The sequence below is a fragment of the Lepidochelys kempii genome, chromosome 6 (assembly GCF_965140285.1).
Source record: "Lepidochelys kempii isolate rLepKem1 chromosome 6, rLepKem1.hap1, whole genome shotgun sequence".
In the NCBI taxonomy this organism is placed as follows: Eukaryota; Metazoa; Chordata; order Testudines; family Cheloniidae; genus Lepidochelys; species Lepidochelys kempii.
In genome coordinates, this window is record NC_136385.1 from 97,380,115 (window position 1) to 97,452,203 (window position 72,089).

At 42.4% G+C, this 72,089-nt stretch overlaps 1 protein-coding gene across 1 annotated transcript; it reads left to right on the forward strand.

Moving 5' to 3' along the window:
- Positions 1-12,251: 12,251 nt before the first annotated feature.
- On the forward strand, positions 12,252-27,959 carry LOC140913625 (uncharacterized). Its single transcript, XM_073350351.1, has 3 exons — positions 12,252-12,687; positions 13,166-13,271; positions 27,845-27,959. The coding sequence occupies exons 1-3, from the start codon at positions 12,282-12,284 to the stop codon at positions 27,957-27,959; spliced, it is 627 nt and encodes a 208-aa protein (XP_073206452.1). The 5' UTR covers positions 12,252-12,281.
- Positions 27,960-72,089: the final 44,130 nt, after the last annotated feature.

The window sequence follows — 72,089 nt, forward strand, 5'->3', positions numbered from 1 at the left end:
CCAACCAAAGATAGTGTTTAGCTGATGCTCTATCCACCACATTGTACTCTTTGGGGAAAAAATGAGACAGACATTGGATTTGCTGGTGGGCTCTTAACTGGCACAAATCAGTGGAACTTATGTGCCTTTGAGGATCTGGGCCTAAGTGTTTCTCTTGGCAAGAAGTCCTGTCTAAATCTGTACAATGAGTGTTTTATAGAAGGAAACCTGAAAAGGAATTAGAGTAGATAGCATGGTCTAGCAGTTAGAGCAGAGTCATGATGGTCAGATTTCCTACTCTGTATTTTGGGGAAGTTGATTGAACTGGCTATTGCAGAAGGTATTCTAGAATAGCTCCCCATATGGACTCTATTCTAGAATAAAAGTTACTCTTAATTCACATTCTGGAATAATCACTCTGTTTTGAAAGTACAATAATTTTTCTGGAACAAAAGTGACTTTTATTCTAGAATAGAGTGAACGGATGAGGAAATATTCCACACTATCACGTTTCAGAATGCTTTGTTCCAAAATAGCTATTCCAGTCCATTCCTCTTTGTAGACAAGCCCTGATTCACACTGTGCCACTTTGGTCACTAAAACTCTCTGACTCAATTTCCTCTTCTAAAAAATGCTAATTGTAGCCATATTTGTAAAATGCTTTGAGATCCTCACATAAAACATGCTAGTATATGTGCAAAATATACCATTAATAATAATAATCAAGCACTGAGCCCATCAGCAACCCAATGTCTGTCTCATTTTTCCACCAGATACAATGTGGTAGATAGATCAACAACAGCTAAAAAGATTCCTAAATAGAGAACTGTCATTTTTTAACATGTCATACGTCCATCAGAGTAGCTGCTGGAATGAAAAACTCAATGGTTTCTTAATCACCTGGCAGCTGAGATCTGAGTAGCCATTAAGGATTCCCAGAAAGGTCCTTCGCCTCTCATTTCACTGAAATAAAGCATTCAGAAATGAGTCTACCTGAGAAATGTTTTGGTAACACACTGTAGATACTGTTGCAAATTATTTAGATAATGAAATAGCCTCTGGCTGTTTGCCAAAGTGAATAAGATGAAAGAAAAAGCTACCTTTTCAGAATGAATGCTGCTTCTGCTATAGAGTTCAGAGAAGTGTTTGTAAGAGTTTATTCTGCCTGAGAACCAGGCCCAGAGCCAGTGGATTTTTCGAAACTATGTTCTTTAGCTCCAGTGAATGGATTTTAACGGTTGTGTTTTAATTCTGGAAGGCAGCTGTTTCCCCTAAAACAAATGTGACAGGTTTGGAAAACTCAGTTTGCCTCCAAACTTCATTCTTTCTGGATTTGCATCTGACCATTCTGAAATGTATGAGGAAACCAGGCCCCTGATCTTCAGTGCTATGGTAAGGGCAGGGGTGGGTCACTTGAGTCTATACATACATGGAAAATAGTTCTTTACCCTGTAATCACTGCTTACCCTGAACATAGGACATGGTATACAGATTCAAGTTACATGCAGTATAGGTCTTTAGGAGATTAGAACTATGGTGGAAATTTTATAGAATCATAAACATGTAGGACTAAAAGGACCGTCATAGGTCATCTAGTCCAGTCCCCTATACTTATGGCAGGACTAAGTATTATCTAGACCAGGGATTGGCAACATTTGGTCCGTGGCCCACCAGGGTAAGCCCCATGGCGGGCCAGGCCAGTTTGTTTACCTGCTGAGTTCACAGGTTCGGCTGATTGCAGCTCCCACTGGCTGCGGTTCGCTGCTCCAGGACAATGGGGGCTGCGGGAAGCAGCAGCCATCACATCCCTCAGCCCGCGCTGCTATTTCCCCATGCTAATTTTCCCCCACTAATTTTTCACACCTTCTTGTCAACTGTTTGAAACGGGCCATCCTGATTATCACTACAAAAGTTTTTTTTCTCCTGCTGATAATAGCCCACCTTTATTGATTAGTCTCATTAGAGTTGGTATGGCAACACCCATTTTTTCATGTTTTCTGTGTATATATATATCTTCCTACTGTATTTTCCACTGCATGCGTCCGATGAAGTGGGTTTTAGCCCACGAATAAATAAATTTATGCCCAAATAAATTTCTTAGTCTCTAAGGTGCCACAAGTACTCCTTGTTCTTTTTGCTGATACAGACTAACACAGCTGCTACTCTGAAACCTTACTAGGTAATGTGTTCCAGTGCTTAATTACCGTGACAGTTAGGACATTTTTCCTAATGTCTAATCTAAATCTCTCATGTTGCAATTTAAACAAATTTTTTTCTTGTCCTCTCCTCATTGGTTAAGGGGAACAATGTATCACCCTTCTTTTTACAACAACCTTTTACATACTTGAAGACTTATCTTGTCCCTCCTCAGTCTTCTCTTCTCCCAAATGAAACAAACCCATTTTTTTCAATCTTCCCTCAGAGGCCATGTTTTCTAGACCTTTAATCATTTTTTTGTTGCTCTCATCTGGACTTCCTCCAATTTGTCCACATCTTTCCTGAAGTCTGATGCCCAGAACTGGACAAAATAGTCCAGCTGAGACCTTATCATTGCTGGGAAGGGTGGAAGAATTACTTCTCGTGTCTTGCTTACAACACCCCTGCTAATACTTCCCAGAATGATGTTAGCTTTTTTTTTTTTTTTGCAACAGTGTTACATTATTGACTGTTATTTAGACTATAACACCCAAACCCTTTTCTGCAGTACTCCTTCTGAGGCAGTCAATTTCCCATTTTGTATTTATACAATTCATTATTCCTTCGTAAGTGGGGTACTTTGAGTTTGTCCTTATTGAATTTCATCCTGTTTATTTCAGACCATTTCTCCAGTGTGTTGAGATCATTCTGCATTCTAATCCTGTCTTCCAAAGCACATGCAACTCCTTCCACCTTGGTATTGTCTTCAAACTGTATAAGTGTACTCTCTATGACATTATGTGAATATATTCATAATATATTTATGAAGATATTGAATGAAACCTGACCCAGGACAGATCCCTGTGGGACCCCACTCAATGTGCCCTTCCAGCCTGACTATGAACCACTGATTGCTCTGAATACGGTTTTCCAACCATTTTTTTGCCCACCTTATAGTATGTTCATCATCTAGGCCAGGGATCAGCAACCTTTAGCACACAGCCCGTCGGGGAAATCCGCTGGCAGGCCAGGACGGTTTGTTTACCTGCAGTGTCCACAGGTTCAGCCAATCGCAGCTCCCACTGGCCGCGGTTCACTATTCCAGGCCAATGGGGGCTGTGGGAAACAGTGGCCAGCACATCCCTCAGCCCATACCACTCCCTGCAGCTCCTATTGGCCTGGAATGGTGAACTGTGGCCAGTGGGAGCTGTAATCAGCCAAACCTGTGGATGCTGCCGATAAACAAACCGTCCCGGCCTGCCAGTTGATTTCCCTGACAGGCCACATGCCAAGGGTTGCTGATCCCTGTTCTGGGCTATATTTCCCTAGTTTGTTTATGAGAGGATCATGTGAGACAGTATCCAAAGCCTTACTAAAGTTTAGATAAATAACATCAACTGCTTCCCCCTCTATTCACAAGGCTTGTTACCCTGTCAAAGAAGGATATTAGGTTGGTTTGACATGATTTGTCTTGACAAATCCATGTTGACTGTTACTTCTCACACTGTTATCTTCTAGATGATTACAAATTGATTGATTACTTGTGCCATTATCTTTCCAGGTACGAAAGCTAATATGGCTGGTCTATAACTCCCTGGGTTGTCCTTATTCCCGTTTTTATAGATACTATATTTGCCATTTTCCAGTCCTCTAATATCTCCCCCATCTTCCACGAGTTCTCAAAGATAATTGCTAATAGCTCTGAGATCTCTCCATCCAGTTTCTTATGTGTTCTAAGATGTATTTTGTCAGAGCCTGCTAACTTGTCTAAGTAAGTCCTAATTTATTCTTTCCCTATTTTAGACCCAGATCTTATCCCATTTACACTGATGTTCACTATTTTAGTCATCTGATCATTGCTAATCTTTCTGGTGAAAACTGAAACAAAAGCATTTAACACTTTGTTGTGTTGCTTTGGCCATTGCTGCAGCCATTTGGTCTTTTCTATCTATAATTCCCTCACTTATAGGTACAGAGTATCATCTTTACTCTGGTTCAATAATCCATCTTAAATTAGCACAACCTATTCGTACGTTATGCAGGTGCACTTGCTCTTCTGAATCAAACATTCCCACTGAGAATCTACTTATTTTTTAATCATTTTAACAATGGTTGAGTCTCCAAATGAAAGGAAACCTAGTGGCCCTACGTTGGATTGTGCTTGTAACACAATTAATTGGGGCTCACTTAGTAACACCAAGAAAAAAAATCGGTACTATAAATTTTCCTTTCTCACTTCTGCCTTTGCTTGTGTCTTGAAATGCTGCCCCAAGGCAGCTCATTCTTTTCAGGGGAAAATATGGATGAAGGGATACATGGGTGACTATCTCTGAGCTGTGCACAGGATAAGGTAGGAGGTCTTCACTGGCTATATTGATGAGATTTGTGTCTATATCAAAATGCTTTAAGACAGAGATTGGCAACCTTTGGCACACAGCCTGTCAGGGTAAGCTCCCTGGCAGGCTGGGCAGGTTTGTTTACCTGCTGCATCCACCGGTTCAACCGATCACAGCTTCCACTGACCATGGTTCGCCGCTACAGGTCAATGGGGGCTGCGGGAAACGGTGTGAGCTGAGGGATGTGCTGGCTGCTGCTTCCTGCAGCCCCCATTGGCCTGGAGCAGCGAACCATAGCCAGTGGGAGCTGCGATCGACCCAGCCTGTAGACGTGGCTGGTAAACAAACTGGCCCGGCCCGCCAGGGGGCCTACCCTGGTGGGCTGTGTGCCAAACGTTGCCGATCCCTGCTCAAAGAGCTCTCAGCTCATACAGCTATCTTCTCCCTCTCCTCTCCCTCCCCCTTTCCCCCCTGATGAATCTCTAAAAAAGTGATTTAGGAGATACATTCTGAAGACACTTTGCAGTATTTTCACCCTTTGTCTAGCTCCACTTAAATGAAGAGTTGAATATGGTCCAGTTTCTCAGATCATTCTTTTGGTTCCATTAGGGTTTAACTATGACTATATCTGACACGGTGCTGAATGTCACACTGTCTAGAGTGGCTCCCAACTGTGAGTAAATACCTCAGGGCAGTCTGTCAAAAACAGGGCAGACACCCCAAACTGGTGGTATGTTCTATTATTAGATTTAGCCAAACCAATAACAAATGTGACTCCTGGATTACTGTAACAGTCTTACCATGGAATCACGGACAGTCCTCTTAGACTTTCCAGTCTATTTTGTCACCCAGACAAACTGGATTTAGTGAAAAATGGTCACTTACACCAAAAATTACACCACATTCAGGTTGCTTCCAGTCCCATAACACTAGTCACTTACTCAAGATCAACTGGTACAGTAGATTTTACATCAAAGATAACACCTGTAGCCAATTCTGTGATGAAGTAGCTAAAGTTTTATTAACTAGGAAAAAGGAATAAGAGGTTGTCAAGGTTCCTCCCCCACTCTGAACTCTAGGGTACAGATGTGGGGACCTGCATGAAAAACCTCCTAAGCTTATCTTTACCAGCTTAGGTCAAAACTTCCCCAAGGTACAAAATATTACATCCGTTATCCTTGGACTGGCCGCTACCACCACCAAACTAATATTGGTTACTGGGGAAGAGCTGTTTGGACGCGTCCTTCCCCCCAAAATACTTCCCAAAACCTTGCACCCCACTTCCTGGACAAGGTTTGGTAAAAAGCCTCACCAATTTGCATAGGTGACCACAGACCCAAACCCTTGGATCTGAGAACAATGAAAAAGCATTCAGTGTTTTACAAGAAGACTTTTAATAAAAAATAGAAGTAAATAGAAATAAAGAATCCCCCCTGTAAAATCAGGATGGTAGATATCTTACAGGGTAATTAGATTCAAAAACATAGAGAACCCCTCTAGGCAAAACCTTAAGTTACAAAAAAGATACATAGACAGAAATAGTTATTCTATTCAGCACAATTCTTTTCTCAGCCATTTAAAGAAATCATAATCTAACACATACCTAGCTAGATTACTTACTAAAAGTTCTAAGACTCCATTCCTGGTCTATCCCTGGCAGAAACCAGCATACAGACAGACACAGACCCTTTGTTTCTCTCCCTCCTCCCAGCTTTTGAAAGTATCTCGTCTCCTCATTGGTCATTTTGGTCAGGTGCCAGCGAGGTTACCTTTAGCTTCTTAACCCTTTACAGGTGAGAGGAGCTTTCCCCTGGCCAGGAGGGATTTCAAAGGGGTTTACCCTTCCTTTTATATTTATGACACAGGTTAAAGCAAGCAAAGATATACACTTAAATGAGTTACTATCTAAATCCTAAGAGTGACAAAGTTGTAGTGATCTGTCAATTCAAAGTGTCTTTCAGGGCAGACACAGGAGGCAGCCCCTGGGGATCTCTGGCTTTAGTCTAGAGTCTCTGGCCCTTCAGAGCTCAAACAGCCAAAAAGATGCAGTTTCTTCTTGTTAGGGATTTTTATTCTCTTCCCCCAGACTTCATGATGATGGGATGAGTTCACATGCACATCTCCCCTTTATGGATGAACGGAGAGCAATCAACAAAATCTTTTTCCCTCAGATGCTCCACAAATGGTTTGTCTATGGGCCTTCTTTGGTTAGGCAAGAGATAACACATTGTGTAGCAAATTAGTATTTCATACTTGGTAATGTTCCTCTCCTGACTCTGGGGTTTACAGTTTTAGAGTGACAGAGCAAACACTTACATATTACCTTATAACAGGGGATATTATAAGTGCAGTTAATACATGCAGCAACATATAAGCATCTCAGAGTCTAAACACTAAATACAAGATTAATAACTACTTTGAGCAAAACTAACATACAGGTGACTTGGTCTGGCCTCTAGCTATGAGGCTGTCAATTCTTAACTAATGCCTGCAGCCTGGGCAAGAACTGGCATCTGGCCTGCCAGCATCACACCAAACGTGCTTTTACCTTACCTACACTGATCAAAAAATTGTGGTCAGAGTCATTATCAGCTAACGTTACTCTTTACAGTTGCATTCTAACAAGATAAAATTTTGTCATAAAGACAAGTAGATTCAAAATTCAGTGCTGTGTAAACTGAGTAGAAGCTGTTTATGAGCTCTTTATGTTTGATCCTTGTCTGAGGCCTAACTGATGGGTTGTTTGCTCAAATTTTGGGTCGCCAGAATAAATAGATGATGCTGACTAGCACACAACCATTACAACACTCTGTCTCCAAGATTCTTAGCTTGAAAAAAAAAAAGAGATCACAAATTCCTCTTCTAAGGTTTTCCTTCATAATTAGAGATGGATACGAATCAAAATCGCAAATCCAGATACTTCTGAGCATTGAGGAAATTCAGATTCAGGCCTGTACTTAGTGGCTTGGCCCCATTTCTGCCCACCCCTTCATGTCATTACTTGGGCTGTCTTTAATTTCCTCGGTTGAAATTTCTTTTCTTAAAGTCTTTTCCCTATATGCCTATAGAATCTGCCCAACAATAGCAGAGCAGCAGAAGGGAGCCAAGTAAAAGAAACAGGCTCATGCAGTTCAAATCCAAAGAAATTTTCAATCACACTTTAAAATTAAGTGACTTAAATCAAGATTTAATTTACATGTAAGGTTTAATATCACACTCATTGCATATTAATTAAATAGCAATGGATCATTTACCAGCCTGTTTAATGAGGTGTAACAACTACTGCATATAAAATATACAGACACTATTATAACATCATCCTGAAACCTCAGTAAATCTGTTGGAATAATTATTAGTATTTCAGCAATATATAGTCACTAGTGCAATTCCACATTGATTTAAAATGCAGCTATTATAGGTTAGTAACAGGTAAATTCCAATAAGTCTGAGTTCCTTTTTGTGCAGGTGCAGTACTATTGATACTAATGAGAGGGATAAATTTATATCAAGGGAAGGATAATCTCCCCATACAACCGTTCTCCCTCTCCACACCTACACCCCAGTGATTATTACTGGAATGAGGAAGAAGAGCATTATTTATTGAATCACCAAAACTGCTTATACATTTACTGAATCACAAAACCACTCCCCCCCGAGCCCTCTGCCCACTAGCACCAGACTGGGGACTGGTCCTGCCCTGATTCAGAAATGAAAATATTACCTACAGAATGAGCAGCATCAGTGCCTGCAGCATTTTGAGTTTCCACCACTGACATCTTGTCATTTACAGGCTTTGTATGTAGATGGATGAATGAAAGATGTTGTCTGCTAGTGGCTGGCTCACAAAATAGGCAAGGGACCCACTACAATTACTAATCAATCAAGTTTTTCTTCAATTTAAAGAGAAAAGGTCCTTGTTTTGGAGCTGAAGAACAAGGTTCTGGTCTCATGTTCTCAGAGGAATGTGTAATTTCTGTAGTGATTGGGTCTGTTGTCTTCAGCACGGAGATTATTTTTTATAGTTTCCTATTCAAGTTCTGACCCGATGCCGCCTGAGCATTTGAGATCGGGCAGGATCTCAAGCAGAGATGGCATAGTTTACTCCTGCACGTCATTCTTGAATTGCTGAAACCTGCCCCAGGATCCAGGGATAAACCAGTCCAGTTAAAAATGTACTGCAGTGTCTAAAACGTCCCTAGAAACATGGTGGCAATTTTTAACTCCTTTTAACTCCTTAGGGTTCCACCTCCGAACACTGGTTAACCCGGGGTTGCAGAGTAGCAGCCGTGTTCACCAGGGTGATTTTGATGAACCCTGATCGCTCCCCTGCACATGATTATGGGCAAACTCTTAGCAATAAATGTGTGTTTCTTCAATAAACATATTATCTCAAACTGATGGGGTCTTGGTTTCAGGGTTCCGTGTGCAAATATGTAGGAAACTATGTTACATTGCTGCTTTTCAGCTGGCACCAATAAATGAATTGCTGACATCTCCCTGCTACTGTTTTCCTTTGATCATTCCATTCAGTGACGTCTGGGCAGACAACTGACATACAGACCCTGACATCTTGACTGATAGTTATTTCCCATTTCATCAAGACGAGAATGTCATGTGGCCGTGCTGTAAATGTCCTTTGTGAGTGCATGCCTGTCAAATAGAGATTGGATTTAGAAAATCCATCCTTCAGCATATGTAGGGTGCCCAGATAGCAAGTGTGAAAAATCAGGACTGTGTGTGTGTGTAGGGGGGAGTACAGTTGCAACTATAAGACAAAGCCTCTAATATCAGGATGGTCTTGAAAATATCAGGACAACTGGTAAAAAACACATGGCCCCAGCTTGAATTTGGAGTCTATCACTGATACACCAATTTAAAAAAAAACTACTGTCACGGTTAGAAGATTGCTTTATGGAAGGCACTACTCAGGATCAATATATCACTGTTTTTACTATGGACAAGGAAATCCTCATGGAGTTCAAGATTTTGCAAATCTCTTGAACTATTTTGGGGAGCTTACATGCCTCACAAAATCAGTTTAACTTCGTTTAACAGTTAGAGCTCCCCTTCTGTGCTTGCTCCACAGAGTACAGGAGCTGTTATAACCCCACCTAGGAAGCCTTGTTTCTTTAGTTCAAGATATAGCAGCTCCAGCTTTTAGTTCTAGAGGTCCCCGTTCAGTTGCCAGCAGGTCAGCCATGATGTTACATAAGTGGCTTATATCTTCCGTGTCCATTGGGTAAAGAGGAAAACTGCACAGTGTGCATTAACCAGTGAGTTACATGCTACCCCTTGCATCTGAGGCCCATATTGGTTTAAATCCTTGATGAGCCTCCCACTTATGTGACAGGCAATATATTGGGGAACTCCGGAGCTAAAAGCATGAGCTGCTACATTGTGAGTTAAAGCTCTCTGGCTGGGCCTGTAATAAGACTCATCTTTGCTCTGGCATGGACCCTGTAACACACACTAACCAGTGGCTTTAAAAAAAAAAAGAAGAAGTTTTTCTAGCTAAATGAACCTCCATGCTAATGGATGTAACACAGTGGCTGAAGCCATCATCCTGTCTCCCTCTCTAGTGACTTGCCTGGTGATTACAACAGTTTATGATTGGGAGACTTCTTTTAACCCCCGTGGGTAGGGGCTTGTGCTTTTGGTGTAGAGGGACTAGGTTTGATCCCAGCTAACCATGGTGGTATATGTCAGTATTAAAGCACAATATATTTTAGGTACAGAGGGATTTCTGTCCTACTGCGAGGCTGACATAGCCTGCATCAGTTTATCCATTGGAATTTTTTTCTCTTCCCTCTCAATCCCCCTTTTTCACAGTTTCTCCTTAGCCAGATATGGACCTAACAATTTGTGAGTCTTGACTCCACAATGTTCAAGTAGATGAAAGGGAACTTGGGTGGCTTCATTCTTTTCTTCTTTCTTCCTTTAGCGATAGTCTCATGGTTGAGTACTCAGGACTCAGTTAATCAAAGTTCAGATCCATATATTTCCTGTGTGCCCTTGGGTGCTCTGGGCCTCTGTTCTCCACCTGTAAAATGAGAACAGGTGACCCTGCCTTTCTCCCATCCTTTGTCTATCTGGCTTGCATAGAGATCTTCTAAGGATTGAAGTCAATGGAAGTTAGGAGCCTAAATACCTTTGAGGATCTGGGCCAAAGCTCTTTGGAGGAGGTATTTCCTCTTAGCCCTGGTCTACACTAGGACTTTAGGTCGAATTTAGCAGCGCTAAATCGATTTAAACCTGCACCCGTCCACACAATGAAGCCCTTTATTTCGACTTAAAGGGCTCTTAAAATCGATTTCCTTACTCCACCCCTGACAAGTGGATTAGCGCTTAAATCGACGTTGCCAGCTCGAATTTGGGGTACTGTGGACACAATTCGATGGTATTGGCCTCCGGGAGCTATCCCAGAGTGCTCCATTCTGACCGCTCTGGACAGCACTCTCAACTCAGATGCACTGGCCAGGTAGACAGGAAAAGAACCGCAAACTTTTGAATCTCATTTCCTGTTTGGCCAGCGTGGCAAGCTGCAGGTGACCATGCAGAGCTCATCAGCACAGGAGTCCCAGAATCGCAAAAGAGCTCCAGCATGGACCGAACAGGAGGTACGGGATCGGATCGCTGTTTGGGGAGAGGAATCCGTGCTATCAGAACTCCATTCCAGTTTTTGAAATCATAGAATCATAGAATCATAGAATATCAGGGTTGGAAGGGACCCCAGAAGGTCATCTAGTCCAACCCCCTGCTCAAAGCAGGACCAATTCCCAGTTAAATCATCCCAGCCAGGGCTTTGTCAAGCCTGACCTTAAAAACCTCTAAGGAAGGAGATTCTACCACCTCCCTAGGTAACGCATTCCAGTGTTTCACCACCCTCTTAGTGAAAAAGTTTTTCCTAATATCCAATCTAAACCTCCCCCACTGCAACTTGAGACCATTACTCCTCGTTCTGTCATCTGCTACCATTGAGAACAGTCTAGAGCCATCCTCTTTGGAACCCCCTTTCAGGTAGTTGAAAGCAGCTATCAAATCCCCCCTCATTCTTCTCTTCTGCAGGCTAAACAATCCCAGCTCCCTCAGCCTCTCCTCATAACTCATGTGTTCCAGTCCCCTAATCATTTTTGTTGCCCTTCGCTGGACTCTCTCCAATTTATCCACATCCTTCTTGAAGTGTGGGGCCCAAAACTGGACACAGTACTCCAGATGAGGCCTCACCAATGTCGAATAGAGGGGAATGATCACGTCCCTCGATCTGCTCGCTATGCCCCTACTTATACATCCCAAAATGCCATTGGCCTTCTTGGCAACAAGGGCACACTGCTGACTCATATCCAGCTTCTCGTCCACTGTCACCCCTAGGTCCTTTTCCGCAGAACTGCTGCCTAGCCATTCGGTCCCTAGTCTGTAGCTGTGCATTGGGTTCTTCCGTCCTAAGTGCAGGACCCTGCACTTATCCTTATTGAACCTCATCAGATTCCTTTTGGCCCAATCTTCCAATTGGTCTAGGTCCTTCTGTATCCTATCCCTCCCCTCCAGCGTATCTACCACTCCTCCCAGTTTAGTATCATCTGCAAATTTGCTGAGAGTGCAATCCACACCATCCTCCAGATCATTTATGAAGATACTGAATAAAACCGGCCCCAGGACCGACCCTTGGGGCACTCCACTTGATACCGGCTGCCAACTAGACATGGAGCCATTGATCACTACCCATTGAGCCCGACAATCTAGCCAGCTTTCTACCCACCTTATAGTGCATTCATCCAGCCCATACTTCCTTAACTTGGAAATGCCAAAACCTTTGTGAAAATCTCCCAGGGCATGAAGGACAGAGGCCATAACAGGGACCCGAAGCAGTGCCGCGTGAAACTGAAGGAGCTGAGGCAAGCCTACCAGAAAACCAGAGAGGCGAACAGCCGCTCTGGGTCAGAGCCCCAAACATGCCGCTTCTATGATGAGCTGCATGCCATTTTAGGGGGTTCAGCCACCACTACCCCAGCCATGTTGTTTGACTCCTTCAATGGAGATGGAGGCAATACGGAAGTAGGTTTTGGGGACGAAGAAGATGATGATGAGGAGGAGGTTGTAGATAGCTCACAGCAAGCAAGCGGAGAAACCGGTTTTCCCGACAGCCAGGAACTGTTTCTCACCCTAGACCTGGAGCCAGTACCCCCCGAACCCACCCAAGGCTGCCTCCTGGACCCAGCAGGCGGAGAAGGGACCTCTGGTGAGTGTACCTTTTAAAATGCTATACATGGTTTAAAAGCAAGCATGTGAAAGGATTACTTTGCCCTGGCATTTGCGGTTCTCCTAGTTGTAGTCCTAAAGCCTTTGCAAAAGGTTTCTGGGGAGGGCAGCCTTATTTCGTCCTTCATGGTAGGTCCTGTGTTATCCTCAGGAGAGTGAGATATAATTCATGGTCACCTGGTTGAAATAGAGTGCTTTTCTTCAGGGGACACTCAGAGGAGCCCATTCCTGCTGGGCTGTTTGCCTGTGGCTAAACAGAAATGTTCCCCGCTGTTAGCCACAGGGAGGGGGGAAGGTTGAGGGGGTAGTCACGCGGTGGGAGGAGGCAAAATGCGACCTTGTAACGACCTTGTAACGAAAGCACATGTGCTATGTATGTAATGTTAACAGCAAGGTTTACCCTGAAAGAGTGTAGCGACTGTTTTATAAAATGCTGTCCCTTTTTTTTTCTCCACCAGCTGCATGTGTTTCAATGATCACAGGATCTTCTCCTTCCCAGAGGCTAGTGAAGCTAAGAAAGAAAAAAAACCACACTCGCGATGAAATGTTCTCCGAGCTCATGCTGTCCTCCCACACTGACAGAGCACAGACGAATGCGTGGAGGCAAATAATGTCAGAGTGCAGGAAAGCACAAAATGACCGGGAGGAGAGGTGGCGGGCTGAAGAGAGTAAGTGGCGGGCTGAAGAGAGTAAGTGGCGGGCTGAAGACAGGGCTGAAGCTCAAATGTGGCGGCAGCGTGATGAGAGGAGGCAGGATTCAATGCTGAGGCTGCTGCAGGACCAAACCAGTATGCTCCAGTGTATGGTTGAGCTGCAGCAAAGGCAGCTGGAGCACAGACTGCCACTGCTGCCCCTCTGTAACCAACCGCCCTCCTCCCCAAGTTCCATAGCCTCCACACCCAGACGCCCAAGAACGTGGTGGGGGGGGCCTCCGGCCAACCAGCCACTCCACCACAGAGGATTGCCCAAAAAAAAGAAGGCTGTCATTCAATAAATTTTAAAGTTGTAAACTTTTAAAGTGCTGTGCTTAAAGTGCTGTGTGGCATTTTCCTTCCCTCCTCCACCACTCCTCCTGGGATACCTTGGTAGTCATCTCCCTATTTGTGTAATGAATGAATAATGAATGCATGACTGTGAAGCAGCAATGACTTTATTGCCTCTGCAAGTAATGATTAAAGGGAGGAGGGGAGGGTGGTTAGCTTACAGGGAAGTAGAGTGAACCAAGGGGCGGGGGGTTTCATCAAGGAGAAACAAACAGAACTTTCACACCGTAGCCTGGCCAGTCATGAAACTGGTTTTCAAAGCTTCTCTGATGCGTACCGCACCCTCCTGTGCTCTTCTAACCGCCTTGGTGTCTGGCTGCGCGTAACCAGCAGCTAGGCGATTTGCCTCAGCCTCCCACCCCGCCATAAACGTCTCCCCCTTACTCTCACAGATATTGTGGAGCACACAGCAAGCAGTAATAACAGTGGGAATATTGGTTTCGCTGAGGTCTAAGCGAGTCAGTAAACTGCGCCAGCGCGCCTTTAAACGTCCAAATGCACATTCTACCACCATTCTGCACTTGCTCAGCCTGTAGTTGAACAGCTCCTGACTACTGTCCAGGCTGCCTGTGTACGGCTTCATGAGCCATGGCATTAAGGGGTAGGCTGGGTCCCCAAGGATACATATAGGCATTTCAACATCCCCAACAGTTATTTTCTGGTCTGGGAATAAAGTCCCTTCCTGCAGCTTTTGAAACAGACCAGAGTTCCTGAAGATGCGAGCATCATGCACCTTTCCCGGCCATCCCACGTTGATGTCGGTGAAACGTCCCTTGTGATCCACCAGAGCTTGCAGCACTATCGAAAAGTACCCCTTGCGGTTTATGTACTCGGCGGCTTGGTGCTCCGGTGCCAAGATAGGGATATGGGTTCCGTCTATGGCCCCACCACAGTTAGGGAATCCCATTGCAGCAAAGCCATCCACTATGACCTGCACATTTCCCAGGGTCACTACCCTTCATATCAGCAGATCTTTGATTGCGTGAGCTACTTGCATCACAGCAGCCCCCACAGTAGATTTGCCCACTCCAAATTGATTCCCAACTGACCGGTAGCTGTCTGGCGTTGCAAGCTTCCACAGGGCTATCGCCACTCGCTTCTCAACTGTGAGGGCTGCTCTCATCTTGGTATTCATGCGCTTCAGGGCAGGGGAAAGCAAGTCACAAAGTTCCATGAAAGTGCCCTTACGCATGCGAAAGTTTCGCAGCCACTGGGAATTGTCCCAGACCTGCAACACTATGCGGTCCCACCAGTCTGTGCTTGTTTCCCGAGCCCAGAATCAGCGTTCCACAGCATGAACCTGCCCCATTAGCACCATGATGCATGCATTGTCAGGGCCCATGCTTTCAGAGAAATGTGTGTCCATGTCCTGATCACTCACGGGACCGCGCTGACGTCGCCTCCTCGCCCGGTATCACGTTGCCATGTTCTGGTGCTGCATATACTGCTGGATAATGCGTGTGGTGGTTAATGTGCTCCTAATTGCCAAAATGAGCTCAGCGGCCTCCATGCTTGCCTTGGTATGGCGTCCGCACAGAAAAAAGGCGCGGAACGATTGTCTGCCGTTGCTCTGACGGAGGGAGGGGCGACTGACGACACGGCTTACAGGGTTGGCTTCAGGGAGCTAAAATCAACAAAGGGTGTGCCTGTACATCAAGGAGTATTTCAGGCAGGACTGCACGGAGGGTTCCAATAAGAAATGGTGCACCTAAGTTATCGTTGTTATTGGAACAAGGAGGTTAGCCTGGCCTCTGATTGATACATGGCTAGATTTACCTCACTGCACCTTCTCTGTGAGTGACTGCAGTGTGATCTAGACAGGGGAGGAGGCAAATGAGTACAAAACAAATCTGGTCTATTTCTTGTTCTGACCCACTCCATCTATCTTTTACATCTTTGGCTGGCAGCAGACGGTGCAGAAGGACTGCATGCCATCCACATCTCATGGCTGCTCGGCAGAAGATGGTACAGTACGACTGCTAGCCATCTTCATCTCTTGCCTGCCTGGCATAAGATGGTACAATACGACTGCTAGCAATCCTCATCTCCTGCCTGCCTGGCAGAAGATGGTACAGTACGACTGCTAGCAGTCCGTATCGCCTGCCCGCTCACCATAAGACGGTTCAATAGGACTGACTGCAGGACTAAAGAGAATGACCTGCTCAAGTCACTCCAAATTTAGTCCCTGCGCCCATGTCTGCCCAGGCGCTCCCAGCCGACGTGGCCAGGAGCACCTCGGACACGACGAGGACGACTACCAATCGTATTGCACCGTCTGCTGCCAGAAGGCAATGGGTTGCTGCTACTGTGCAGCAAAGCCGTACCGCGTCTGCCAGCACCCAGGAGACATAGGGTGACGGTTACCTGAGCTGGCTCCATGCTTGCCGTGGTATGGCGTCTGCACTGGTAACTCATGAAAAAAGGCGCGAAATGATTGTCTGCCCTTGCTTTCATGGAGGGAGGGAGGGAACGGGGGCCTGACGACACGTACCCAGAACCACCCGCGACAATGTTTTAGCCCCATCAGAGTGCTCCATTGTGAGTGCTCTGGACAGCACTCTCAGATGCCCGATTGTTTGCCATTGCTCTGACACTGGGAGGGGCGCTTACAGGGTTGGCTTCAGGAAGCTAAAATCAACAAAGGGGGTGGCTTTACATCAAGGAGTATTTCAGGCAGGACTTCATGGAGGGTTCCAATAAGAAATGGTGCACCTAAGTTATTGTCCTTATTGGAACAAGAAGGTTAGCCTGGCCTCTGATTGATACATGGCTAGATTTACCTTGCTGCATCTTCTCTGTAAGTGACTGCAGTGTGATCTAGAAGAATGAGTCCCCTAGACAGGGGAGGGGGGGAAGCAAATGAGTACAAAACAAATCTGGTCTATTTCTTGTTTTGATCCACTCCATCTATCTTTTACATCTTTGGCTGGCAGCAGACGGTGCAGAAGGACTGCATGCCATCCACATCTCATGGCTGCTCGGCAGAAGATGGTACAGTACGACTGCTAGCAGTCCGTATCGCCTGCCCGCTCACCATAAGACGGTTCAATAGGACTGACTGCAGGACTAAAGAGAATGACCTGCTCAAGTCACTCCAAATTTAGTCCCTGCGCCCGTGTCTGCCCAGGCGCTCCTGATCGACCTCACAGAGGCGACCAGGAGCACCTCAGACATGACGATGACGGCTACCAGTTATACTGTACCGTCTGCTGCCACAAGGCAAGGGGTTGCTGCTACTGTGTAGCAATGCCATACCGCGTCTGCCAGCACCCAGGAGACATAGGGTGACGGTTACCTGAGCGGGCTCCATGCTTGCCGTGGTATGGCGTCTGCACAGGTAACTCAGGAAAAAAGGTGCGAAATGATTGTCTGCCCTTGCTTTCACGGGGGGAGGAAGGGAACGGGGGCCTGACGATATGTACCCAGAACCACCCGCGACAATGTTTTAGCCCCATCAGGCATTGGGATCTCAACCCAGAATTCCAATGGGCAGCGGAGACTGTGGGAACTGTGGGATAGCTACCCACAGTGCAACGCTCCGGAAGTCGACGCTTGCCTCGGTACTGTGGAAGCGCTCCGCCGAGTTAATGCACTTAATGCACTTAGAGCATTTTCTGTGGGGACACACACACTCGAATATATAAAACCGATTTCTAAAAAAACGACTTCTTTAAATTCGACCTAATTTCGTAGTGTAGACATACCCTTAGTATGTGTTTATACAGAGCCTACCAAAATGGGACCCCGACCTTATATGGGGACTGTGGACTGTTCCCATGTTAGGTTTTCAAGTGAAAATTATTATTATCCCTTTCTCAGAAAAAGTTGAAGTGGGAATAGAATTTCAGGCCCAAAGACACCCTCATATGAAGTTCTGTAAAAATATATATCAACTCTTTTATTCATCTTATGTATGATGGTGCACCATAGTAACATAAAAGTTGATTCACCTCTAGTTTATATCACAAATTGCTCGTCCTGTTACTCAAACTTCTAAGCATATTATTTATTTATAGTCTGATAGTGCCCACAGACCTCAACCAAGATTGGGGTCTCATTGTGTTAGGCACTGCAGATAAATGTATCTGACTGACTAAAACACTGGGGCAAATGAAGTTAATAGTGAATTTCCTGCCAGCGGCAACAACAGCAGTATGGAAACAAAAGCACAGCGGGTCAAATTCTGTCCTAATGTATACTGCATGAAATCTCATTAAACTCAATTCTGCTCTGTTCAGTAACAATTTCTATAGTTAATGGAGCTGGTGAAAGTGAGAATGGAATCCAGCCCATTGACTGCTGTTGAGTGACACAGACTGCAAATTAGTGCAAATCTGGACTGTTGTATTTAAGATGAAAATTCATGTTCTGTAATAGTAAAACCATAGTAAAAACATAGTCCATGCAATCCAAATTTCCTGTCTCCAACAGTGACTAATGCCAGATGCTTCAGAAGAAGGTGCAAAACTCCCAAAATGCAGCTAATAGTTCCATACTATTCCATGAAGGGGGTAGGGAGTAATTTCATCCTGATCTCAGATGGGTTTTAGGTTTATGTCTTGAACCATGAGGAATGATAGCATATAAGTTTTTATCCTAGCTCATATAAAAATACGTAATTCTATTAGTCATATAAATACCCCAGGTCCTTTTTCTTCACACATAAGAAGAAACTAGTTGTGATTACTTGTCTGAAGCACACACATCCCAGGTAATTTTTAAATGGGAGATATTTTAATTAGAGGTGACTGACCCACTCTCAATCTTTGTGTCGTATCAGGGATGACTTTTCAATTTACAACTTTCTGTTGGCCTTTTCTGCTATGAAATCCATTATATATGAGCTGATCTTTCTTTGCTTCAAAGGCAGCCACTACAAGTATAAATTGTCTTAGGGGAGCTGGTTTGTCACTGACACCGGGCATATCAGTGCCAGCCATGACTTAACTGGCATTGCAGAATGAACTAAAAGACACATAATGACAATGTTTAATATGGTAAAACTAAAGACTGACACCAGCAATCTCTTCTAAATCAGATTAAAACTAACCAAGGGACAGCCAAAGGTAGTTGAAATGGTGATGTGGGTGAATGCCTTACACCTCTGAAGATTTGATTTCAAATTTTAGCCCAAGCCAAAAGTGGAAGTCAACTTGGGAGATCTTATCCTAAATCTTTGCATGTCCAAAAAACAGAACACCAAATATTTCAACACAATTGTTTTTCATTGCTCAAAAATGGCCCAAATTGAAATGACAGGCACTCAGGAATGCAATGGAAGAGACTGCTGTGAGTAAGAGGACTAAGGTACATTGGTGGAGCTGTGCAAATGAAGCTTGCTGATTGCCAGCCCATAATATAATCTATATTCTGCCCTCCCTTCTACTCTGTGCCTTAGTTTGAACTGAAAGGTCAGTATTTGCCAATAGTTATCATAGCTTGGTATCTGAGATTACCATAGTTGTTTCCTACATGTGGAACCAGAGATATTTGTGGTAACTTTGTGGTGCTTGGCAGATATTGACATTTACATAAAATTACATTATGTTCATACATCAACTCTACAGTACATGAATCAGAGTTTTAGCCAGCCTTGTGCTCACTGAGTTTCTATGCCCTATGGTTTATTACTAGAACTGTCATCCTTTGTCAGGAGATGACAGGAACTATAGTCATCAAGTCCTTTCTTCTGCAGGAAGATGTCAAATCACAGTTTTTGCTAAATTGTCTAATCCATCTTTTCAAATATTCTTATATTCAAGTGTACAGTGAACATAAAAAAGAAAGAATTTTGATTTTATGATAGGATAAATGTACTTGATATGAAAATTCAATAAAAGGAAGCCAGATGTCTGTATACTTATTTACGTTAGTCTGTCTTCTGTGTCAGTGTCTCCATTAAAACTGTATTTATTTTCATTGCCTCTCTGATTTTTATAATAATTTAGCATTGAATGGGGCACCCTCAACTTCAGTGGCAATGTTAACATAGAGAATTTCTCATTCCATATCTTTCCTTTATTGCGGAAATAGGAGTCATACTGATGTCATGTTTCATAGAATCGTAGATATGTAGCACTAGAAGAGACCTGAAAAGGTCATCTAGTCCTGCTCCCTGCACTGAGGTAGGACCAAATATAATTAGACCATCCCTGACGTGGGTTTGTCTAACCTTTCTTTAAAAACCTACAGAGATGGGGATTCCACAACTTGCTTGGTAACCATAATTCTTCAAGCCCCAATATGCCCAACCACTAAGCAGGAACTTAACGTGTTCCTTTGAATTCAGTAAGATCACTCGGGCATAAAGTTACACATCTGTTTAAGTGATTACTGGATCAGTCCTAAAGCATTATGTGCCTAAAAAAAACCTATTTACCTGTTTTTTCACTGAATGTCATACTATCTGTAAATAACATCTAAAGGGAAACTAATATTCAGTTGAAACTCAAGGGTCAAACAGATCTTAACTATTATCCAATATAGAATCCTACATAAGATTTTCAAGACATATGGCCTCATTCCTGTACCTGAACATTTTATGATCAATATATTTTAAGAACATAAGAACGGCCATACTGGGTCAGACCAAAGGTCCATCAAGCTCAGTATCCTGTCCTCTGAACAGTGGCCAATGGCAGGTGCCCCAAAGGGAATAAACAGACAGGTTATCATCAGGTGATCCATGCCCTGTCACCCAATCCCAGCTTCTGGCAAACAGAAGCTAGGGACCCCATTCTTGCCCATCTTGGCTAATAGTCATTGATGGAGCTATCTTTCATTAATCTACCTAGCTCCCTTTTGAACCCATTTATAGTATTGGCCTTCACAACACCCTCTATCAAGGAGTGTGTTGCGTGAAAAAATACTCTCTTGTGTTTGTTTTAAACCTGCTACCCATTAATTTCATTTGAGGGCCCCTTGTTCTTGTATTATGAGAAGGAGTAAATAACAATTCCTTATTTACTATGTCTATACCACTCACGATTTTATAGCCCTTTATCATATCCCCCCTTAGTTGCCTCTTTTCCAAGCTGAAAAGTCCCAGTCTTATTACTCTCTCCTCATACGGTAGCCATTCTATACCCCAATCATTTTTGTTGCCCTTTTCTGAACCTTTTCCAATTCCAATATATCTTTTTTTGAGATGCAGTGACCACATCTGCATGCAGTATTCAAAGTGTGGGTGTACCATGAATTTATATAGAGGCAATATGATATTTTCTGTCTTATTATCTATTCCTTTCTTGATGATTCCCAACATTCTGTTTGCTTTTTTGACTGCCATTGCACATTGAGTGGACGATTTCCAAGACCTATCCACAATGACTCCAAGATCTCTTTCTTGAGTGGTAACAGCTAATTTAGACCCCATCATTGTATATGTATAGTTAGGATTATGTTTTCCAATGTGCATTATTTTGCGTTTATTAACATTAAATTTCATCTGTCATTTTGTTGCCCAGTCACCCAGTTTTGTGAGATCCTTTTGTAGCTCTTCGCAGTCTGCCTGAGACTTAACTATCTTGAGTAGTTTTGTACCATCTGCAAATTTTGCCACCTCACTGTTTACCCCTTTTTCCAGATCATTTATGAATATGTTAAATAGGACTAGGCCCACTTCAGATCCCTGGGGGACACCACTATTTACCTCTCTCTGTTCTGAAAACTAACCATTTATTCCTACTCTTTGTTTCCTATCTTTTAACCAGTTACCAATCCATGAGAGAACCATCCCTCTTATCCCATGACTGCTTATTTTGGTTAAGAGCCTTTGGTGAGGGATCTTGTCAAAGGCTTTCTGAAAATCTAAATACACTATATCCACTGGATCTCCTTTATCTGCATGCTTGTTGACCTCCTCAAAGAATTCTAGTAGATTGGTGAGGCATAATTTCCCGTTACAAAAACCATGTTGACTATTTCCCAACAAATTATGTTCATCTATGTGTCTGACAATTTTGTTCTTTGCAATAGTTTCAACCAATCTGCCCAGTACTGAAGTGAGGCTTACTGGCCTTAGTTGCTAGGATCACCTCTGGAGCCCTTTTAAAATATTGGCAACACATTAGCTAACCTCTAGTCATTTGGTACAGAAGCTGATTTAAATGACAGGTTACAGATGACAGTTAGTGCTCCTGCAATTTCACATTTGAGTTACTTCAGAACTCTTGGGTGAATACCATCAGGTCCTACAGACCTATTACTGTTTAGTTTATCAATTTGTTCCCAAACCTCCTCTAATGACACTTCAATTTGGAACAGTTCCTCAGATCTGTCAAAAAGAATGGCTCAGTTTTGGGAATCTCCCTCACATCCTCAACAGTGAAGACCAATACAAAGAATTCATTTAGTTTCTCCGCAATGGCCTTATTGTCTTTGAGTGCTCCTTTAGCATCTCGATCATCCAGTGGCCCCACTGATTGTTTAGCAGGCTTCCTGCTTCTGATGTATTTACAAAAAAAATTGCTATTACTTTTGGAGTCTTTGGCTAGCTGTTCTTCCAAATTCTTTTTTGGTCTTTCTAATTATACTTTTACAATTCATTTGCCAGAGTTTATGCTCTTTTTTTATTTTCCTCATTAGGATTTATCTTCCATTTATTAAAGGATACCTTTTTGCCTCTCACTGCTTCTTTTACTTTGCTGTTTAACCATGGTGGCTCTTTTTTGGTTCTCTTACTATGTTTTTTAAATTGGGGTACACATTTAAGTTGAGCCTCTATGAAGGTGTCTTTAAAAAGTTTCAGAGTAACAGCCGTGTTAGTCTGTATTTGCAAAAAGAAAAGGAGTACTTGTGGCACCTTAGAAACTAACCAATTTATTTGAGCATGAGCTTTCGTGAGCTACAGCTCACTTCATCGGATGCATACTGTGGAAACTGCAGCCTATATTATATACAGACAGAGATCATGAAACGATACCTCCTCCCACCCCACTGTCCTGCTGGTAATAGCTTATCTAAAGTGATCATCAAGTTGGGCCATTTCCAGCACAAATCCAGGTTCTCTCACCCTCCACCCCCGTACACACAAACTCACTCTCCTGCTGGTAATAGCCCATCCAAAGTGACAACTCTCTTCACAATGTGCATGATAATCAAGGTGGGCCATTTCCAGCACAAATCCAGGCTCTCTCCCCCCCCCCCGCCTCCCGCCCCGGGACACACACACACAAACTCACTCTCCTGCTGGCAATAGCTCATCCAAACTGACCACTTTCCAAGTTTAAATCCAAGTTTAACCAGAACGTCTGGGGGGGGGGGGTAGGAAAAAACAAGGGGAAATAGGCTACCTTGCATAATGACTTAGCCACTCCCAGTCTCTATTTAAGCCTAAATTAATAGTATCCAATTTGCAAATGAATTCCAATTCAGCAGTTTCTCGCTGGAGTCTGGATTTGAAGTTTTTTTGTTTTAAGATAGCGACCTTCATGTCTGTGATTGCGTGACCAGAGAGATTGAAGTGTTCTCCGACTGGTTTATGAATGTTCTAATTCTTGACATCTGATTTGTGTCCATTTATTATTTTACGTAGAGACTGTCCAGTTTGACAGTGATATGTGATATATGTGACATATGCCATCATGTGCCAGCAATGCCCCTCTGCCATTTACATTGGTCAAACACTGTCCACAGCAGGACAGTGGGGTGGGAGGAGGTATTGTTTCATGATCTCTGTCTGTATATAATATCTGCTGCAGTTTCCACGGTATGCATCCGATGAAGTGAGTCGTAGCTCACGAAAGCTCATGCTCAAATAAATTGGTTAGTCTGTAAGGTGCCACAAGTACTCCTTTTTTTTTTTTTAAAAAGTTTCCATGTAGCTTGCAGGGATTTTACTTTTGGTACTGTACCTTTTAGTTTCTGTTTCACTAACCTCCTCATTTTTGTGTAGTTCCCCTTTCTGAAATTAAATGCTACAGTGTTGGGCCGCTGTGATGTTTTCCCTGCCACAGGGATGTTAAATTTAATTATATTAAGGTCACTATTACCAAGCGGTCCAGCTATAGTCACCTCTTGGACCTGATCCTGTATTTTGTAAAAGGTCTCCATATTTTTCTTGTATCAAACACCTAATCATCCCTACATGTATTTCTTTTCAATGAGGCAGCTCCAACGGCAGCATATCACTGTGGTTGTACATACAACACAAGTTACAGCACAAAGCAACTTAATCATGACTAGAATTACTTCAAGTATTACAAGAGCTTCAACTCAGTCATGAGAAATAAAAAAAAACAATTCTTCTAACAAAGTCCAAGAAATCTATGGCTGACCTTAAATATATGGGTATGTGCTAAATTATCTCTAAAGCTATTGTCAGAAGAAATACCTGACTCCTATGCAACAACCATGTCAAGGTTCCTTCCCCTCTCTGAACTCTAGGGTACAGATGTGGGGACCTGCATGAAAACCTCTTAAGCTTACTTTTACCAGCTTAGGCTAAAACTTTCCCAAGGTACAAACTATTTTACCTTTTTCCCTTGGATTTCCACTGCCACCACCAAACGTCTGACCGCGTTTATTTTTGAGAAAGCGTTGTTTGGAAACATCTTTCCCCCCAAAATCCTCCCAACCCTTGCACCCCACTTCCTGGTGAAGGTTTGGTAAAAATCCTCACCAATTTGCATATGTGATCACAGACCCAAACCCATGGATCTTAAGAACAATGAAAAAAGCATTCAGTTCTTACAAGAAGAATTTTAATAGAAGAAACAGTAAAAAAGAATCACCTCTGTAAAATCAGGATGGTAAATACCTTACAGGGTAATTAGATTCAAAACACAGAGAATCCCTCTAGGCAAAACCTTAAGTTACAAAAAGACACAAAGACAGGGATATCCATTCTATTCAGCACAGCTTATTTTCTCAGCCATTTAAAGAAATCATAATCTAATGCATATCTAGCTAGATTACTTACTAAATTCTAAGACTCCATTCCTGTTCTGTCCCTGGCAAAAGCATCACACAGACAGACTCTTTGTTTCTCCCTCCCTCCAGCTTTTGAAAGTATTTTATCTCCTCATTGATCATTTTGGTCAGGTGCCAGTGAAGTTATCCTAGTTTCTTAACCCCTTACAGGTGAAAGGGTTTTTCCTCTGGCCAAGAGGGATTTTAAAGGTGTTTACCCTTCCCTTTATATTTATGACAAACCACCAGTTCTATTTATACAGTGGACTTCATGCTGATTTCTCAAGTGGTTGGTCTACTAACTAAACACTTAACAACAGGCACAAAATGTGTTTCTGTTTGTGCACGTACATAAACATTTCTTTGGCCTTCTTAAATGGCTCTAATTCCTTGTGTGCATGCAATCTGGTATCTGTACAAGGTAGTGGTTGCACTCTGCATGTGCCTACTTGTGTGCAAACACTGATATGTATGTGCCTGTTAAATAGTCAGACATTACGTGTGTACAAATGCTGGCATCTGAATGTGCAAAACTCATGTGACCTATTTCAGATGCGCAGGAGTGTGCGCTTTCTATCCTATGTTTGCAACTGCAAAGTATAGACACAACTATGTGCATGCGAAGTTTTGCACATGCATTTGTGGAGGTCAATTAGGGGCCAGGCTGTACGTTTACCCTCACTGTGCTTCATAATATGTTAGAGAAAATACTGTGGTGCAGTCAGTGGCAGATTAGCCACTGGGCCCACAGGGCCCCAGCCAAGGGCCCCGGCCAACTGGGGCCCTCTGGCTTCCACCCAGCAGGTGGGGCAGGGAAGCCCCCATGCCCACGACCCTGTGCCCGGCAGAAACCATGGAATAGGGGAAGCCCCCACAGCGCCCCACCCCCACCCTATCCCCAGCAGAAGCTGCGGGATGGGGGAAACTCCACAGCTGCCCCCCCCACATCCCCGCCATCCCTGGCAGAAGCCATGAGATGGGGAAGCCCCCCCAGCAGCAGCCCCCGACTCTGCCCTGGCAGAATCCACGGCATGGAAGCCCCCTTCACCAGCCCCCGAAACCTGTCCCCAGCAAAAGCTGCAGGATGGGGGAAGCCCCACTCCCCAGCAGCCCCTATCCCAGGGAGAAGCTTCAGGATGGGGGAAGATTTGGAAAATGGATGAAGAATTAGTGAGACACAGAAATAGAGGAAGGTAATCCCAGAGGTCAGGTGCAGCAAAAAAAGAAGGCTTTTACACTGATACCTGTCAGATTGCAGGATGGGAAATGGCTTTATGTTGTAGATGCACAGAGGAACTTTAGGAGGAGAATATTACTGATCATTACCTACCTTCACAGTCACATTCTCATTTTATCACCTCCTCATATGCAGAACCTGTGTTACTGGATGGGGCACCTCCCTTGTAATGGGGACAGTATCCAATTTGCAAACCAGTTGTGTCTCTTTGTATTTTTAGACTGGAACGATGGTCTAGTGGTTAAGATACTTGCCTAAGACTTGGAAACTCATGTTGAATTCCCTGCTGTGCCACAGGTTTCCTGGGTGACCTTGGGCAAGTCACTTTAGCCTCCCTGTGCCTCAGTTCCCCACCAGTAAAACAGGGACAACAGTCCTTCTTACCTCACAGGAATGTTGTGAGGCTAAATCCACTAATGCTTGGGAAGATCTGATACTACAATAATAGGACTATAGAAGATTAGTTTTGGTCATTGTTGGGTTTTGCGGAGCACTGTGATGGAATTACAGAAAACAGAGATGAAAAAAATCTCAGTCAGATCATCTAATCCATATCCTGGGGTCATGGCAGGAAAACGCATTACTATGTAATCTCCAAAGCTTTGTTAAATCCAGCTGTAAATGTTTCAACTGCCAACGTTTGCACCATATACACTGCGAGACTATTCCACAGATAAACAGACCTTATGGCTAGAGAAGTTTTGGACAGGCCACAGAAAATGTCTGGGTCCTGGTGATCCCTGTAGTCAGGCTCTGAGATACACTAACTGGAGAAGGAAACTTGCACTCCCAGTGCACACCCTGTTCTTGTTCTGTGTTTAAAGAGAGGACTTCAGTCTCCAGGATTGTCCATTGAAACCTTTCATCAGAAGAAAATTAGCTAAATAAAACCAAGGACACATATGTTTATATATTTGAAATAAACTCTGCAACCTTTGTAGAGCCTCTCTTTCCTACTCCTCATTCTGGACCATAAAGTGTGATATATTGGTGAAGAGACATTGAGTAAACGAATACTGATGCCTGATAGCGTTATTCTATTCATTATAAACGAAGTTTGTAGCAATAAAATAGGTGACACTAAGCATTGCAAATATTAATAGCACTGCTAATTACATCATAATAAATTAAAGTTATAGTCTTGCAAACAGCTATTTATTAAAGCAGACGAGCATTGGTATCATTATATGTTTGACAGGATCATATAAATCAAGGGGTTTTTATTAAAAAAAGAGAGAGAATGCTGGACAGATTTCTATGCAATTCTTATCACAAAGCACATCACAATGCTGGGTGGAGTTGCATCAAGTGGCCTTCTGGATCTGTAATGAGCCAGGGAGCTGGTAATGAATTTGCCACAGATTCAGATGGTTCACAGATAATGCAAATTACCTGCTGTTCCTGAAACTCTGCTAAATGCACACCAGAAACTCACTACCAGAGCACAGAAAGGATGATTTGTTCCTGATGTACAGTAACCTCTGAAAGCAATTGCACTAAAGGAAAAATGCAGTGGGATAGGATGCTTGGAAATAGCCAGGACATACCTGTTTGGTGTGAGTGAGCACCACTGCTCCATGGTAGCATGCGGTCAATGCAGAACGATGCGAATAAAGATCTCATTTACAGGGACATTGCGTAAGGCTGCTGGTATCCATTGCTTATTTACTGTATTTTTGGAAGGAAGACTAGTCAATAAGGAACAGGATTGTGAAACAGGGTGTGTGTTCTATTCACCACTCTGTAACTAACTCAGGTGCCTAAATAAATGGAGGACCTGGGCCTAACTCCCATTGATTTCATACCTTTGAGGATCTGGGCCTCAATCCCTTTGTGTCTCACTTTTCCCACCTGTTTAAATGGGGATTATGATATTCACCACCCAGGAATGTTGGCTTTCAAATCACGAACCCAATAGAAACGATGGGCCAAACTCATGTAAACAGGTGCGACTGTACTGACGTCAGTAGAATTGCAGATGCTAACATTGATGTCCGGGTGGACCAGCCAGAGGTGATGCAGCTGAGGGGGACTGTGCATACCTACATGCTGCAGAAGTGATACCATGGCATGGGTGGGGGAGAGGAAGGAGGAAAACAGGCATATTGTTCACAGATAGGATTGTGGACAGAGGGGCCATACACACCATAAATCAGCCATGATCCAAACACGAGGAGAGCAGCAGTAGCACAAGCTTTCTCTGCATATCTTGCAATAGTCAGCACATTGTAGCTGCACCCTCCTTTTCCCTGCCCCAAGTATTGATGGGTATTTTCAACAGAGCAAAGCTTTTTTATTCAGGCTTATTCTTTTTGGATTGAGCTTGTAGGCACTTTGAAAATCTGCAAAGTTCAAGTGCTCCCTGATGCTCCTCTGTCCCATGAAATCTGTCCCATGAAGGACAGGCAGGGCAGAAAAGGTGGGGGAGTAGCACTGTATGTAAGGGAGCAGTATGACTGTTCAGAGCTCTGGTATGAAACTGCAGAAAAACCTGAGTGTCTCTGGATTAAGTTTAGAAGTGTGAGCAACAGGAGTGATGTAGTGGTGGGAGTCTGCTATAGACCACCGGACCAGGGGGATGAGGTGGATGGCTTTCTTCCGGCAACTCGCAGAAGCTACTAGATCGCACGCCCTGGTTCTCATGGGTGACTTTAATCATCCTGATATCTGCTGGGAGAGCACTACGGCGGTGCATAGAAAATCCAGGAAGTTTTTGGAAAACGTAGGGGACAATTTCCTGGTGCAAGTTCTGGAGGAGCCAACTAGGGGGGGAGCTTTTCTTGACCTGCTGCTCACAAACCGGGAAGAATTAGGGGAAGCAAAAGTGGATGGGAATCTGGGAGGCAGTGACCATGAGTTGGTCGAGTTCAGGATCCTGACACAGGGAAGAAAGGTAAGCAGCAGAATATGGACCCTGGACTTCAGGAAAGCAGACTTCGACTCCCTCAGGGAACTGATGGGTAGGATCCCCTGGGGGAATAACATGAGGGGAAAGGAGTCCAGGAGAGCTGGCTGTATTCCAAGGAATCCCTATTGAGGTTACAGGGACAAACCATCCCGATGTGTCGAAAGAATAGTAAATATGGCAGGCGACCAGCTTGGCTTAACGGTGAAATCCTTGCGGATCTTAAACATAAAAAAGAAGCTTACAAGAAGTGGAAGATTAGACAAATGACCAGGGAAGAGTATAAAAGTATTGCTTGGGCATGTAGGAATGAAATCAGGAGGGCCAAATCACACCTGGAGCTGCAGCTAGCAAGAGATGTTAAAAGTAACAAGAAGGGTTTCTTCAGGTATGTTGGCAACAAGAAGAAAGCCAAGGAAAGTGTGGGCCCCTTACTGAATGAGGGAGGCAACCTAGTGACAGAGGATGTGGAAAAAGCTAATGTACTAAATGCTTTCTTTGCCTCTATCTTCACGAACAAGGTCAGCTCCCAGACTGCTGCGCTGGGCAACACAGCATGGGGAGTAGGTGGCTAGCCCTCTGTGGAGAAAGAGGTGGTTAGGGACTATTTAGAAAAGCTGGACGTGCACAAGTCCATGGGGCCGGATGCGTTGCATCCGAGAGTGCTAAAGGAACTGGCGGCTGTGATTGCAGAGCCATTAGCCATTATCTTTGAAAACTCGTGGCGAACGGGGGAAGTCCCGGATGACTGGAAAAAGGCTAATGTAGTGCCAATCTTTAAAAAAGGGAAGAAGGAGGATCCTGGGAACTACAGGCCAGTCAGCCTCACCTCAGTCCCTGGAAAAATCATGGAGCAGGTCCTCAAGGAATCTATCCTGAAGCACTTAGAGGAGAGGAAAGTGATCAGGAACAGTCAGCATGGATTCACCAAGGGAAGGTCATGCCTGACTAATCTAATCGCCTTCTATGATGAGATTACTGGTTCTGAGGATGAAGGGAAGGCAGTGGATGTATTGTTTCTTGACTTTAGCAAAGCTTTTGACACGGTCTCCCACAGTATTCTTGTCAGCAAGTTAAAGAAGTATGGGCTGGATGAATGCACTATAAGGTGGGTAGAAAGTTGGCTAGATTGTTGGACTCAATGGGTAGTGATCAATGGCTCCATGTCTAGTTGGCAGCCGGTATCAAGTGGAGTGCCCCAAGGGTTGGTCCTGGGGCCGGTTTTGTTCAATATCTTCATAAATGATCTGGAGGATGGTGTGGATTGCACTTTCAGCAAATTTGTGGATGATACTAAACTAGGAGGAGCGGTAGATATGGTGGCAGGTAGGGATAGGATACAGAGGGACCTAGACAAATTGGAGGATTGGGCCAAAAGAAATCTGATGAGGTTCAACAAGGATAAGTGCAGAGTCCTGCACTTAGGACGGAAGAATCCAATGCACCACTACAGACTAGGGACTGAATGGCTAGGCAGCAGTTCTGCGGAAAAGGACCTTTGGGGTGACAGTGGACGAGAAGCTGGATATGAGTCAACAGTGTGCCCTTGTTGCCAGGAAGGCCAATGGCATTTTGGGATGTATAAGTAGGGGCATAGCCAGCAGATCGAGGGACGTGATCGTTCCCCTCTATTCGACATTGGTGAGGCCTCATCTGGAGTACTGTGTCCAGTTTCGGGCCCCACACTACAAGAAAGATGTGGATAAATTGGAGAGAGTCCAGCGAAGGGCAACAAAAATGATTAGGGGTCTGGAACACATGACTTATGAGGAGAGGCTGTGGGAACTGGGATTGTTTAGTCTGTGGAAGAGAAGAATGAGGGGGGATTTGATAGCTGCTTTCAACTACCTGAGAGGTGGTTCCAAAGAGGATGGTTCTAGACTATTCTCAGTGGTAGAAGATGACAGGACAAGGAGTAATGGTCTCAAGTTGCAGTGGGGGAGGTTTAGGTTGGATATTAGGAAAAACTTTTTCACTAGGAGGGTGGTGAAACACTGAAATGCATTACCTAGGGAGGTGGTAGAATCTCCTTCCTTAGAAGTTTTTAAGGTCAGGCTTGACAAAGGCCTGGCTGGGATGATTTAATTGGAGATTGGTCCTGCTTTGAGCAGGGCGTTGGACTAGATGACCTCCTGAGGTCCCTTCCAACCCTGATATTCTGTGATTCTATGATCTGCTTGACATTTGTATATATGTACAGTGCGTTATATTTCCACTTTTTCTTCAACTTTGAATTATTTTATTTTGTCCATCACTCAACAAAGAATACAAGTTGCACCACCAGGTTCTCTCCCTTCTGCACCCTCTCCTCCCCCCCCCCCCCCCCGAGCCATTAGAGGAAGAATAGACAACCTGGAGGGCAGCAAATACAATGGGCATCTTTAGTGGTTGTTTAGTGGACAAGTATTTACAAGGTACAATGAGGAGGTGACCATTTTCCAGTTTGCTTTGTTCCAGCCCTGCCTACCTTTGCTTGTAAATTTTCATGTTACCACTATGTATGACATGAGATGCTTCCCCCCATCCTCATTAGCAGCATACAGTCAGGGAAAATACAGACAGCTCTCTGTAGTGTTACATAAAATGGCAGTAGCTGAAAGAGCCTCGCCAAGGAGACAACATAATGAGTCTTGAATAAGAGAAAGGAGGTGACTAAGAGGTTTGACTACATAGCTTGGTAGAAACAACTCTTTAGCTTTAATCCTGGGGAAACAGGACACCTAAAAATTGAAATTCTGAATATTTGAACCAGCTCTGATAACAACCTTTCTGTACCTCAATTTGCAAAGTATAAAATGGGAATAATAATACTTAATCATCTACTTTGCAGCAATGTTGGAAGAATAATTAAAGTTTGCAAAGTTCTGTAATGGTGAATAGGGTTCAAATCCAGTACACTATTTGTCTTCAATTCCAGTTCTAAGTTTTTGTAGCATGCTCTTAAGGAGCTGTCACATTCCACCCCAGAGGCAGCTGCATTTCAGTGGTGAGCACAGTGGTTTTTGTAAGCTTGTATAAAGATTTTCTTTGGGGTGAGTCATTATATAAATGCAGATATTGTTGTAAAAGTGTCCTCTAGGTCTCATGTTAATTCTGGACTGGATATTTTTTTTTGACAGGGCAAGATAATTCTGATTATACCTCTGAACTTGGAACCAATAATCAGGCGTCAGTGCCTTCTGAAGAGAGAGAGTTCTGATTGGCTGGCTCAACACTACTTTTAAGTTAAAGGGACACTGTTTTGTTGATATAATCCCAACATTTAAGTTGTATAATAATGGGGTTCAGTGAAAACTAAGGTGAAAGAAAGTGTTGCTATGATCATTGTTCAGCATTCCCAAGAAAACTGACTTTAGTTTGAAGATTCCCCCTGAAGTGTCTACAGCAGAAACATGGCATGATTTTTCTAGTGCTTGAGAGTCTGATATTAAAAAAAAGACAAGAAATAAAATAGTACTAACAAGTCTATCCTTCATTGTGTAAGTGTAACGCCGACAGACCCTGGTTGTCGGTGGGCAAGACTGAAGCAGGGACTTCTGCAGTTTAGTGCATGAGCCTCTACCGCATGAGCTAAAAGCCAACTAACTGTTAGCTAAGGCTGTAGAGCAGACTCATTTTATCTCTCTCTTTAAGCGGTCTCGGTGCCACTAGATGAGACAGAACACCACACCCAGGAGGTGTGTGGGTTACATAAGCTTTGAGGGAAGCATAAAAATGTAAGCAGCATAAAATAGCAATACGTCAATTAAGTTTTTAAAAAAAATCATGTTTATTCATCCACTGATAGTGGCATTTTAAAAATACAGCATATTGTTAACTTGATGACATCCTTTTATTCAGATTTAATTTTAAGATGGTATTTAAAGTTGGGGGTCCTGAACCCAGATATTTAGTCCAGACAAGATGGTAATTTAGCAAGTTCCTATTAGATCTGGATACTGAGAAATGCAGGGTTTCTCCCTTTGCCAAAGTGAATTGTTTAATTTTAGTTCTAAGATTCCTTTACATTTAAATTCAACACTTCCTGAGCATTGTGTGGGCTGGCTTTGATGTCTTTTCTTCTGGTTACCTCTTGATTTTTGGTGGAAAAAATCCCTTTTAATCTGTTAACCTTTTTCAGCCATTTGATCAAAGTAATTTTCGGTCTCACTGAGGTCAGGAGACCACTGCTAGATAAAACCAGACTCTTTTTTTCGCATTTATATAGAATTCTAGGAAGGTCAAATATCTTTTTTGCTTTCCTTTTGTGGACAGCAAATGGGCCAGATTCTTAAAAGGTTCCAGTAATAAAAAGAAGAGCACAGACGTCAAACACACCACAACATGGGATTTTGCAAATTCAGCATTTTGAATCAGATCAATACAAAGATAGGAGCCATTTGTAAAATCTGGATCAGCCTCTGTGTTTGGATCCCAGGTTTTGTTTTGTGCCCATCTTTAGTTCTTGCCTACCCCAGGGATGTTGTGAGACTTAATTAACACTGATAGCCAGATCCTGAAGTTATGTTCCCCTTGAGGATCTGTCCTAGTGTTCGTAAAAAGCACTTTGAGCTCCTTGGATTGAAGGAGTCATGCAAGTATTCAATGTTATTTTATCATTTAGATCAGATGAACAATCTCTGTTTGATCTAGCCCATTTGTTCACTTCTCCCTCATCATGGCCTGGCTAATTTAATTAACACTATTCCATCCCTGCTACATAGTGTCTAATCTTAGCCTTGACTATCTTCAATAGCTTTCTATTAAAAGAAACAATGCTAAAGACTAGTGAAGAGCTGGGCTGATTGTTCTTGAGAATGCTTCTCAAACTCAGAAAATGTTGCTAGTTAGGAATACATTTAACTTTCTTGGAATAGCATCCTATGATTTGCAGTCTTGAACTTCTCTGGTGTATTTTAAGGGGAAATGTATCATGTTCCTTGTAAAGCAGCATGCACGCTGCAGAAGGGCACGATATTTTCTCTGAGAGATCTCATGACTGAACCATACAAAGCCCCCACAAAAAACACTTATGGTTTTGTTTTGTAGGTAAATCTATTATACTGCTCCAGTCAGTGACCAGAATAATTGGAGATTTTTAACTACATATTTAACTACATGGAGTTTTTTAACTACATATTTTATTGTGTGTATGGTTTGGCCATAAACTGTACCATAAAAGTAAGTGTCACAGACTTAATGATGGACGAGATCAGCTGTCTAGGACAGTAAATATCCAAATATCTGTCTGCTTCTCTGAATGCATCAGAACATTTTTGTATTGCTAGTTGCATGACTCCCCACATTTTTGACTGAAACAAGATACTCTGACATTTCCAAAATCTAAATATTTAATTTCATGTTGTTGAGCTGGGCCAAACTGTTTCTTTTTCAATCAGTGCAACATTACACATGAATGGGAAAATGCATCATGTTAGTAACACATTTTTTCCTAACATGATGTTAAGCAGCACAGTTTTGTGGTTAATCAAGACCAACTAATACATTTTTAAACACAGCCGTTCTTATCCACAATAAAACCATGTTTAAATTCATATTAGAAAATGTTTTAACCAATATATGTTAAACTGATGGTTTGCCAGGGCTGACAAAGCAATAGGGGACATGTAAATTATATCAGTTTAAACATTCTTTAGATGTACTTTGACTCCCTTCGGCCATATCCCAGTAGGAATAAAGGGGTGTTTTTAATATGTGTTAGGTAAAATGTGTTAAATTATTAGTGTAGACAAAGTAGGAGTATATTAACATATGCTGTCTGGTCAAGGTTGAAAGCAACCAGCTAACATGAGGTAAAAATACAATCTGGTTCAGTCTGTATATTACATGTGTTTGGATAGTTACAGCCATGAAAGAGGAATTTGGCTTACACTTCTTGGCAATAAAAGTCTTTCAGTCAGAGTGGGTTCTGGGGCAGCAGAAGGAGTGTCAGCTCTAATGGAAAATTTCAAACTAAAAAAGATTTTGACACACCCATCAGCAGCGTCTCAGATGTTGTTTCATTTATTATTTTTCCTCCAGCATCTCTGCCCAGTAAATTTCATTTACTACCTCCCTCATTTTCGCATCTCCCTAATGATATCTGCCTGCTATTGATAATTAATCCAGATAATGACATTCCTGGATATGATGCCACATCTCCGGACACTGAAGTGTGTCCAACATGCCATTAAAATCCCATTAAAGCCTTATTTACCAGTCCCAAATTAAAAATAAACAGTGATGATACATATGAGAGAATAATGATTGCACTGACCTTGGAATGCACCTTCCAAACTCCACAGCAGAAAGCACCGTGGTATGGGCAAACTGAAGGTGGTACTTTATTTATTTGTTGTCTGGGGAAAACAATATGAGTTCTTCTTAGCTACAGTGCTCTGACTTTGCAATTTCTTATCAGCTACTAGAGAAAAATAGACCGCAATCTCACAGCAGCATACACAGCACAAGGGATGGCTTTCCAATCCGCAGAGCACTTTGGAACCCATCCCGTCATAGGTACTTTTCACACAGTTAGGGGGTTAGCCCCTGCAACCTCGCCCGATTCCAATATTGATAACTGCAGTTTTTCTACCTAAATTCTCCCTTCTGTTTCAATCTCCTCCCCTCTTCAGCTCCTATGTCTCATCTCTATCCCTTCCTTTTTCCACTGTCATATTTCCAGCTCTCTTCCCTCAGGCAAACATTATTTGCTCCATTTTACAGGAAGGGAAACTGAAGCAAAGAAAAGGGGTAAGTGACTTGTCCAACATTACACAACAGGCAGCATCAGGAACAGAACCTTTATCTCCAGAGTGCCAGCCCTGGGCTTTAACTACAAGCCCATTATTCTTCACTTGTGTAAGTAAAGTAAAAAAGAAAGTGTTAAAAATGAAATTAATAAAAATCTAAAAGTACATTTTAAGATCAATTCTCATTGGTAATTCTTGGTATCATCTCTTTTTTTTAAAGTCTCCATAGGGAAAGACAGCAGACACGAGTAAATGTCTCAATAAATTCTTCTAAAATACTCTTTGCATAATTCATGCTTATTCTCAGAATCTCGTAGGCCAATTTAAAATGCCAGGAGATATTCTTTAATGCTTCAGTGATCTCCAGTAGTGCAATTGAATTACATCAAAATAAGGAAATCCAAGTGAAACCCCTTCAGTAGATAATTAAGAATGTTGAATTTCAAAATGTCCAAAATATTGGTCTTATCGAGAATCCTGAATTCTCTGAGAAGGGCTATGTTTGACATTTAGGGTGTAATGTATATTGAAATATTTTTTCTAAGTCCTAAGTATTCTTCAACAATGCAAATATCTAAAGCTATTAAAATATCATATGAGATAAATGGCACATCAAATCTAAACACAGCTGTTAGCATTTAAAGGTACCACATGGAAAATTTTAAATTTTAGATGTTAATTTACCTGTCTATATTTCATCTCTGTTTTATGAGATTAAGTGAGACCAAATTCAGGAGTTAAATCTGAATCGCAGAGGAGTGAATTTTTAGAGCAGGGTTCCTTTATCTATATATTTTTTCCAAAAATAGGGTGTACCCAAACCTACACTAAGTAGATACAGTTTTTGTAACCGAGGCTAACCCAATGGAGCTCTTCGTCTCCCTCTATTGGTTAGACTGGGGAAGAACTTCAGAATATGCTTAGTGCTGTGAATAATGCCAGCAAGAAATATGGAATGTTAGAAAGACAAAAGCATGATAATACTTAATTTAATTATGTGAGTGGCCCCACTGATGCTCATGAGACATGTGGATGTTATAGTTATGCACATGCTCAAATGCTTTCCTGGATTGGACATAAGGCCTGGAGCCACAGAGATGCTTGTGATTCCTTAGGAGGCTACAGTCTACATTATGAACTGTAGGACAGTTGTTAGAGCTCACCTAGGATATCAGAGAGCCATGTTCAATTCTTCCCATGTGCCTGATGAGAAGAAAGGATTTGAACAGGGAAATGTTAGTGAGTCAATTGACAGTTTAAGGTTCGTTCTCCAGGTGAAGTAGGGGCTATAAATTGGCAACAGGGAATGAACAGCAAACACATGGAGAGGTACTTGTTCTTTTCTGTTTGAATTAGAGTTATAAGAAAGGCTGATGTTTGTTTCTTAGGATGAACAAGCCTTATTTTTCTTCTTATTATTAATGATTATCATCTTATTATTAAGATTAATAATAATCTTAATAATGATAATAGTAATATCTTAGTATTGTTTTCTTATTATTACTCTACAGTAGAGATTCAGAAGTGATAGGCTGTATGTCATATGTCCTGTATTGCAAACAGCTAATGGATAATTTTGTTTAGCTCAGATGATAGGGCCTGTGCTGTTTGGAGCAGGAGCTGAGTTCTGTGCTTGCTGTCACTATGAAGTTGAAATGATCTGTTCAGAACAGATGGGGAAATTAGATTCACTGCTATATTGCATCCCCTTATTTCCTCACTGTGAAAAGTGATGATCACAGGGATGCGGGGGAGAGGGAGGAGGAAGGGGAAACACACCAAATTGTAAGTTTTGAATGTGGGTACCTAAGTTGCTCCCACTGACCCTGAATCTAACTTGGAAACTATGAATGCAAATACAGGGCTAAAAGGAAAGACCCTTTAACTGAAGGTCAGTTTTGCAAAGCAAAGACTGCCCTATTCAACAGATAATCCAGGCAATAGCTGCCTGGTAGGTGGATGGTGGAAGAATTGGCAGATAACTCAATGTCAGATTGAATTTAGAGACAAGTAAACTGAGTTGCATCCTTGTGGCCAGTTTTACTTGGGCAGGTCTTGATTTTTCTGTGTGTTTGGAGACATCCATGCAGCAACACCCTCCTAACTTAAAAAAAAAAAAAAAATCTGCTGATCTTTCCACAAACACAAATCAGAGTGAAAAATAGACTGCCAGTCGGCATTACTGTAGAAGGCAGGAACAGATTGGATAAGATCAGCAGAAATGCCTCATAAAGGGAGTTGATAGGAATTAAATTAGCTGAATTTATATTTTTATAAAATATTTCTTCTATTTTGCAGGTGTAATAAAAAATGAAACTTAACACTGCCCATAAGAATATTGGGTGTATAATTGGAAAAAGAAAAAAATCTGATAACCTCTTGCAAATGAGCCCATGCAAATCAAAAACATAATCTATAACAATTTTCTCACTGTGCTGTCTTCCTTTATTTGCCTCCAAATAATACAAACACAAAAGTAAGCACTATGAAGCTTAGAGCCAGTTCATTGTAATGGCCCACTTTAAATGTTAAAGGGATACTGACAACTTAAAACCATGTCTAATAATCATGTTATCCTTTTGTTATTGTCATAGTTCATGGCAATTGCACCTGTAAGGTCCACCAAGGACACACACTATAGGGTCCTAGCTCTTGAGCCATCACTTCTATTGGGAGGAGACCCGCATCTCTGTCCCTCCTGACTGGGGCATTTCCAGACTACACAGCTACCAGACTATACTGTGACCTCCCCACTAAAGTGAGGCTGCCTAAACTGGCCTGCTTTACTTTTCTCCTGAGACAATAAACAGCAAAATTGCATAGTTAAGCTACCACACAGCTGTTTCTAAGCAAGCACATTTATTTCTCAGGTAAAAGCATTAGAGAAAACATATTAAAAAAAATAAGTGAACCTACATGTATGCTAATAAGTTTACCAGAGATCATCACCCCCTCATTCCAACAAGAGCTATGGTTGGTGATTAGTCCTTCAAAGCCCACATGTTTTTCCCCTGTGGTCACAAATTTATCACTGCTTTACCTCAGAACAAGCACACTCATGGCTAAGTCAGTTAGTCCATTATATAGTTTGTTTTTGAACTGTCCTCATATAACATGAGCTCAGCAGACAATAGGTCCCTCCCTCAGGGAAAAGCTTCATGGGCTGAGTCCACAGATGGGAGTTTGCAATCCCCTCCTCCCAAGTACTTCCTATGAGTTCCACTTCACATGTAAAAAGAAAAGGAGTACTTGTGGCACCTTAGAGACTAACCAATTTATTTGAGCATGAGCTTTCGTGAGCTACAGCTCACTTCATCAGATGTTTACCGTGGAAACTGCAGCAGACATGTATTGTCTCAAAAGATCATGTGTGTCTGCTACATTCTTCAGCATAGTCTTCTGAAGCTCACAATATTTTCTAGAGATTGCAATAAACCTGTTGTCACCTTGAAGGTGTTCCACCCAATCCTACAGTAATACATAAATATCTGAATTTTTAATACCATTAACTCCTTAAATACTTAATTCAATAGTGTTTTTTCCAGGATTTTACAGGAAATTTCTATAACTATTGGTTATGACACTAAAACACCTTAGAATTCCCAATATTGTTTTTATTTTCCATTAATTATTGAACATGTGCTCAGTACCACACAAGACAGTATAAAGAATCTGCCTTAGATTCTAACTGATATTATTTTTATATTTAGTGGGAAAGAGGAATCACTAGATCATTACCTCTTAGGTTCACTCCCTCTGGGGCACCTGGCATTGGCCACTGTAGGTAGACAGGATACTGGGCTGGATGGACCTTTGGTCTGACCCAGTATGGCCGTTCTTATGTTCTTAAGATTTAGACATGACAATTGATCAAACTTCATCAGACTGATGAAATAGACAAATATTTAAATGACATCATGTCCTTGTTAAATTTGTTTACTATGAGCTTTCTAGCAAGTGAGTTAACTGGCAAGGGAAGTTCATGGAACAGCTAGGCTGGAAGTAAATATTGAGAAAAGTGAATGTCAAAATTGTAACTATTTGCATCAAAGCTTGATTCCTGTCAAAACTCAGGAATGGTGAATGATTGTCACAAACTGCACAAAGCTTCTTGAATGGTGAATGATTGTCACAAACTGCTGGCGAACAAACAACAGGCAAGCATTTGGTAAATAAATTCTATTAAAAAACATGTTTGAGAAATCTGAAGCTACTTGTAGGCAATTTGCAAACAGAATAAAGAGACAAAATTTACTGAATGTATGAATTGCTGTGAAATACATAGAGCTTGCTGGATTTTGTTGTGTGGGAGGTGATGGGACTTGCTAGAGCTGTTTTTTGTCTGCATGTGAGTTTCTGTTGCTATTCACTGGAGATTCTAAGGATGCAGAAAAGCCAAATGCAGAAATAAAAAAGCAACATGCAGTTGGTGTGACTTGAAGCCCAACAAGGTGTTTAACATTGCCCTTCGCCATTGCCTCTGGTACAGAGAGCTGCTGTACCTAATATTTCTGCTTACCACTTCTGCTGTATTCAATTTTATTCATATTCCCAGCCAAAGAATTTATTCGACTGCCACTTTTTATAGTTGCAGCTTTTAGTAAACATCTACCTCAGGCAAAGAGATTTCAAAGCAGAAATGAAACGACCCTCTCCCAGATGCTGAAAGGGAAACCTACAATAGAGTTTAAAGCCAGAAGGGACCACTAGATCATCCAGTCTGACCTCCTGTAGCTCCCCAACCACCAACACCACACAAGACCCCCCCCACACACACACACTAAACCCAACAACCAAAATTAGACCAAAGGAAATGAGACCCACAGGAGATTAGATTATTATGTGCCACAGAAAGAGATCAGGAGGGACTGAGGTGCAACAGTGGTTGAGGCCCTTGCAAGGGCAGGAAAGTGGTTAAATGAGATACACTCAGATAATTCCAGCAAGTGACTCGTAACTACATACTGTAGGTTTTGTTGTTTTGTTTTTTTTTGGTGTACCTTCCTAAACTCACTGCCAATCTGACCTTGGGGAAATTCTGTCCTGACTCCATGTATGGTGATATGAGCAAGAACCAGCCAGCCAGAGAGAAGGGCTTGTGCTCAAGTACAGAGACTACAAGAACAGGGAGGTGGCTCCAGCTGAGAGGGAAAACACTAGGGCTTATTTAGTTATATCTATGTACTAAATTAAATACAGCCATACCAGGGACTAAATTCCAAGAAAGAAAAAGGTGCTTATGAGGCAGACAGTGGGCTTGATTCTGATCTCAATCAGTGCTATAGCCTGTAATGGGGGGCACTCATTCCCTGAGAGCCTCCTGCTGCTGCATGCCGTACTGCTGGCCTCTCCCCGTTTCTGGTGCCCTGTAGGTTGTTGACTTCACTTGGTGGGTCTTCAGTCGCTCAGCCTTCCAGCTGGGTCACACAGTCAAAATGAACCCTTTCCAGGATAACAGAAATCCAGCGAAACTTTATCTGTCCTTGGGCGCCTTTGGCCAGAGAGAACCACCCCTCCCTGCCTCACACCACACCGCCCAGAACTGACGTTCTAAGGCCCCTGCAGCTCCTTTTATCAAAGGCTGCTGGCTCTGATTGGCTGCTTCCATGAAGCCACTCTTGGCAGGTCTGGAGGACTCACCTTTGCTGCTCCTTTCCTGAAGTAAGGTGTAGTAAAACCGCAAAGCCTTGTGTAGGGAGCTGCAAAGGCCATGTGCAGCCCCACTGAAGTGAATAGCATTACACTGCTTAACCAGTGTAAGTGAGAAGAGAATCAGAGCTAGTATGCTTTAGGGCAGAGGAGGGGTGGAGGCAGATATTGACCACAGACTTCAGCACTTCTGGAACTAAATGCAAAACCTAATTTTCTCACAGGTGAATTCTTTCCTCCACAAGACCTTCACATTTAAAACACAAGCTATTGTCCAGTGCCATCTTCCAGAGTCTCTCTCTGAAGAAAGAAATAGAACCTCTTAAGTGTGACCCTAGCCAGAGTCATAAATGAATCAATATCATCTTGTATGAACATTACCCAAGGCTGCTGTGGAAGAACAGTGTATATGGGATAATACAGGGTTCCATCAGAAAAATATTTGGAAACTGGTGAGAGACAAAAGTGAGGTTGATAAGCCCTGGATGTGTTCTCCTATACCTGTGTGTGGACAGTGGCATAAGAGAGAGTAGAGCAGCAGTGTAGAAATTAAGAGGTTAATTTGCACATCGGCAAAGTTACTGCTAAGTAGGAGCAGGAAGCAGCATAGGCATTTTCAGCATTGTCCAGTTATATCAGCATCTATGAGACTTAAAACCAAAAAAACACCTTTCCCAGTAGTTCATTTTCAGATATTAGAAGTCTTGTGTCCTGGCTGTGATGAAGGCAGAGTAGTCATGGTTGTCCACTATAGCAGCAAGAAAAATCCTGCCCAGCCAATGTGTATACAGCATAGTAGGTCTGATTTAAATAGAGAGGGATGCGTAGCTGGATGTCGTAAGGCTTTGGGAAGAAGAAGTGGCAGTCTGACCTGGGGAGAGAGGCAGAAACAGAATCACAAACAGCAATCAGAGCTTCTGCCTGGGACTGTGCCCCTCCTAGCTGGTGAAGGACAGCAGAGAACATCTGGGGCCCGCACTGTCAAAGAGCATCAGTCAGTGGCAGTTTAGCCACTAGGCCAATGGGGCCCATGCCCAGGACCCCCAGCCAATTTGGAGGCCCCAGAAAAATGGGCACCCTCGCACCCCGACTTGCTCTGCCTGCCCATGCAGTGCTCCTGCTGGGGAGGAGGGGAAGCCCCTGTGCCTCAACCCCATTTGCTGGGCAGGAGCACTGGGGTAGGGGGTGTCAGCAGGTGAAAGAGGTGTGGACAGGCCCCCACTTGCTCTGGGTCAGGGCCCCACAAGCCCCCTAATCCGCCTCTAGCGTCCGTCCCGCCTTTGAAGAGTGGAAATCTTTCATACACCTTGGAACATGCAATAGTCTGATCAGTACTGAAGAGGTCATCCCTTGACTTTACAATCTAAAGGCCAGTGTCGAACCATCCATTTCATGGTAACTAGGATTCCCAACTTAGGGGTGATTCCCTACTGCTCTTTGCCAGTCATATTCCAGCATCTAGTCATCCTTTTACCAATTGCATCTGACTAGGCAGGTTCCACCGTTCCTTTCAGAAGGGGACCTTGCTTCACTGTTAGCCGTGCTTTTGTCACCTCAAGATTAGACTGTTGAAATGCACTCTACAGCTTGAAACCAGAGACTGAAGCTGATGCAAAATGCAGCAGCTGGCTTACTGAGCAGAGCATCCCTCTGGGAGAATGATCCAGGATCTGCACTGGCTTCCCATTGGTCTCTAGGTGGAGTTTAAGGTGTTGGTTATGGCTCGGAGAGCTCTAAACCAGGCCTTGGACCCATCTCCCTGAGGGGACCACTTCTCTCCCTATGCCTGTCTGCTACAGCTGTGGGATGCAGAACTCCTGAGCTGGATTCCCATTGCTATAAGAAAGAGGAGGTGGCTGGAAAGGCATTCTGTGTGAGTCCCAGGACTTCCTCTTCTGCGTGAAGTAGCCCAAATTTGGTGACCTTCCAGGCATTCTGAAAAATGCTTCTATTTGATATGGTTAATTAGAGAGTGATGGGGGTTTGTTTCCTGGAACAAAGAAGGGGTGGAAAGGAGTTTTTATTATGACGGGATAATTGAGTCCTTGTTTGAAATGATTATTTCAATGCTGATGGGTACCCAAATCCTAGATCAGTTCTAACTAGTACAGTAGACAGTAGACCATCTGCTGAGCAGCACAGGTCACTGTGAACATATCATTCAGGTGTCCACTGGCTCCCCATTGAATACAAAGTGAACTTCCAGGTCTCTGTGTTGATATTGGTTCTATCCACCAGAGAGATCACCACTCTATTTGTCACCCAGAACTCCCATGAGAGCTCCATGCCTCCTGAACAATGAAACTGTCAGCCATTTGGAGGAGACAATACTTTCTGGGGAGCTGGGCCAAGACTCTTGAACTCACTCCCAGAACAGATAACGACCACAGATTTCAGCAATTCCTGAACTAAATGCAAAACCTAATTTTCTCAGAGGCAAATTCTTTCCTCCACAAGATCTTCACAATTTAAACACAAGCTATTGTCCAATGCCATCTTCTAGAGTCTCTCTTTGAGGAAAGAATAGGGCGTCTTAAGAATGACCATAGCTGAGGTCAAGAATGAGTCAATATCATCTTTTATCTACAATACCCAAAGCTGCTGACAAAACTAAGAGAATCAGCATGTTCATTTGGAACTCTAATTCATTGCTAGATGATTGTTGAAACTACTGCAGTTTCTGTGCCTTGACACCTAAATTGATGGGTACCAGAGAAACACCAAAGTTTGCTTACAACAAAGTTCTTAACCTTATACAGTCCATTATGTTTTTCTTTCTTTAAAGCCAAAGAATGAAAATAAATATGTAATTTCTCAGAAGAAATATGCATGAGTTCCTGTGAAACAAAGGCACATGCTGGCCCTTAACCCTTAAACCCAGCAGCAGAAACACAATGAACTGTGTATGTTACAAGAAAACACTCCAACTCAGTCAAACACCCAAGACACAATTCTCCCCTAGCACTTTCATTGCTTCTGCAAAGGGAGTCTAAACCTTTAGGACACCTTCATTATTTTATGCACATTAAGAGCTAAAGAATATTTCTGGAATAGAATGTGAAGGATTAAAGATCAAGCTGAATATAAACCACAGAACTCAGAATTGAGATTCCAGGATATTATTCAATGTTAAGAATCTTTTACATATGAAAATACAAATGAAAGACTTTCAGATTTGTTTTGCTGCTATGCTATATATGTATATTGCAGTAGCACCTCGATATTCTGAAGAAGAATCAGGATCTTGTTGCAGGTTCTAAGGTGCTGTCCTAACATGGAGTTAGAAAGACATTGTGCTATTATTTTTTGTCTTTGACAGAAGTGGCTGTCTCAGCCTAACCCACAAAGTTTCAGGATCCAGATTTGCCCAAAGTTCTGGGGGTATCCTGGCCCGAGGTTTTGGTTCTACTCAAACTGGAGTGCCATCCCGTGAAGACTGGGTTTGGATTGGAACTTCACCAAATATAGGAGGGTTTGAATCTGCAGTTTTATTGTCAGGTCCATCTCTACTCAACTGCAAGCACTCACTCTATACATCCAAGAGGAAATAGCTGGTTGTCAGACCTTCATCAGTAAGTTGATATTCGAGCTGGGAGAATATGCCAGAAAAATTCCCATAAATATTTTCTCTAATTTTTAAACAAATGCATGTTGACCATAGTTCATACCACCTTTCTTTTTGTTTTCTGAAGATATTTCAGGCAGCAGTTTTGATGACGAGAATGTTCCTATAAAGGTCAAATCTGAAGCTGATATATGAAAATATTCACAGAAGTTGAGAATTTGCACTAAAGATCTGATTCTGAGGCTAGGTCTACCCTTGAAGCTCGGGTGTGTTTCCCAGCTTGCGTACACGTATTTGCACTAGCTCTCATTGAGCAAGCATGTTAAAAATAATGTATCGATTGTAACATGGGAAGCAGCAAGTGACAGCATGGGCTAGCCATGACAAGTACAAATCCACCTGCACCCTGTGAGTGCATACTCAGGGTGGCTAGCCGGTGCTGCCACTTGCTACTCCCTGTGCTACCAAGGCTCCACTACTATTTTCAGCACGCTAGCATGAGTATGTCTACATAAGATGGGAGCCACACTCCTAGCTCCCAGTGTAGTCAAAGCCTAAGAGTTATTCTCTTGTAATGAGGGGAAAGAATCATCCCAGATGACCTATGTCTCCAGTCCCTTTGCAGTTTGAGTATCAAATACAACAAACAATTCCCAAACAAAACATTATTAGCAGAAAACTATTAATTTAATATATTCTAATCTTGAACATATTCAAGACATTTCTCAGATGTTCCAGAAGAAAAAACTAAAATCATTCTAATAAATCATCTGTCCAGCTCTAGTTGAAATAGTTGATTCTGAAATAGCAAATTTTGGAGATTTAAGAAATGTGGGGTCTTATTTTCAGGGCTTGGCTTTCCTTTCTGTACACAAAATTACACACACTCGTCATGCTCAAGCCCCCCAACTTTAACCTCAATACCTTACCTTTCAGTGTAGAAATAACACTTTATCAAGACTGTGGGCTGAAATTAATAAGTTAATTAATCTGTTACTGTAGCTGTGGTCAGAATTAAGGTTATGTGCCTTTCTGTGTGATATAGAGGAATTTGGTGTGTGCCTTGTGGCTGGTTATGTGCTGGAAGTGCAAGGGAATTTGCTGTGGCAGTGAGACATTCTGGGCAGTATTATTTGTGTTGAAGATGTGAATAAAGGTTGATTTTCTGTTATGTTCAGTGATCGTGTTAGTGGGATGTGCACTTGAACAGCCTTACTGATAAGCAAACAAAAACTTTTTTGTTTGGAGTAACAAATCACTTAAGGCTTGCAGAAGGCAACCAAAAAGCAGAATTAATTAATAATTAAGTAGAATAAGGAGGGCTTTAATATATCAAGAGGAACAGGGATACTAGAAAGTAAGCAGTCTCATTAATAAATAAGTACTGAAGTGAAATTGAAGACAACTCTAAAGGGCTGAGGTGCTGAACTCCTTTAAAAAATCTTTTAAAGTCTTTAAGGAAAACAGGTTTGGACAATTGAGAAATAAGGAGAGAACCTCTAAAATAGCTACCTATAAAAAGAAGGTAAGGGAATAGTTGGTTTATTTTAACATCTCCAGATACACAGGCCTAATTACATGTGTTAATGGAACTAATTGACCAATTTAGCAGTCGGGTATCGAAGTCATGAGGGTGGGAGGGAAGAAGCAAATGTGTTGCTGATCTTTTAAAGAAAGCCACAGTAAATAACCAAGCTCCTTTTCATTACACTGCTTAGCCAAGCAGAAAATTCCTTTTGGAATTTGAATTCTGAGCATTGTCCATTCCAGTGCAACACTGGGGGGAGCTATTTTCTATTCCACTTTAAGTTGAAATCCCATATTGCCAGTCATATATTGTATATGAAATATGCCACATTGCTTAAAAGGTTTTCCTTTATTAGCATAGTAGCATCATGTGCTTTCACCCTCCATTCACACCTGGCGTACTAGAACCAGATTCTGAGCTCAAGTTTACACCAGTGTAAATCCAGAATGAATACTGGAGTTAAAAGAGATCAGTATCTGGGCACATCATATGAAAAACTCACACCAGGTTTCCTTTTACTTTTAAAAGTAAACACACAGAATAAAACATAATCCCTGCAGAGACAATGGTACGAATGTCAGGTACTTTGAACAAAAGTCTAGATAAATCAGTGGTAAACTGAACAACAGTTAATGACTATTGTATTAATTAAGAGACTAAAGGAAATCCATTACAATTCTGACTGCCAGTGGTTAACCCACAGTCATAACTAATTTTCATGGCATTAAAAGCTGTTATAAACCATATTCAGAAGAGTCCAGTGGTTACTACAGTGGAGATAATATTAATAGCTTTGTCAGTTAGGTGAACTCTTCAATGATTTGTCAAAACCAGACATTAAGTGGTGATTGCCCTTCAATTAAAAAAAATCCCCTAGTTTATAGCAGCGGAAGAAGTGAAGGAATCTAGCTGTCTGTTGGGTTTTTATATGGAGCACATCACAATGGGATCTAAGTACTGAGGTGTGGAGGACAACCTGGCTGTGTATATATGAGAAGAAAACAGAATTTGGATTTACATAGCAGTGCCTTTCTTACTTAAGCGGCAAAGAGTCCTGTGGCACCTTATAGACTAACAGACATATTGGAGCATAAGCTTTCGTGGGTGAATGCCCACTTTGCCGGACATGCATCTGACGAAGTGGGCATTCACCCACGAAAGCTTATGCTCCAATATGTCTGTTAGTCTATAAGGTGCCACGGGACTCTTTGCCACTTTTACAGATCCAGACCAACACGGCTACCCCTCTGATACTTTCATACTTAAGGTATCCCAAAACATATAGGGTCAAATCTTCCCTATCCCATGTTATAAATCAGGGAAAAGGAAAATGGGTCCATAATTTTTGGACAACTGTGCATCCACTGCATTATTTGCTCTTGCCTTCTCCTTATGTACATATGCATGTCTCATTTGCAGTGTCTGAACACTCATTTGCAGTGTTCTTCATGAAACCTAAAGTAGATTGTTTTCCAGATTCCTTCCTATGACTAAAACCCTTCAGCTGCTTGGAACTGAGATCCAGAATCACCTACAAAAGGGAAAGAGGTGGCTACATCATATGTGGGCAGGTACATGATTGCTTATGCCTTTCCCATCCACGCACCTCCTGATATCTTTTTTATGTGTTTGGGGAAATAAAAAAATAAAAATAAACAGCCTATCTACAAATTGCTAGGTGCCATGAAATATTAACAAAACTGTCAGATTCACAAGTGCCAAAAAGACATGAAAGAAACTCCCAGCCCCAATGAAATACCTTTCCTACCTGAACCAAACTGTCTCTTCTTGCTCACTATCTCAGAAAAGATCTGAATAAATAGATGTCCCATGCAGTGTACACAGGAGACCAACAGACACTGGAGCATTTTACTGAGGAAATTGAGTTTCTTCAAATCCCACAACTCTGGCTATGGTCAGGTGGAGAAGGGGAACCCATACAAATTGAAATCAAAGACAATTTTGTAATAGCCCCTACAATGTGAAGCTAATGAGTTTTGTACCTCTCTAGTGTAAATGATACCAGCCTCTTTCTCATCTCACTTACACCCGTGCCAATCAGGAGTAATTCCATTGAAGTTGATGAAACTATAATGGCTGTAAAGTGAACATAAATGAGAGGAGAATCAGGCTTTAGGTATGTATTCAGGGCCAGATCCTCAGCTGGTATAAATCTGCATCTCTCCCGCAAAGTCAGTAAATTGCTATTTTGCAGCCCTTAGTGTACATGAACTTACAGGGAAAATAAGCAGTGCATAGCAGTTTTCACTTTCCTTACTACCTTTAACATGCAATTTACCACAACCCAGAAGACAATGGGAATAGCTATTGTTTGTAGCATGTGATTCTGTGATCTACAGTGTGGCAGATCTACATTTCCAATCTTTCCTAGCTTTTTCATTTGCTCTGTCAAGTATGATCTCATCGGGAACATATTTTGCAACATGAGTTTCACGGAGCATTTCAAGAATCTTTGAAGCATTCCGAATCTGGTATTTATTCAATAGGATAAAAAGGAAATCCTTGCCTAGGGTCAATCCCTTACCAAGCCCTTTTGATTTTGGTTAGCAAAGCTAGAATCAATCACTGCAGTAAAAGCTTCAGTTTAGATTTCCTTTCCCTCTGTTGTTCCATTTACTACTGGATGGCTGCAAATTTACAGCGGGGCTGCACTTAGCAAAGGAGAGACACGGTACTGAGCCACAGGCAAAGTGTATAATTTTTGTTTTATTTTTCTGCAGCTGCCCATGTTCTTTAATCAACTAAACCTTCCTTTCTCTCTCTCACATACAATTCTTAAGGGATTCCTCCCTCCAAATTATTGATGAGAGGAGCCAGTTAGGCCTCACTTAGAGTGAAATTCATCTCAGTGTGGAGGGTCAGTGCAAAACCCTACTCAGTATGGGAGTCTCACCTAGGGGCTACATGGGGAAGGGAGGACTGGCAGAGTGTGTGCTCTGGGAAGTGGGGCTGCAAACCCCCAGAGTGTTGCTCTAGACTTACATGGGTCAGTCCAGAAGTCAGTAATAGGGAATAGATTAGGTTGTGGGTTTTTTCCAGATCCAGGTTGTGTGGTGAGGTTAAGATTAGGGTTAGTCCTAAATGGCCATCATGCAACCCCATGCATTGAGTCTACAGGGAAAATTTGGAACCTTGAGCCCCTCCACATCTTGCCAGTATAAAGCCTATTTATTCTGACTTGATGTAGATCAAGTGAATTCCACACTTAGCATCCATTGCTTAACACACAAATGTTTGCATTTCAACAGGAGGTTGCTAGTAAAAGGCAAGGCATTTTTTTGGTCCTTATCTTTATGAGGATTCTTCTTGTTGGCCAGACACATTAAGTTTTTGGGCCAAACCCAATCAGATAATACAAGAGACCCGTCAAAAGCATTTGGAAATACTTTATATGTGAGAAGGGAATATGAAAAAATAAACTTGACTCTGCTAACATAATCCCTGCAGAGATGATGATGAAAAATGGATATGTCGTGAGAGATTCTAGAATATGTTTCTAAGGACAAGGAGTCATATGTGTGGGGGTGGAAGGAAGTACATTCAGGATGCGGTGTAGCCAAAACATAGTGATTTAATATTTTTAAGTATGAAACAATATATTTTAATTAGTTGTTTACCTAGAGCTTTTCTCATGTAGTTTTCTAACTGTATTTAGAGTGTTTCCCCTTAGATAATAATAATACAATCTCTGTTTTAACAGAATGTTGTGTGTCTGAAAGTTGTGAACAGTTCTAACAGTTCTGAATATTGAAGTCTTCTAATTATCTGTTAAACAGATCTAGGGCTGGATCCCCCTCATCGCTGGTATGTAGTGCTGGCCTTTCAAGCAGAAAGTAAAAAGTACAGGGGAGTATTAGTGGCACAGGTAGCCTGACCCTGCATCAGGAGGTCTGCTGGGCTTCCACCAAGTTACTCTTGTACAGAAGCCACATGGAGCATGCAGCTAAGCAGCTTTTCACATGATGATGATTGGCTCCTCGGACACATCCATTCTCTGGCCACATCCCTTTCTTGTACTGTTGAGATGAAGGGAGTTAAGATGTACAACCCCTGACAAGGAAGGTCCAATTCAACATACACATATACATAGTCTCTTCTTCCAGTAGAGCTGGATTGCGGACAACCTTGTGCAATACAAAGTCTGGCAGGATTAAGGCCACAGTGAGGGCAGCAACTATTTAAGGGTCACTTATAGGAGTGAGGACAGTCTCAAGGCCTGTTCATTTTTTTTGCCTTTCCTCTGAGATTTCCACTGAATTATAACAAAGAGGAAGGCACCTCTTCATAGGAACTGGACTGAGACTCAGCATATTTTCCATAGGTCAGCAAACAGCTGTAAGATGGGAACAATTTTACATCGCCACCAGCTTGAGACGGATTTGAACCAGTATCTTAGAGGTGAACTGTTATTATAATATTACTTGTGTTATGGCAGTTCTTAGAGGCCCCAACACAGATCAGCGCCCCATGATATTAGGAACTAGAGAAAAATAGTAAGAGACAGTTCCTTCCCCAATAACTAAATAGACAAGACAGACAAAGAGTGGGAGGTCAGGAATATTATTATTCCTAAGTTACAAATGGGGAACTGAGGCACCCAAGCATGAAAGGATTTTGCCCAAAATCAAACAGGAAGTCAATAATAGAGTCATAAAATGTGAAGAAATTTCCTCCTGACCCTGTTGGTGATCAGCTACCATATTGAACCATAATAGTGGATATAACCTGTGTCAATTTTATCGTAGCTAGTATAACTAGAGATGGTGGAGGTTAGGCAGTTGCAGTTGTGCCTCACTAATGTACTCATGGAAATACAACAGTTGCACGTACAAACTGAGGAAGTTCACACGCACATGGCTAGGTATTCATCTAACTAGCTATTTTGCATATGCAAATACCTTATTTTCAAACCCGTGTGAAATATGCATGTGAAAATATGATGAGTGCAATTGCATACACACGAATCTTTGAAAATTATACCCTGGAATTATGACTAATAGGTGTGTAATTTCACACCATATTCTCAAAGACAAGCTGGACAGGCATTGCGAGAACTGCTGAACATTCTCTCTTCTGGACCACTTGAATACTTGGGGAAATGTCACATGCATTAAGTAAATAGTACTATATTGAAATATCGCAGAAAATACATAAAATGCAAAAAATATTGTCTACAATTCAATATGAAAATAATCCAGAAACTATTGATATGTTATGTTATTGTGAGTACACACAACACCTCAGTATAAAGATCATTATTATTACTAAATCAATTTCTAACATGTCCATCACTGTCACATTTGACATCTACCCTTTGAACATCTACTTTTTTAATATTGTAAAATTATAGGCTTTATTTCTGGTGATTCTGTAGCTCGCACTGTCTTGGTTGCAAATATTTTGCCCCATGATAATTTGACATGACACCAGAAAAAACTGGTACTTTCTCTTACTTCTACTGGACATGGTGCTCAAATACCACACTACTGAGTAAATTATAAAGGCCTACATTGTTGGATGGAAAGTTAAGGACTCTCTTTGCCTAACGGTTATTAAATAAATCTTTGTTTAAGAATTCACAGTAGCCCCAAATCCTCACAAAATTTGCTTTTTAAATATTTTGCATAAGCTTTTAGTTCATAATGTACATTTTATGGCCCTCTTCCCCCTCCTGTTTAGGTCTTTGCTGATCATTCTGTAGATTGTACAGGGAGATGATTTCTAAAATGAGTGATGTGCTTCCTATTCTGAAGACAAATGAGTCACCACTGAAGACTTTTCTTTACTCTCAGATGATAAGGAACTTGGTTATTCACTCACTAATATGTGATGTGCCTTAGATGGCTTTTAAGGTTTGTTTTTGTTTGTTTATTTGTTTAATAGAGCATATTCTACATTTATGTCTGCAACTCAAAGCAAATCCATGTCCTACTTAAGCATGACAGAAGGGACATTTAAAAAAATAAAAGAGCCAGGAGTTACAAACAAACTGTCTGTAAAGCTTCCATTAGAACTAAACTTAGTAAACCATCAAATGACAGTGAAGGTTTCTTTGTGATAATTGACAGAGGGGAGTTACGAGTTTCAAAAAACTGCATTTGTTCTGTTATTTTGTAACTTGTGCACTAGAGGGCAGTACAGTTATTACAATTTTGAATGGGAATGTTCCAACATCTCTCTCCCTTCTGTCCTTTAAAATATATATATATATATTATAAGATATAAAAAACACATATTAATTTAAAATAAAGCGTGCAGGATTGTTTTAAAAGCATTTGGAATGTATCTGTTGGTTAATAGATATGAATTGCTTTGAGCTCTGATACTGCTACATGGAGCGGTGCATGTAATGAATTTTTCAGATAAAAAAAGAACACAGACTAAACTCTTTCATTTGCTTCAGTACCTTAGGGGGAAAGCAGAAATAATTCAGAACCATTGTGAATAAGCTGGCAGGTACATTAGTTTACATTTAAACGAAAATACCTAGTGTGTGAGAAATAAAGGCTCTTCCAAATTAGTGCAGACATCTAGCTTGAAATGTCAAGCAGCGGTTAGTATTTATGTTCATTAAGGCAAACAGGTTGCCTAACCAATTTGTTGATGCTGTTCACTTGGACAGTGCTCCCTGCACTCAGATGTGTTATGAGTATTTTTTTCCCCTGAGTCCACCACAGGATGACCTATTCCTAGATAATTATTGTACAGTGCTGGCACGTAAGCTTTGAGGATTTCTGTGAATGAGGGCCAATTAGATCCTTTCTGACCTTCGCACACCTTCAGGGAGCACACGGAGTGAGAATGGACCAGGAGAAGCTCTAGAACTTTATTCCTCTCACCCACAATTCACTGGCAAAGCTTAAAATAATAAATTTATAAAAATAAAGCACCAAAAATAAAAACATCCTTTTATTCTATTTCCTGCAGTGACAAGAGAGATATATTCTAGATTGTCGACTGAGCTGCCTTGGAGATAAATCGTTTGATTTCAGCATCTCAGCAGTAGATAATAGATTCCCCTCAGAACCACATAATTAAAAAATGACATTTTGGCGACAGCGTGCCAACTCGGCACAGCCATTGCCCGAGGGTTCTGGGCATGCAGGAGCCCTGCAGGGTACAACAAAACAAATTGTATGTTATTCAGGGGGACAATATAAGGTCATGTTAACAAAGAGAAAGCTCCTTTGGGGAGGGACAAAGGCCTTTTGTTGTTGTTTGTTTTCTTTCTTTCTTTCTCGCTCTGTGAAGTGGAAGAGAGAAGAAGGAGACGATGAGGGGATCTATTTATTAAAAGTTAACAGGATGAGAAGGAGCATATGTACAGTTGCAGAAGAAATTAAGATCCTAATATCCAAAGCATTTAGAGAGGAGAAGGCCAGCACCAGTCAGAAATGTAGCAAAGTGTGATCTCATGGCAAGAAAGGATTCTTCCCTACTTCAGGAGTTCTTGGCTATGTGGGAAGTTAATTCCTTCACCATCCCCAGGACTGTCCACAAATCAGCAACCCCCTCAAAGCCAGATTCTGCCTCCCTTAAATTTAAATGGCTGGCCATTGATGTTGAAGCTTAGATTCAGATTAGAAATCAGGTGCGGATTTTTAAGAGTCAGGATAATTAACTATTGCAACAATTTACCAAATTGTGGTGGATTCTCCATCACTGGCAATTTTTAAATCAAGGCTGCATGTTGTTCTAACAGCTATGCTTTAGTTCAAACAGGAATTAATACAGGGAAGTCCTGCGGCCTGTGTTTTCCCACAGTAGCTTCTGACAGCTACTGAACACACCCTATCTCTGGATAGCTCCAGCCTGTTCTAACCCCCTTGCCTGGCAAGTCTCCAGGAATATAAAATACTCCAAAACGAAACAAAGAAACAATGTTTATTCTTCTATTAGCATCATCATAGCCTGAAATGCAAGCTTGTGGCTTACACTGATTCAGGCTAAGCTCACGCTGATATTAGTTGGTGTTTTGCTGGGATAAAATCAGTGTAAAACATTGCCAAAGGACTGCAGGGTTTGGCCCCTTATGACTGTGTGTACCTGAAGACACTAAACTTTCTCTCCTTCTGCCAGAGCCATTTCTATTTCTCTCCTGATGGCATTTAAAATTAAAAGAACCTGAAAACAAAGAAACATCTCCTGTGATTTTTATTATTATTTCAAGTGCTGGTAATAATGATTGACATTCAGCACTGAGCTCACTGATAGCACTAGCAACCAAGGGTACATCTACAATACGAAATTATTTCAAAATTATTCTATTCAAATTTTTGGAAGCAATTTTAGACATTCAGTCTTGTGTGTCCCCACTAAAGCACATGAATTCGGCGGAGTGCGTCCACATATCATTGAATGTTGGAGCGGTACACTGTGGGTAGCTATCCCACAGTTCCCGCAGTCCCTGCCGCCCATTGGAATTCTGGGTTAAGCTCCCAGTGCATGATGGGGCAAAAACATTCTCACGAGTGTTTCTGGGTGTGTGTTGTCAGTCGCTCCTGCCACCGTGAAAGCTATGCCAGACAATCATTTCACACCTTTTTGGCGTGCAGACGCCACACTGATTTCAGCAGATGGTGCAGTATGGTGCACCGCTTCTCTCCTGGTACTATGAATCCACCTCACATTTCCTCTCATCTTTCTATGTAATCTGTATAAGTATCTACTCTTTCTCTTCCTCATCGACCACTTCCTCTGCCAACTCAGCTCAGCCATCGTGAACCAAGCAGCACAGCTTCCACCGCAAACTCTGCTCTCCCGTTCTTGCCGCGCTACCAAGCTTCTCCATGTTGTCTGTCCTGGGCTCCCGCCACCCTGAAAGCTACAGAAGACAACCATTACCTGCCTTTTTTTGGCTAGTGTGAACTGAACAGCACCTTTTCCGCTGCCACTCTGCTCTCCTACGTTTCGTGCCCTTTTTCCAGGATTACCCACGCATGCGTCATAGCGCGGCAATCATGGAGCCCGCTCAGATCTCCTCTGCAGTTTTCACCATTGTAAATATCTCGTGCATTATCCAGCAGTATGTGCAGTACCTGCAAAACCAGGTGAGGAAATGACGACAGCACTATTACGATAGTGATGACGACATGGACACAGACCTTCCTAGAAGCATGGCATGTGGCAATTGGGAGATCATGGTGGCGCTGGGCCAGGTTCATACCGTGGAATGCTGATTCTGGACCTGGGAAACAAGCACAGACTGGTGGGACCGCATAGTGTTGCAGGTATGGGATGATTCCCAGTGGCTGCAAAACTTTTGTATGTGTAGGGCCACTTTCATGGAACTTTGTGACTTGTTGTCCCCAGCCCTGAAGCGCAAAGACACCAATATGAGAGCAGCCCTCACAGCTGAGAAGTGAGTGGCCATAGCCCTGTGGAAGCTTGCAACGCCTGACAGCTACCAGTCAGTCAGGAATCAGTTTGGAGTGGGCAAATCTACCATGGGGGCTGCTGTGCTGCGAGTAGCCAACACAATCATTGACCAGTTGCTATCAAGGGTGTGACTCTGGGAAATGTGCAGACCATTGTAGATGGCTTTAATGTCCTGGGTTCCCTAACTGCGGCGGGGCGATAGACGGAACACATATCCCTAGCTTGGCCCCGGAACACACCGGTGGCCAGTACGTAAACCGCAAGGGGTACTTTTCCATGGTGCTGCAAGCACTGGTGGATCACAAGGGACGTTTCATCGACATCAATGTGGGATGGCTGGGAAAGGTACATGACGCTCGCATCTTCAGGAATTCTGGTCTGTTTGAACAGCTGCAGGAAGGAACTTACTTCCCAGACCAGAAAATTACTGTTGGGAATGTTGAAATGCCTATAGTTATCTTGAGGGACCCAGCCTACCCCTTAATGCCATGGCTCATGAAGCCGTACACAGGCACTCTGGACAGTAGTAAGGAGCAGTTCAACTATAGGCTGAGCAAATGCAGAATGGTGGTAGAATGTGCGTTTGGATGTTGGAAAGCACGCTGGTGCAGTTTACTGACTCGGTTAGATCTCAGCACAACCAATATTCCAAGTGTAATTGCTGCTTGTTTTGTGCTCCACAATATCTGTGAGAGTAACGGGGAGATGTTTATGGCAGGCTGGGACGTTGAGGCAACTCACCTGGTTGCCAATTTCGCACAGCCAGACAACAGACTGATTAGAAGTGCACAGCAGGGGGCGCTGCACATCAGAGAAGCGTTGAAAGCCAGTTTCATGACAGGCCAGGGTACGGTGTGACAGTTGTGTTTGTTTCTCTTGAAGTTACCCGCCCCCTATATATATGAAAGGAAATAAAGTCACAATTGTTTAAAAACCGTTCTTTATTATTTGTTGCACATCACATTGAGAGAAATCAGAAGGTAGACTGGGGAAGGGGGAGAGATACTGGGGAGGGGGGTGGAGGTGGAGGGAAGGACAAGTCTAGAAACCAAATTAAAATTTCGGATATGCCAGCTATCTGCTGCTCGTGCAATTCTCTGGAGTTGACTTGGGCGTCTGGGTGAGGAGGCTATGGAACTTGGGGAGGAGAGAGGGTGGTTATACAGGAGCTGCAGCGGCTATCTGTGCTCTTTCTGCCTTTCCTGCATTAGATCCACCAGAAGCGGAACATGTCAGTGTACTCCCCCATGAGCTGACCATAGCATCCTGCCTGCTCTCATCACGTGCGTCCCTCCTGTCTTCGTGTTCATTTAATTCTTTATGGTACTTCACAAGTGTTTGCCTCCACGCATTCAGCTGGGCCCCATCAGTGCGAGAGGACTGCGTGAGCTCAGCAAACATGTTGTCCCGAGTTCGTTTTTTCCACCTTCTAATCTGGACCAGCCTCTGGGATGGAGTAGATAGGGGCTGCGTTGAAACATTTGCACCTGTGGGAGGAGAAAAAGGGAGATACATTTTAAAAGATACATTTTAGAGAACAAAGGGGACACTTTCTCAGGGAAACAGGCAATTCATAGTACACAGCACATGTTCTTTCTGTACAAGGTCGCATTTTGCCTCCTATACTGAAGTGCCTGCCACTTTGGTGTGAGTAAGCCAGGCAACAGAATTCAGCTTGTAGGCAGCCATGGTAAGCCCTAGGGGCACGCAGGATTCTGTTTCTTCTGCATTCATTTCAATGCTTTCAAACTGCCAGGCCCCCTTTCCCATAGCAAGCAATGCCTGGTGGGTTTGCCATATAAAAGGAGGGCCTGTGGGCTCTCTGGGATGATTGCTTCACACAACAATGCCCCCTCCTCCCCACACACCCACCGTGTGGCTCCGATGAGGCTCTGAGCAGGGATGAGCCCTTTAAACTAAACGCAAACAGCCCAGCAAGGCTGGGTTTCCCCCCACCACATGGCTCCGATCAGGTTCTCACTCACCAGAAGTGCCTTCTCCAGGGTCATGGTCCGGGAGCCTGCACTGGGAGTGGGGGGAGGCTATTGGGTCCAGCGTTAAGAGTTCCTGGCTAGTGGGGAAAAATGGATTCCCCACTTGCCGCCTGTGCACTGTGCTCCTCCTCCTCCTCTTTGTCCTCCAATAACTCATCCTCCTCGCTCCGTGCAACTCCCCCCTTGCAAGTGTCCACAGACAGTGGTGGGGTAGTAGTGGCATCACCCCCCATAATTGCATGCAGCTCACGGTAGAAGCGGCATGTACGGGGCTGTGACCCAGAGCGCCCGTTCTTCTCCCTGGCTTTTTGGTATGCTTGCCTGGGTTCCTTGATTTTTGTACGACACTGTTCTGTGTCCCTGGAGTAGCCTCTTTCCATCATGGCCCTGGATACTTTAGCGTACATATTTGTGGTTTTTTTTTTTTTTGGAACGTAGTTCTGCCATAACAGATTCATCTCCCCAACATGCAATGAAATCCAGTACCTCCCATTTGGACCATGTTGGAGCTCGTCTGCAAATCCGGGACTGCGTGGTCTCTTGTGATGGTTGCCTGTGATGGTGGACTGTGCTGATGGTCACTGTGCTGATGGTGACGAAACAGGAAATAAAATTCAAAAGTTCCCGGGGCATTTACTGCCTACCTGGTTAGTGCATCGGAGTTGAGAGTGTTGTCCAGAGCGGTCACAAGGGAGCATTCTGGGATAGCTCCCGGAGGCCAATAACATTGAATTGTGTCCACAGTACCTGTAACCTGGAACTGCGATCTCGATTTTAGCACTACTCCGAGGTGGGCACACTTGCCGAGGTGGAGTACAGAAATCGGATTAAAGAGCCCATTAAATCGAAAAAATCAGTTTGGTCTTGTGGACGGAATCAGTTTTATTTCTAATTAGCTTGGCTAATTCCGAAATAACCGCATACTGTAGACCAGGCCTAACAATCATCATCATCAAGAACTATGTAGAATTTCTCATCTAAAGAGTCTCAAGTGCTTGACAAACTGTGCAAGCTAAGAGCCTGACCTGCAACCACTTACACATATGAGTATCTTTGCTCATGTGAGTAGACCCATTGGAGTCCCATTATTACTCAGAACAGAAGATATCAGTGGGACTATTCTTGTTAGTAAGATTACCTGCATGCATAAATGCTTGTTGGACTGAGCCTTATTTAAAAACTATGAACAATATACAAATATCACCTAGCTCACTGCTGAAATATAGTATCCATCTGGAGTGGAAATGGATATCTTTTTAACAGCACAGAACAAAACAATGATACAATGCCAGATTTTCAACTAGTGTAAATCAGCATTGCTAAACTGAAATCAGTAGGATTATGGTCATTTTATACCAGCTGAAGATCTACATTATAGTTTAGGGCAAGGTGGGAGAATACCATTAGATATTTGCAGGGCTAATTGTAAGTAAGTAGGATGTAATTACTCAAACTGGTATCTAATCCATGTTGCCTATCATGGTGGTATCTCTGTATCAGCTGGGATGCTATGAACATAGAGCATGGAATCATCTTCCTAAAGATGAAGGGAGAAGAATATAGAGCTTCTCTTAAAAAGAATCCTTAAACCCAAGGGAGGGTTGCCAAACCTTTAAGCCAAAGAAGGTTGCTGCTCCTCATCAAGGATCACCTGTCAGAATTAGGTGAGTACATCCCCAACAATCCATTTCCTACAGGCATCAGTGAACCAACAGGCATCAGTCCTTCCAGTCTTCTATACATCAATGTTTCTTTAACCTTGTTAGATCTGTAATTGCTACTAAAGAGACTAAAGGTGGAGAAAAACAGAATGTTGACTTTGAGCTGAGAAAATGTTTTGTTCTGTGCACAACAGAATAGGATAAATCCACGGGAGAGAAAGGACCGAAAGGAGGAAATATGAAGATTAAGAAGAAGAAATGAGTGCATGCTGAAGGAGGAGAACCAGGAAGTTGAAAAAATAAGAAAGAGGCATAGAATCATAGAATCATAGAATATCAGGGTTGGAAGGGACCTCAGGAGGTCATCCAGCCCAACCCCCCGCTCAAAGCAGGACCGATCCCCGATTAAATCATATATGAGGGATGAAATTTAGATACAGAGGAGGGCTGGAGACCTTCCAGACTGAAGTTAAAAGACTGTAGCCTAAGTGAACATAGAAAGCAAAGGCAGCGAATGAAAAGAGCGATTGCAGAAAAGGTGACTGTAAATACAAGAAAACTACCATGTTCCTAAGGAGCAGGAGGTCAGTGAAGGAGGAGACAGCAGCAATGCTTCTAAGAAATATAAAGCTTCAGTTCCTGACAGTGGAGGTTGGGTAGTCATTGAAGAAATGAAAATAAAGCTTTTTCTCCTCTCTCTCTCTCTCTCTCTCTCTCTCTCTCTCTCTCTCTCTCTCTCTCTCTCTCTGTGTTATTTCTAAAGGAGGACAGAAGCTAAGAGCAGCCATCCAAGGGGTGAGGGTGGTGTGCTGGCAGTGATCAGGAACATGTTAGAAAAGGGGACTAAACAATTTGAATGAATGACTAGAAGATATAAGAGCTCCAGAGCCACATGGAGTCTTCTTGGAATATGAATGGAAGCAAAAGAAGATGAGAACTTCAGCCACAGAGAAGTTAGGTAGTCTCCACAGACCTGTGGACTGAATCATCTCAAAGTCATAAATACAAAGACAACAGGAAGCTCTTAGGAGCGTGTGTCGGATGTGACCCTAAGCACCCCTGTGTTCACACCCTACACACTGTTGTAATAACCTTTGTACAAAATATGCCTTGTGAGGTATAATTTGAAAACTAGTTACTCACTGTTCATTAATATTCTTGCATGATGTATGTATGCAGTGGGTATTAAGAGTTACGGGTACATGCTAGAATTATGACTAAAGTATGTTTAAACGAGGCATGTCAGGGGAAGTTGTAAACAGGTTTGCCTTAGACAAATAAATGTTTATTTGATTCTCTGACCCACCCAATTTTTAGGAAAAACTACGAAGATCCATATTTACCTATAAACAGTAAACAGGGCCATTATGACAGCAGAGGTAGGCGATGTCAGGAAACAGAACAATTTGCATTTCAGCAGGGAAAGAAAAAGCATGGAATTTCCTTCACCACCAGACTCCATGTTGTCTTCCTCACAACTTGAATTAACTTTACTTTGAAGGGTAAGCCTCAGAAGAATCCTTTCCAAAGTTTTACTGTGGTCTATAAAGACAAGGGGGCTTAACCTCAAGTGATAAGCAATTGAATCAACTGACTGTATACAATATCACTGTATTGTAAAAGTGTATCAAGTGCATTCTTTTCTGAAAACTACTGACACTCTGGTGAGTAATATCATTGTGAAATATGTGTATTTGAGGAAATATTCATTCTCACAGATATTATCCATTAAAGTCTGTGACCAAACTTAGGGTGAAACAGATTTTTTTCCCCAGACAGAAGGGAAAATAGCTTTGTGGAATCCAAAGAATGGAAGTCCCGTTTACATATGAATCAACAGGAGGATGGGAAGTCCAAAGGAAGAGATGAACAGCATGAGGTCATACTGAGTCGGGGTACAAAACAGTGAGTTTGGGAAGATAATATATGGAGAGAGAAGAAGCCATCTTGGCAGTCATCACTGGACGGACACAAGGGGGCAGAGCTCTTGCAAGCTGAGGAAGGTGGGTTCTTCAGCAATGGTGGTTGAAGTCTCTGGGAATGGAAGATTGGTAAGGAAACTACCTCGAACAAAGACTGTAGCTTGTTAAGTTAGGTCTTAGCCATTAGAAAATGTATTTTTATTTTTATTTGTTTGTAACGGTTTCTAAATTTATTCCTTTGACTTGGCATCACTTAACGTATGTCCTTTTTTTAATAAACATATTTTATTTTTACAATAAACCAGTTAAGTGTTGTGTTTGAAGGGATGGGTATTTTTAAGTTACGTTCATAAACTGTAATGTGCTTTTGTCTCTTGAGGGAGCAAATGAACCTAATTGTTTCTCTGAGTGTTCCAGGAGAGGGCTGGACACTTCAGGGCAGGTGGTTTTGGGGGAATTTTGGGACTGGGAGTGTGTTGGGGTCACCTCTGCAAGTAGTAACCAGGAGTGGTGGGTACCAGGATGAGGCTGTTGTGTTGTAGGCAGGCTGCTGGCTTCAGAGTGCACAGCATACAGATATCAGGATAGTTCATGCTTCTCTGCAGGTTATAGCTGCCCAGGCCATGAGCCACAGCAGCAGAGCATTCCAAATACCCAGAGGTACCAGGCAGGCAGCGACACAACCTCTTAAATGGTTTGGATTACACTACAGAATGTGCCACCTGCACACACTGTAACTCATAGCCACCATCACCTGAAATTGCCTGCATTATTGGCTGACAAAAAACATGATTCCCAGGGGATTTCTAGCTGCACATTTAGCTGCTCCAATTGAACTAAGCTGATCTGCTAAAGTTTTCCAACGGAAAATTGCTCCATGTGAATCCAGAAGCTGCCTAAGCCCCTAGTTCTAGAATGGCTTGTCTGATTATAGCTACCTCCATCTTTATAGCTGTCTATATTTTCCTAGTGTGTCAAGCAGCATAATATCTCTGTGTGTCAGGTAAGGGGTGTTACTGAATTATTGAGTCCTATTGTTAAAGAGCTGAAATCCTCCAAAGCTGAGTGGCCTTTCATAATGGCCATTGATAGATGGGAGTCCCAGTGAATAACCATTACTATCAGGTTTTATTCTGTGTGCATTTGTATATGGTCAGGCTTGTTCATGTGTAAATCCCCACTGGTCAATTACTAAACATCAAGGAAAGGCAGCCTTCTTTCACATGCCTTAACACCCTAATATCACACTGCACAAATGCACCTATAGGCTCCTCTCATCCACAACAGACTCCCTGGCACTTCCTATATGACAAAGCTCACACCAGTCCTTTACATCCCACTTCAATGCACATGCACACCCCTAGCTCTGATCACAGCGAGGCTGACACAAAGTCTCCGATGTGTTAGGTTAAACTTCAGCAGGAAATTACCACTATCCTATGATACACTATGTGGTACCGCACTTCCTATTGACTCTCTCAGACTCTCTCACACCCAGAGGAATGAACCAGTCCCAGAGAACGAGGCATCGAATGCAGCCAGGTTAGCATCAGCATTGATAAATGCTCTAGATTTCCAGCCAAGACAACAGTCTAGAAATTACAGATGTTCTCTCAAGAGCATATCCTCTGCTTGCTGACATGGAACCAGACTGTGTGGAACAAGCAGTACCAACAGGACATGTGGATCGGGTAATCGCATCATGTGCTGTATCACAAGGAATATGTAATGAGCTGGAAAGAGTAACAGGGAAGGAGGAAGCACTACCCACAGACATACAAGCTAGAAGCAATGGATGGAGAAATGAATGCTTTCTACCTATGCATTCCCAGCATAAGAATACATTTTCAGTGATTTTGGTAGTAGAGATACAAATATAGTAGTTTCCACAGTGATGAGAAAGAAAATGTTGTAAAGAATACATGAAGGGTACCTTGGAATGACTGAATCAAAGGGGAAACTGTATGCTGGCCATACATGAAGTTACACTGATGAAATAGCTGGATGATCATTTAGCAACTCTTGCATTACACTTTGCATATCCCTGTCTTAAGGGCACTCTGGATTTACCAAGGTGCCCCATGGGCACCCTACTGGCAGAAGCAGGTAGCAGATATGTGTTAGAGCAGAATTGCTCTAACCAGTGAATATCCCTGATTTAGGAGCTTTATCTAGAATTTCCCATCACTGAGGCTAGAGAGAATGTCATCGCAGTGTAACATTGTGCTGAGGAGCTGTAAATCAGAGAGAAGAGAATGAAGCCAACCCACTAGTGTCAAGAATACAGTCGCACACTTCAAAACAAGGCATGTGTTTTTCTTTTCCAAACCGTTTTCCCAGAGCTTCCTGTAAATTCAGTTGCAGTGAGAAAAGAAGGAGTCCTGAAACCCTGAGGCTAATTGCTAGTTATAAAGTAAGTGCGGTCTGCTTCCCTCGCCACACTGAGAGGCACTTCAAATTTATTACCCCATGTATAGGATGTAGGGGAAGGTTTGTGAAAGGGGTGAGAGCTACAAATCATTCTCTTAATGGAACCCTCAGTCATTTAACCAGCCAGTTGAGATGGAAGCAATGCTCTGATTAAAGGGAAGCTCGCTGATGCAATGACTTCCTGTGAAAGCCAGATGGAAATGGCTCCAGGGAGGATTGCGAGGAGAGCAGGGTGGATATAGGAGGAGGGATCAGTACCATGCAGATCAGAAAAGAGCCAGATCCATCATGGCAGGGAAAGGCTGCATAGCATCTGGAGTAGATGATGAAGCAGTAAGGACAGAACTGTAGCCAGAAGAGTAATACAGGTGTTTATTGATTGAACTATACACATAAACAATGCTGTGAATAACCCGCCCCAAATGATGACAAGACTGGAGAATCAATAATAATACACATTACACTTACCTTATATTGTACATCCCTTGATTGACTATCATGGTCCTTTCCTCACTCATCCAAAATACTCTCATATGTGTGGTAGAGAAATACAAAGCACAAATTGATTTCTTTTCCTTTTAATTTTTCCATCTTTCTGTCTCCCACCTCCCTTATTTTATATGAAGTACAATGCTCGATAATAAATTAGGGTAAAGGGAGGAGTGGTAGATACGCTGGAGGGGAGGGATAGGATACAGAAGGACCTAGACCAATTGGAAGATTGGGCCAAAAGGAATCTGATGAGGTTCAATAAGGATAAGTGCAGGGTCCTGCACTTAGGACGGAAGAACCCAATGCACAGCTACAGACTAGGGACCGAATGGCTAGGCAGCAGTTCTGCGGAAAAGGACCTAGGGGTGACAGTGGACGAGAAGCTGGATATGAGTCAGCAGTGTGCCCTTGTTGCCAAGAAGGCCAATGGCATTTTGGGATGTATAAGTAGGGGCATAGCGAGCAGATCGAGGGACGTGATCGTTCCCCTCTATTCGACATTGGTGAGGCCTCATCTGGAGTACTGTGTCCAGTTTTGGGCCCCACACTTCAAGAAGGATGTGGATAAATTGGAGAGTCCAGCGAAGGGCAACAAAAATGATTAGGGGACTGGAACACATGAGTTATGAGGAGAGGCTGAGGGAGCTGGGATTGTTTAGCCTGCAGAAGAGAAGAATGAGGGGGGATTTGATAGCTGCTTTCAACTACCTGAAAGGGGGTTCCAAAGAGGATGGCTCTAGACTGTTCTCAATGGTAGCAGATGACAGAACGAGGAGTAATGGTCTCAAGTTGCAGTGGGGGAGGTTTAGATTGGATATTAGGAAAAACTTTTTCACTAAGAGGGTGGTGAAACACTGGAATGCGTTACCTAGGGAGGTGGTAGAATCTCCTTCCTTAGAGGTTTTTAAGGTCAGGCTTGACAAAGCCCTGGCTGGGATGATTTAACTGGGAATTGGTCCTGCTTTGAGCAGGGGGTTGGACTAGATGACCTTCTGGGGTCCCTTCCAACCCTGATATTCTATGATTCTATGATATGATCAACATAAAACTCATAGTGTATTATAACAGATCCATGCCCAGCTAGGACTTCACTGTAATTGCTATGCAGCACTTTGCAGCCATTCAGAACCACATGCAGCAAAGGAACTAGAATTCACATCTTTCCTTTCCAAAAAGCTGACTTGAGCTAAAAGAGAATCTGCATTAGTTGTTAGAATTATAGGCTCTGGGACACACAGTTGAATAGTTCTGATCCCATTCAGTATAGCACAGTGATGCATAATCCCAAAACAGTGCATTGCAATATTTTGTTTTAAATAAAAACCTTAAACTGCCTCACATATGTTATTAATATTTTTATGTATAATTTTGAAACACAGAAAGTAAGAGATCTACTTTACTTTAAAAAAAACAGTTATGCTTTTTTTTTTCTGTTCACCATTTCACCAGCTTGGACAGTGAAGTTAGATTGGTCAATTATATTTGTTTTAATAGTCAGTTTTGTTAAATGATTCCCTATCACATTAGTATTGTGTTTGACTTCACATCACTGCTGGGGAATTATGACTATTGCTACTACTTCTATTTTAAATCCCCAAATAAAATCTGTTTTATTGAATTTTTTAGGTCATGGAACTATTTCTATTCATATTAATTTTTTTTCTTTTAAGAGCAAGAATTTGGACCCTAAATGCCATCAATCTAACCCTTTATGTTTCAATGTACTACAAATATAATATAGCAGAAGATGGACTTGATAAAAGAATCAGTCTTTTAAATGAAGCAGAGGTTTTTTAATTTATACTTTTTTAAAATTGTCCATTGATTATAGTCTTTGAAATTTGAAATTTACTTTCCCCCAATGTTTTGTCTTTTTTCCATTTTAGCAAATCTAGAATGATGTGCTTTGTGTTTCTTGAAATGAATCTAGCTACTGTTTGTTTGCTTGTTCATTTGTATATCACAGATGACCTAGAGCTTGAGGGACCCTGTGTGTGTTGCAGCTAAATGGATCAAAGGAGCACAAAACAGTTTGTGTACTCCTACATAAATGTTTTGGCCAATTTATGAACTAATATATAAAATATACTATTTTCCATATAGACACATGTATTTGTTACAAAATCAGTGCTAAAGTAAGCCTGAATTCCCCCTGAGCAGATTATATATGAATCTGACAGGAATAATGTGTGCATGTATATAGGGGCAATGTAAATGGTAGGTCTGCCCTGTAGCACTCCCTGCTGTCTGAGCATGGCTCTGCAGTGCCCTGCTTCAGTTTCCCCTTCACTCAGGTTCCTCAAGAACTCCACATATTCCAAAGGCAAAGACAAATTCTCCTGCTTCGGTTCTACTTTATTAAGTCCAAATAAACTTGAAATAAAGTCTCCTTGGCCTGTAGTCTCTCCCTTTGGGTTCAGGTCTCTTTACTGGACCTATGTTTCAAAATCCTGGCCTCCCTGGCCTGTAGTCCTTCCCTTTGTTATCAGGGGTTGCACAGTCCTCCTTTCTTGAGGTCTGTGTTTCTGGGTCTCAGCAGCTTCGCCAGCTGCTTCCATCGGGAATCCTATCAGCAATTCTCTATGTAGTTCTTTCCCTTACCTCCCAGTGCAGAGAGATCCACAGGTAGCAGACCATTTGTGATGCTCCCCAGGTGTAGCTATGCTTGTGAGACACCTCACCACTACCGGCCCTGAGAATGAGGCACTCCTGTCTGCCTGTTGTGGGTCAGCTCCATTAAACCAACAGCTGCATCACAAGCACTCCATTCCAGCTCTACACAGGCCTTGCTCTATCTGTACAGGTTAGCAATAGGCCACACCAACCCCTGAGTCCTCCGAACATTCCCTCAAGCATCCAGCCCCTTTTTAGCTAAACACTGACAGAATTACCAGGCTTCCTGTTCCCAAAGGAACACTACACATCAGCTTGTAATATTTAGCTCATGACCAGCACTTAATTATATTTATAATGAAAACAAGGATAAGTGTATTGACAAAGAACCAAGATTTAAGTGATAGTAAGAATATTGGAAACAAATGGTTACATATAAAACAAAATCACAACATGCTTCCTAGAGACTAAACTCAACTAAGAAGTTCTCTTCCTGTCTAAAGAAACTTATCTCATACAAAGTTCTCTCAAGCATTTTCTACCGATACCAGGGTGCCTTCTTTGTCCCCCAAATATACTGATGTGTACCTCAAGACAAGGTTCCCTCCAGCCCTTGCTGCTTAATTCCTAGTTACTTTTCCCTCTTTGAAGTTTACACAATCCTTTATTACCATTTGGTTCAGACTGGTGAAAGGAGACCCACTGTGAATGAGACAATATTTAATTTATATGAAAACAGCCAGCTAGATAAACATTTCTTGTCTGATAGAAAACCTAGACACAGACCTTAAGAACATACTCTTCAGTGTGTATCCATAACTTTACATAGTATCTGTGCCTACATTTCACTAGGATATTGATGACCAGAGTGAAGCAGGCTTTTATTAGACTTCTCACACACATTTTGGTGACCTAGAATATAAGTACTAGACTCAGGGGATTCCTGTGACCCCTTGTATCCCTTATGCCCTCCGCCAGTTGACATCAAGAGATCTCCGGATCATACCTTCCTCTGCTGCTTTCTCTTCCTTTCTGAGGCCTAGGTGTTTTCCCTTAATTGGGCAGCCGATAATCAGTCACAGGTGACGTGGATCCCATTCCCTCTTAAAGGGACCAGTCACTCATGTCAGGCTATTGCTGGGCCAAAGCATGAAGATGCCTGCACAATGCCTTTTACAAGCTGTTTCCTATAGTTGGAGTTAGGGTGGAAAACTTCCACCTTGCTCTCCTGTTGTTGGGTGTTTCCTAGTGAGAACCTTTGTACTATGCCATGCCAGAATTGGCTGATTAGCGATTGTTTCTAAATAATTATCTGCCACACAGTGGTACTTTATAACCCTTGCAGTCCCTTCAAACCCTATGGTTCTATGATTCTGTGATTTAAAGAGAAGGGGGGAACAAGTTCATTTATAACCTGAAGGACATTTGGCCTAAGTTGTACCAATTATAAGGTAGGTTAAATTTGGGCAGTGAATGAACCTTTGACTGTTGCAAATGGCATGGTTGTTAAAGCTCTCCTGTCTCCTCTCCTACTTCAAATACAGAGTCTGTGCTTAAACGGAGCAGATAGGGCTTCAAAGAGCTTGATAAGGTTGTTATTCCTCATGCAAATCAGTGTTTCTCTATTACTGACATGCTAGATTTTGTCTGTATTAAGGAAGAAAGTGCTAGTGTGCTGAGGAGATGACTGGATTACAAATGAGGAATCAGCCAGAGACAGAGACAGAAAGACTCTTAAGGCAAGTACCTTGCAGTGTAGTGTGCTTCATCTTTCCTATCCACAAGATGATCTTTGTAAACCATGGGGGATGTGTTATTTTATGAGACTTCTGACAAGACATTCTGTAGGTAAGATTTGGATCTCAATTACATGACTGGAAATTGAGAGAAACTTCACTAAGCTTAACAGATTCATACACTAGTATAAAACTCATTTAAAATGAGATCAGAATGAGGGCCTGGGGGCCTATTGTTCTCGCACACTGAACTTACACCAGTGTGGCTCCATTGACTTGGTTGGAGTGACTCATAATTTACACTGATGTCAGTGAGAGGAGGAGCAGGCTGCAGGTCTTCAATAAAAGAATGCGAGCAAAGCATTTTCAATTAATAAGCTGCCAGTCATGGAGCTGGTCATTTGCTTCAATCCAGAGGCAAGCGAAGGGAAGTGTCGTATTGCTATTTGTGTCCCAGTCCTTTTAAAAAAGCAGTGAGGAGATCTGGCACTGACTTCAGTGGGAACAGTAATGAGCCAACAGAGGGAAAATAACTGTGATCAACAAGGCTGTGTATTCTGGGAGGCTGAGAATTGGGAAGGGTGTGAATTTTGATTTTGGCTTAGCCACTGAATCACCCTGTGATCATAGCCAAGTTTCTCTATTTTCCGAAAGAACACATAAAATGTAACCAATAAACGTACAAATGATTCTAATGAGTGTGCTGTAAAATCACAGATAAATAAAACATGTAAAAGACAAAACAACTCTTGCTTAGATGAATCAAATAAAACCCTTACAAAGAACTGCACTCTAAATCCTATAGCTTACATGTTAGCAGGGTCTGAATGAACTCTCCCCTGAGAGCTAGGTGGGAGAGGGAGGGACTTCAGGAGCAAACTGTATTTACATGAACACACCTACTCTGCTAGGATATCCAGCAGATAGAGCAGTGTTGCTCAAAGTGACCAACTTTGGCTGGTGTTGGGTTAGAAATTAATAAAATTTTTAAAACTGAATGCAGGGGTAGTGAAATGCAATGATAAATGGTGCTGTCTTTATTGTATGAGTAAACGGGAGCAGAACTGTGCTTAACCTGTCCCAAATGAGAGAGTCACCCTCAGCTGAAAGGACCTCATTAAGCCAGGAGCTCAAATGCTAGAGCCTTGTGAAAATAAGAGAGGTGGGCCCAAGTGTTCTAGCTAGGAGTTGCATCCGATGAAGTGAGCTGTAGCTCACGAAAGCTTATGCTCAAATAAATTGGTTAGTCTCTAAGGTGCTACAAGTACTCCTTTTCTTTTTGCAAATAAAGACTAACAGGGCTGCTACTCTGAAACTAGCCAGGAGTTGTGGACTCTCCCTCAGGGTCTGCCAGTCTGGTTTAACCTGTTCCTCCCCATTGTTCAAAGACAAAGCTAAATAGGCTTCATTAGGAGCCTTTTGTTATGTTAAGTACACGAGAGCTGAAATCACTTGTGGTGGGGCAGGATTTATGCCTAGCCTGCTGAGAGCTAAAAATCACCCACAGAGCTCGCAGCAGAGGAGGAACAGCAGTAGCTGGCAGGGTGGCCAGGAGCAGTGGCTGGCAGGGCGGCCAGGTGGTGAAGAGCAGCGGCTGGCGAGGTGGCTAGCAGAGCAAGTGCTCATATGGCAGAGCAAGTCAGGGGTCTTCTTTCCCAGATGGGAGGTGAACTCACACAGATGCACTTCTGAACCCTTGGACCTCACTGACCAAGCACAACCACTGTGAGTGGGGTACGATGAGGAGGCAGAGGGGGGCACGGTAAAGGAACTTTTGGTTGTAGCACTCAAGAACATTAGGTAGAAGACTCTTCCCCATGCACTCTGGTGTGAGTGTCTGCTCACAGTTTTAGGTTTATCAATCCTGTTTGCAGAATTTTCCCTAATTAATGTCGGGTGACTTCTCTCCTTTCATTAAAAGTTTCTTTTCTACACCCAGACTTTGTGCTTGTGAGTAAGGAAGTTTTGCCTCTCATAGGCGGCCACGGGTGGTGTGTAATTTTCCCAGGTTCCTGGGAGAGGACTAGAGCCAGTTCTGTGTTGTATTGTTGAAAAGAAACCCCTAGATATTGAACCCGGCCCTGGCTTCTGCCAGCTCCACCTGGCAGAAGGGTTACATATATAATGGGATTATATCAAATTGAAAGTCAAACATATGTCTATATGTGCCATGTAAATCTGTCTAGATAGACCAAGATCAGGGGGTGAAATGTCAGTCTTCCTAACATGTAACCAGAGAGTTAGAGCAGTGGTTTTTCACCTGTGGTTCACAGACCCCTTCAAATTTTTTTAGGGATCAACAAATGAAAAGCGGTTGAAAACCACTGAGTTAGAGCATGCTAGGTCCTTTAAGACCCATAGCCTCAGGGTCTCTGAGCTCTGCCCTTTAAAGAAAGGGAGTTCTAGGAGATGTTGTTTCCAGGAGGGACTGATGGGAGGTGTCGCCTCAGAAAGGTGATGTGACCAAGTGGGATACCTGCTTTTAAAAGGCTCAGCACACAATTAGACTGATGCATACAGACCCACGGATCAGTGTTTCATCAACCAGAGTTCAGTGGTTGCTAATGCTAGATGGCCTGAGGGAGGGTTTAAAGCCCTTCACAATGTAGCTAATTATTATCATAATTATTATTATTCATATTTATTTGTATTACAATAGTATCTAGAGATCTCTGTTGAGATTGAGGCCTCATGTTGCTAAGTGCTACACAACCACATAGTAAAAATGTTCCCTGTCTCTAAGAGCTTACAATCTAAATAGACAATACAGACCAAAGCTAGCAGAGAAGAAGTTTCAAAAACTGAGGCAGCAAGAGATTAAGAGATTTGCCTAATATCCTATAGAGAATCTGTGGCAGAGGTGGGAAATGAACTCAAATCTGAGTTGTATAATAGAAATATTTTTTTCCTGACCTCTTACTGCCAATTCTTATTGGCTGTCAATGTTATTTTGAATCTCACTCAGTTTTTTGCCCTAGTAAAGAACCACCAAACCTGCTAAAATACAACATGGTAGTGCAGCAAGGTTTCCCATTGAGAGGGTTTCACCGAGGACTATAAGACGGTAGAGGAGCGAAGGGGACAGAGTGTTTTTTAAGAAGACAAAATCTGTTCAGCATAGGCTTTAATTTAGAATAACTTCATCACCACAAAATGCTGTGATTCCTCCTCTTCCCGTCAGCCAGTTCTATTGATTGCATTTTGTCTAACATAAACTTTGCCCTGCATTAAGTTCCATAATCTTCAATAGGTACGACTCATCTTTTCATTTCTCTCTCTGTGCTGAGATCAGTTCACACAGTTATAACAAAAACTAATCAACTTCCGCTTGAGAGAGTGAAAGTGTGTCAAGGAACGTAAATAGAAGCACTAAATCAGGAGACATCAGAGAATGAAAACAGAACATTAGGGCTTCCATAAAATGCTGAGACAGGTGGGGAGGGAAGCATTTATAGAATTAACCTGCCATGCTGTGGATGATCTCAAGCTCTATTGCTTCTCACAGCTTGGTGTGTGTCTGCCCCGTAATTAGGGTGGGAAGGAGAAAAATTACTCTTAATAAAAAA

Bases quoted from the DNA above. Each gene is read 5' to 3' on its own strand.
- LOC140913625 (XM_073350351.1), top strand. From the start codon at position 12,282: ATGAAGGACAGAGGCCATAACAGGGACCCGAAGCAGTGCCGCGTGAAA. The intron at 12,688-13,165 runs GTGAGTGTACCT...TTTCTCCACCAG, and splicing joins AGGCGGAGAAGGGACCTCTG to CTGCATGTGTTTCAATGATC. The intron at 13,272-27,844 runs GTCCTCCCACAC...TCATGTAAACAG, and splicing joins ATGTTCTCCGAGCTCATGCT to GTGCGACTGTACTGACGTCA.